The sequence below is a fragment of the Miniopterus natalensis genome, chromosome 12 (assembly GCF_054644295.1).
Source record: "Miniopterus natalensis isolate mMinNat1 chromosome 12, mMinNat1.hap1, whole genome shotgun sequence".
Taxonomy (NCBI): domain Eukaryota; kingdom Metazoa; phylum Chordata; class Mammalia; order Chiroptera; family Miniopteridae; genus Miniopterus; species Miniopterus natalensis.
The window spans coordinates 4,942,825-5,014,250 of NC_142092.1; the positions used below are offsets into that span (position 1 = coordinate 4,942,825).

Here is a 71,426-nt window from a genome sequence, read left to right on the forward strand (position 1 = left end):
CTACTCTCTGTCTCTGACTTTGCCTGGAGCAGGTGCCTTGGGTAAGTGGAATCACGCAGTGCTTGTCCTGTGTCTGGCTTCTTTCATTAGCATAATGTCCTCAAGGGTCCCCGTGCTGAGGCCTGTCTCAGAACTCCTTTCCCCTCGAAGCTGAGTCACATTCCATTGTGTGAACATACCAGCTGGAGGCTGTTGTAGCGTTTTTACATTAATATAATTTTAATAATTATAAAACATATGTTATGACTTATGAAAACTTATAAATCATGGCTAGTGTAGCAGGTAGTGATAGTTCCAAATAGATTGATCTCCAGTCGCTTACATATAACTCACTCACTCCCTGATTGCTTGGCTGGATTCCCACCCCCACCATCATTTCAACCTTAAATTATGCTTATTCATTCTCACCATCTAAAAGCTTGGCACCCCTGCCCGGAGGGAGCACTGTTATAACTGCAGCAGCTGTGTCTTAAAGTGCAGAACTCAGAATGCAGCTTTGATTAGTCCCCAGCTTGGGGATGCCATTCTCCTGACTGATACTGAGGGAGTGTCTAGTCTGTGGCTCCCACAGAGGACGGAGGCTCTGTCCTGGCCTTGGGATCTGCCGCTCCAGAGGTGAAGGCTGGCGATACAAAACCAGTGCGCAGACAGCGATCACAGGGCGGCCTGAGCGCTGAAAGAAGGGGCGTGGGCCGAGCCGAAGGCTTGCTCGCAGGGCTCCAGCGGGTCTGAAGGCCTCTCTTAAGGGAGGGCATTTAAAGGAGGAGTCAGGCAGGCAGAAGTCACAGTGGGGGGGGGGGGGCGGGGGCCCTGAGCTGGCCCTGCTGGGCCGGTCAGGGAAGGAGAGGAAATCACGGTGCCTGGATGCCCAGGAGCAAGGGGAGGGGAGGGCAGCAGGCCTGCGCAGAGAAGGGAGAGGCCTTGGGGAAGACGGGGAAGGGTGAATTTTATTCCAAGTTTCCCAGGAAGCACAAAAGTCAGAGCACCTGAGCTCTATTTTGCAAGGCGCTCTCTTGCTGCTGGGTAGAGCTTGGATCAGGGAAAGGCAAGAGCGGAAGGGGCACTAATGAGGGGGCCCCCCCGGGGGAGCCCCAGGAAGCAGCAGGCTCAAGCACCTGTTGGAAGTAGGTGGATGATTTGCTTGACTGGTGAGAAGATGGTGGCACTCCCTGTGACACTGGCACTCCCTGTGACACGAGGAAGGAGACAGCACCAAGGGGAACAGAACTCATGGGTTTGTTTCAGAAACGGAGGCATCTCTAAGGACCCCTGGGGGAGCCAAAGGCCGTTGCTGGAAAAGCCCCTGTGGATCAGCAGAGGCTCCAAGCTCCTGAGAGCCACCTGAGAGTCCCCCACGAGAGGGGAGCAACCTGGGCGGCGCCCGGGAGGAAGCGCAGAGGAGAGAGCGGAGGCCCGTCAAGCTCCAGGAGCCCTGTGTGGAGAGGGGCTCAGGGGGAGGAAGGCTGGCTCAGAAATGGCGCGGGGTGCCCAGCAGAGCAGGCGGGGAACCCAGAGAGACAGCGTTCAGGGACCCGGCCAGGGCCTGGGTGCGGGAGGCCGCAGCTGACCATGTCCCTGAGACGCGGGCCAGGGTGGCCCACAGCGGGCGTGGGCGGGCAGGGCACGAGGCTGTCTGCTCCTGACCAGGAGCTGGCGCGGGCGGGTGGGGGTTTGAGAATGAATTCTGACTTAGGAACAGGAGTGGAGGAACAGGGTGCTGGCTGGAGGGGACAGTGGGTGAGGACCTTTTAGGTTGAGAGGCACCAGAGCCCGAGGGTGAGGGCCTGTCCTCACTTCCCTGCCTGTCCCCTCAGGGCCCCTTCCCAGTCCCTCAGGAGGGCTGTTTCCTCCTGCCCCTGTGAAAGGCCACTCATCCCCTCCTCCTGCCTCACCCAGAGCACCAGAGCCTGAGTCCTCAAGGACAAGGGGACCGGGGGGGGGGGGGGGGGGCAGGGACTAGGAGATAGGGACTAGGGGACAGGGACTAGGGGACAGGGACTAGGAGGACAGGGACTAGGGGGACAGGGACCAGGGGGACAGGGACTAGGGGACAAGGACTAGGGGGAAGGGAACTAGGGACAAGGACTGGGGGACAGGGACTCGGGGAACAGGGACTAGGGGATGGGGACTACAGGGACTTGGGGAACAGGGACTAGGGGCCGGGGACTAGGGGACAGGGACTAGGGGACAGGGACTAGGGGGACAGAGACTAGGGGACAGGGACTAGGGGACAGGGGCTAGGGGGACAGGGACTAGGGGACAGGGACTAGGGGTACAGAGACTAGGGGACAGGGACTAGGGGATGGGAACTAGGGGATAGGGACTAGGGGGACAGGAACTAGGGGACAGGGACTAGGGGACAGGGACTAGGGGGATGCGGACTAGGGGAGGGGAAGTAGGGGATGGGAACTTGGGGACAGGGACTAGAGGACAGGGTCTAGGGGACAAGGACTAGGGGGACGGGGACTAGGGGGATGGGAACTAGGAGATGGGGAGTAGGGGACAGGGATTAGGGGGAAGAGGACTAGGGGAGGGGAAGTAGGGGACAGGAACTTGGGGACAGGGACAAGAGGACAGGGTCTAGGGGACAGGGATTAGGGGGACGGGGACTAGGGGACAGGGACTAGGGGACAGGGATTAGGGGGACGGGGACTAGGGGACAGGGACTAGGGGGATGGGGACTAGGGGGACAGGAACTAGGGGATGGGGACTAGGGGGACAGGAACTAGGGGACAGGGACTAGGGGACAGGGGCTAGGGGGACAGGGGGACAGGGGGACAGGGGCTGGACATGGACTAGGACAGGGACTGTTTTGCGGGGAGTTAGGAAGTGCTATTCTTTGTCGTGGGAAAGTTTACATGCGACACCATTGGAGCCGTTTCTGAGGTCCAGCCCCATGTAGCAGGAAGCTGGCATCGCTGTGCAATGGTCCCCAGCACCCTCCCTGGAAGGCTCTTCAACTCCCGCATGAAGCTGCGCCCAGGGAAGGGCAGCTCCCCTCCCAGCAGGGCTGGGCCGGTTCTGGCTCACACTCCAGGGGCCCTGCAGAGGAGCCCTGGCAGCCAGGAGGAGGGTGGGGCTTCTCCTAAGACCCATTCCTCTCTGGGTAAGGGGGGCAGAAAGGCCGCACGCAAGGCTGGGCATCTAAAAGGCCACTTGGTGGTGTGACCCTAAACCCCAAGTGGCTAAGCTGGAGGGAACCTGGGGTCGTGTGATCCAAGCTCCTCATTTTACAAATGAAAAATCTGAAGGTAGGGAGGCAGGCTTTGGAAAGGGGGGGCCTGTAGGAGAGCTTGCTCCAGTCCCGCAGTGAGCCCAGGGCCCGCAGCAGGTGCCCCGGGCACGGGGCCGCGGGGCCTCCAGAGCCGCTGCGTGTTCTCCCTCTGCGTTCCCTCCGCACATGTCGCAGGTGGCTCCCTGAGATGAGCCTCAAAGTCGAGCAAATTTTACCTGCGGGGTAGTGAACACCAACCACCAGAATGCTGGTTATTTCCTTCGCCTCTGCTTAATGCCACATATAACCCCTCAGAGCTTTCTGTGGGGACCGTGTCGCTGGTGGGCGGGTCCCTGCCAGAGTTGACTTTCAGCTAATACTCAGCTGTGTTACCAGATCCTGGAGCTTTGCGTCCACGAGCCTCTCCTGCCAGCCTGGCACACGCTCAGAACTGACTCACAGGCTGAGGCGACGTCCTGCCCGGCTCTCATGTGCACGCGGCCTGTCTCCCGGCAGGGGCTCGGGTCCTGGCCGTCGGCGTTTCCATCTCTCACACCGTTTCGTGTGCAGGTTGCGTTTACCAAATGCTGAAATGGTGGGCGAGTCCTGCACCCAGGAGTGCTAACATAGTCCAACAATAAAGAAACGTGGGGGGTTACAGACAGCGAAGTCAGGAGAGTGGCTTCTCGGAGCTGGCAGCCTCGCGGGAACAGGGAAGAGCCCGTGGGACGTTCCCACGTCACGGGCAGGGCCAGGCCTCCCGCCAGCTGGCCACCCCGGGGAGCAGTCCGGTTCTAACACGAGGCGCTGCTGTGCCCTGGGCTGGCAGGCAGCCTTGACCTCGAGGTAGATGGGGTGAAAGGACACAGGGTAACCCGAGGCATGTCCCTTGCCCCTAGAATCGGACTGTCTGGGAGGCAGGGGGAGGCTATGTGTCCTAAGGAAGGACATCTAAGACGGTTGAATGCTGAATGGTGGCAGAGACGGCAAGGACTGCTGAGCACGCAGGGACCGGCAGGGCCACAGACGCACCCTGGAAAAGTGCTCTGAGGCATGAGAATCGTGCGTATTGAAGGGAAAGGTAACATGGGGCAAAAACGGACACGGCCCCTGCGAAGGTGCGAGGGTGCAAAGGAGACTGAACCGAAGGAGACGCAGTGCTTGTGCCCGCAGTGGCCGCCCTCGTCTCACGGTGGGCGGAACACTAAGCAGAATCTTACTAAAATGTGATAAGGCACTGAGGTTTTCTCTTTCTTTTATGCAAATGCCTGAGGCCCCAAATCCAACATGTTATTACAGATCTTATCCCTTGGGGTAACAGAGTGTCCAGAGTCATGTCACCTTGGATAGAGGTGACTGCGATTGTTTTACCTCTTTGGAGAACAAACAACACAGCAACATATTCCCCAGCGTCTCGTGCTTGGGGGCTGACCACTGGGCTTCGCTATGAAGACAACATTTCTGTTATCAATGGGAGCCCGGGCGGATCGATACGGTGCCTCCTGTGGTTTTCCCCTGCCTTCCTCAGCCTCCCTGTGGACGAGGGAGCTGCCAGGCTCTGTGACTGTGGGCAGCTCAAGTTAACCGCCAGGCTTCACTTTATGGGGCATCAGTGGGCCCATAGGAGCAGGCGGCTCCTCCCACGGTGCCGAGTCCAGTCCAGGAGGCTACTCTGGCCACCAGCCTTGATTTCAGTCCCCTCCAGGAAGATCATTCCATTTCTTCCATGTCTTTGCTTTTATCCTGGGGTTTGGCTCACTGCTCCACCTCGAGGCAGAGAAAGCTGATCACTTGACCCTATGCAGAGGTTTGTTCTGTTTTGTTTCATTAATTGTTATGGTGTAGGTTTCTCTTCTCCACGCTCACTGTTCATACCCTTTGCCCTGGGAGTCACCGCACAGAGAAACTTCTCCTGCTCCAGGGTTCTCTTTCCAAGTTCCATCTGCCCTCGGCCATCCAGGCCCATCTCCCCTCCTGTATCCAACACTCTGATGATCCTCTGATCCTCTCCACTCTCCCTTTGTCTTTTCTTATACCCCTTTGAAGGTTCATTTTGTGTGTCAACTTGACCAGGCCACACAATGTCCAGCTATCTGGTGAAACATTACATCAGGTGTGCCTGTGAGGATATTCCTGGGTGATACTAGCATTTGAGTCTGCAGACTGAGTGAGCAGATGCCCTCCCCAGTAGGATGGGCCTCGTCCACTCAGTTGAGGGCCTGAATAGAGCAGAAAGGCTGATGTCCTCAATTAAGAGGGAACTTACAGCCTGCTGGCCTTTGAACTGGGACACCGGCTTTTTCCTGCCTCAGGTCCTCCTGGGTCTCAAGCCTGTTAGCCTTCAGACTATAACTATACCATTGGCTCTCTCGGGTCTTCAACCTGCCAAGTGCATATCTTGGGACTCTCAGTCTCCATAATCATGTAAGCCAATCCTTTTACAGCCGCACATTGCTTAACAACAGAGTTATGCCTGCAAAGTGCATTATTAGGTAATTTTGTCATATGCAAACACTTACACACACCGAGATGGACAGCCAGTGCACACCTAGGCTGTATGGTCTAGCCTATTGCTCCTGGGCTACAAGCCTCTACAGTGTGACTGTACTGAATCCTGTAGGCAATTGTAACACAATGGTAAGTATTTATGTGTCTAAATATATCTAAATATATACAAAGTACAGTAAAAACATGATCTAAGAGATAAAAAATGGTACACTTACCATGAATGGAGCCCGCGGGACTGGAAGTTGCTCTGGGTGAGTCAGCGAGTGAGCGGTGAGTGAGTGTGTGTGCACTACTGCAGACTGTAAACACTGCACACCTAGGCTAACTTTATAAAAAGTGTTTTCCTTTCTTCAATAATAAATTAACCTTAGCTACTGGAACTTTTATATTTTATTCTAATATTTTTAACTTTTTGACTCTTTTGTAATAATATTTAGCTTAAATACAAACACAGTGCACAGCTGTACAAACATATTTTCTTTAAATCCTAATTTTATAAGATTCTTTCTATTTAAAAATTATTTTGTTGTTTTATTTTATTTTTTAGTTTTTACACTTATTGAAAACTAGGGCAGCCCTAGCTAGTGTGCTCAGTGGTTAGAGCATCTGCACAAACTGAAGGGTCTGGGGTTTGATTCCCGTCAAGGGCACATACCTTAGCTGCAGGCTGAATCCCTGGCCGGTCAGGGAGTATGCGGGAGGCAGCCAATCGATGTGCCTCTCTCGCCCGTGTTCCTCTCTCTCTCCCTCCCGCTCTCTCTGAGAAGCGATGGAAGAAATATCCTCGAGTAAGAATCCAAACAAACTGGGGCAAACACACACGTTAGCCTAGGCCTGCGCAGGGGCAGGGCCGCCAGCGTCACTGCCGGCCGCTCCGCACGCCGTCCGGCTGGGAGGCTCCCGGGCAGGGGCCAGCACGGAGCCGCCCGGCCCGTGACGACCCTCCTCCCGGAACAGGTCCTGAAGGACCCGCCTGAGGCTCTGGTCCAGGAAGGAGGGGTCGCTCTCTTCAGAACTATGTCCACGGTGCTTTGCTTGCTGTCGCTGTTTTTTAATCGTAGATTTGGTTACAAGCGGATCATGTGCCACGAGCGTTCCTCTCTATCGTGAAAGGTTTTCGCCTTGGGGTTCACGGTTTTGAACTTTTTAAGGAGCTCGCTGAGGTCTGCAAAGGCTCCTGCTAAGCCCTTCACTGAATTTCCTTGGGGCTTTTCTCTCCTCCTGCAGGTTCCTTTCTCCTGCCTCTCCTTCAGCTCTGCATTCCTGCCCAGGTCCAGCAGCCCCCCACGGTCAGCTCCTCAGGGCCCACCTCCAGGGGCCCCCATGTCATCCGCATCGCCCAGGTTAAGGGTGTTTGCCATCTCACCACAGCCTTGCGGGACTTCGCAGCCTCCGCATCCTGGGCAAATCCTTTGAAGTCCCAGATGAACCCATTCTGTGTCTCCTTCTTGATGACACCATCTGCTTCTTGGTGACATCACCCCGAGTCAAAGCAAGGTTCTCGGTGCCGCCACAGACGCTGGAATCCTTCCGGAGCTGCATCAGCGCCTTCCTGGGTTGCAGCAGCAGCCAGGGCAGCGGTGCCTCAGGTGGTGCCTCTTAAAAGCTGCTGGTTGAGTCAAAGAGGTGCTGCCAGGGGCAAAAACTCCACGTGGACGTGGTATGAAGGTCACCAACGAGAGGCAGACGTCGAGGAGCATCATCAACAAGAAAAGGCTCGGAAAGTATGTCCCTCCAAACAGCACTTCTCCATTTCGCCGGCGTAGCAATTCAGGAGGGCATCGTGGAGGAGGCTGGGTCCCCAGGACTTCTCGTTGCTGCTGTAGGGCCTGGTGGTGCACGCTTACCGAAGCGCGTGAAGGCCCTGGGCTCTCCCTGGGCCAGATCACAGAGGGTTTCAGCTTGTAGCCTGTGACACTGCCCCCAAGCAGGACTGTCTCCTGTTCATAAAAGCCTCGAAACCTCACACTGGCGTGGCCTCCGTAAGGCACAAGTCCTTTCAGGCATTCTTTCCAGAATAGGGAGTTTTCACCCATATGCAATATTTTCTCTGGCAAGTAAGTTTTCTTTACAATTGGCTTCTCTGGAGTTTCCAAAACTTCCTCAGCTGCCTTCCCGTGAGCACTCACGCTCCCTGCTCGCTCTCACATTACGGAGTGAACGTGACTTGAACTGTGTCCTCCACCCAGGGGGGCAGTGAAGTCCACGTCAGCGTCAGGCCGGCCTATTTTTCAACACCGCCTACATTTCCCTTTGGCCCGGAGTGCTGTGGTGCCGGGAGGGATGCGCTTCTGCGCCTGGTCTTCAGCCCAGGCCATCGGGAGTGTCCCCGTGGCTGACAGAGGCCTTCCAGAATCTTCATGAGCCTCGCTGCTCAGTGGAGCAGGAGCTTTAACGGCTTCCGTCACTCTTTTCTTGCTCCTCAAGGTTGTGGCTGTGGAGGTGCCTGACCGGCCAGCAGTAGCATCACTGCCTTCCACCTTTGCAATCCTCATCAACCCCCTATAACTCCATCTCCAGGTCACCCCTCGACATGGCCTCTCACTGGCAACACTGCAGTGCATGTGTTTGCTTAGCAGTTACGATGAAAAAAACAACATGAGATTAAATCAAGCACCACATAAAATGATGTAGTCAAGAGATGTGGTATGAGATTGAAGATGGTGGTGGACTGAGTGGAAGCTACACTGACACTCTCCCAGGACCAAATCAGAATTACAACTAAAATATGGAAAAACCATCCTGAATAATCAACTGCAACTGAAGACGAGCTGGAGACCACCCTCATAACCAAGGAGGAAAAGTGGAGACCTCATAGAGACTGGTAGGAAGTGTGGGGGTTCAAGAGGGATGGCTGGAGGGATCTGGAGGGAGTCAGCTGAAGGTCTGGAGGGATATCTCAGCTGTGGGGAGGTTCCCACTGAGGACTCTGGGGCCTAAACCCCAAGCTGGGCTTCCCAGCTCAGAGCACCAGAACTGAGAAAGGTGCCCACATAACATCTGACTGTGAAAAGCAACAGGGTTTCTGTCTGCCACGAGGAGACAGCTGGAAATGCAGGCACCCTCTTAAAGAGACAATGCACAAAATTTTATGTGCAGCCACTCAGCTTGGACTATAGCAGAGAGAGGGCTAGAGATGTGTGAGGAGAATCTAGGGTTGTGGGCTCTGGAGATAGAGCTCAGAGGGCATCCCTCTAAATTCCTGTGCCAAGACATTCCCCCATACTGCAGAGGTAAAAATTTACCTACCAAGCAGCTTTTGCCTGAGGGGGAAGCAATTGCACCACCCTTCTTGGAAATCCTCTCACCGTACCCTGTGGAGGTGGAGTTTCTACAGCCTGAGCTCGTTAAGGGCCTGATAAAAATCTGCCACTCCATGCTCTGGAGTTTCTACAGCCTGAGGCTCATTAAGAGTATCAGATTAATCAGCCTGCAAGTAGAGGCAGAGCTCAAAGTGCTTTGAGTCTTTGTTGGATCTGCTTCTGAACCTGGGTCTTGGAAAAGCAGACTGTGGTGTGCATCTTGGTCCTGTCCAAACATGCCTAGCCCCAACAGAGGGAACTTCAAGGCATGGGTTGTTGATAGTTCCAAACAGAGTACTCAAGGCCAGTCACAAACAGCATCTGACATTGGCCTGCACCAGAGACCACCCAAAAAGACTGAGAGTCCTAGCAGGCCTACCTAATACATAGAAACAAACCCAAATAGGCAGCCAAAATGGGCAAACCAAAAAAACAAACTCCAAATGAAAGAACAAGAGGAGTCTCCAGAAAAAGAGCTAAATGAAATGGAGATAAGCAATCTATCAGATATAGAGTTCAGAATACTGATTGTAAGGATGCTAAACAGTATGAAACAAGATATGGAAACTATGAAGGAAATTAAGAATGACATAGCAGAAATAAAGAATGCATTGGAAGGAATAAACTGCAGATTAGAGGAAGCTGAGGATCGGATCAGTGAACTAGAAGACAGGGTAGGAAAAAATCACTCAAGCAGAGATTCCAAAAGAAAAAACAATTAAAAAACAGGAGGACAGTCTGAGGGAGCTGTGGAACAACATGAGACATAACAGTATTCGCATCATAGGAATGCCAGAAGAAGTCGAAAGTAAGCAAGGGTAAGAGAACCTGTTTAAAGTAATAATGGCAGAAAACTTTCCTAACCTGATCAAGGAAAAAGTCACACAAGTTTAGGAGGCACAGAGTCCCAAGCAAGAACTCAAAGAGCAGCACTCCCAGACACATCATAATTAAAGTGCCCAAAATTCAAGACAAAGAAAGAATATTAAAGGCAGCAAGAGAAAAGTAATTTGTTACCTACAAAGGAGCTCCCATAAGGCTGTCAGATGATTTTTCATCAGAAACTCTACAGGCCAGAAGGGAATGGCATGAAGTATTCAAGGCAATGCAAAACCAGGATCTGAAACCAAGACTACTCTATCCAGCAAGGCTATCATTCAAAATAGATGTTGAAATAAATAACTCCCCAGACAAAAAAAGGCTAAAGGAGTTTATCACCACCAAACCAGCATTGCAGGAAATGTTAAAGGGGCTGCTGTAATTAGAAGTAGAAATAGAAACATTGCAGGAAATGTTAAATGGACTGCTGTAATAATAAGAAAAAATAGAGAGAGAAACATCGGCATAAGGAATTAAAATGGCAATAAATAAGGACCTATCAATAATAACCGTAAGGACTTTAAGGGAGAGATCAACAGAAACAGTCATAGTCATGGACTTAAACACCCTACTGACTTCACTGGATAGATCTTCCAGACAAAAAATCAACACAGAAACAGTGACTAAATGTCACGCTAGATCAGATGGATTTAATTGATATTTACAGAACATTTCACCCAAAAGCTGCAGAATATACATTCCTCTCAAGTGCACATGGGTCATTCTCAAAGATAGACCACATGTTAGGACACAAAACCAGTCTCTACGAGTTCAAGAAGATTGAAATCATATCAAGCATCTCAGATCACAAGGGCATGAAATTAGAAATCAACTATAGTAAAAACACTCAGAAACAAATACATGGAAGCTAAATAGCATGTTATTGAACAATGAGTGGGTTACCAATAAGATCAAGAAAGAAATCAAACTTACTAGAAACAAATGAAAATGAACACACAACAACCCCACATCTATGGGACGCAACAAAAGCAGTCCTGAGAGGAAGTTCATAGCACTGCAGGCCTACCTCAAAAAGCAAGAAAAAATATTAATAAACAGTCTAACCCTACAACCTAAATAATTAGGAAGCTCCCCTGGACCAGAGCCTTTGTTTACTGGAAGTTTTTTTATTGCGTCAATTTCATCAGTTGTTATTAGCCTAGTCAGGTTTTCTGATTCTTCCTGGTTTAGTTTTACATGATCTCACTCATATGTGGAATCCAATAAACAAAACAGACTGAGGAACAAAATAGATCCAGAGACACAGATGCATGGAACAGACTGAGGGATCTCAGAGGGAAGGCAGGGGTGGGGAGTGGGTGGGGAGAGATTAGTCAAAGAACTTCTATGCATATAGGCATAACCCATGGACACAGACGGCAGTGTGGTGAAGGCCTGGGGGAGTGCAGACGTAAGGTGGAGGGGATCAATGGGGAAAAAACGGGGGGACATCTGTAATACTTTCAACATTAAAGATAATTTTTTAAAAAAAGAGACATGGTAACCAAGATGTATGAGGCATATGAAGGCATATTATTTCATGGCAAACTTATTTTCTTACATAAATAGAAATAATGCACTCTAAAATAAGAAATAAAAGTATAGTATAGTAAACACATAAACCAGTACCATGATGTTTAATTAGCATTATCACGTGTTACAGACTGTACATAATTGTAAGTGCTATTTTATACGACTCAGTGTCCCCACAGATAGGTGAGTAATGCGTTGTTTTATGACAGCTGCAATGTCATGAGGCCATAGGGACTTTTTAGCTCCATGATCAGCTTATGAGACTACCTTGGTATGCATTCTGTCATTGTCCAAAATGCCATTATGTAGCACATGGTGGTGATGAACACACACACGGGCACACACACAGGTATGTATGCTCACATGGGCACACATGCATGCACAGGCATGCATGCCCAGGGACACACAGGCACCCCCCCACAGACACATGCACAGACACACACACACATGGGCACACAGGCACACACGGGCACACGCGTGCATGCACAGGTACATGGGCACACACAGTACACATGCACACACACGTGCACACACAAGTACATACACATGCACACACCCACTCACTTCGTATTGGTTCTATGTCTGAAGAAACCTGACTAACGCAGTAAGATTTTTGAGTAAAAACTTACTGGCAGATGCGGCCTACTCTGTCATGTTGGGTTGGAAGGAGGCCTTATCTGTCACATCATTCAAAACCCCCAATTTTGCATAGGTGTCAAGTGTACAATTCTATTGTCACCCCAATAAATTTAATTAAACAATTAAAAAAGGATTGGAGTGAGTTTGTGATGATGTCAGGTAGAGAGTCCCATCTTCTAGGTGAGGCTGAGCCACAGAAGGATGACAGTGCTCAAGGCAGGGCCATTCTGCCAACATGCCACAGCCTCCCTTGGCATTTTATGCTCTTATAATTTGTTCTCTTTTCAATTAAACAAATCCATTGTTCTGCAAAAAAACCCCAAACTTGGATCTAAAAGAGAACCTATAAATCATCTAGTATGAATTCAGGAAATTAAGCCCTAGAGAAGGTAAACGACAGGTCCAACTGGCGAAGAGGACTGTGCCTGGTGTCGTTTGCGCCTGGAAGTTGGGCAGCGTGCCCCATACCCCAGGGCTGCTCCAGATCCCGTGACTCCTTCCCCCCAGGCCTGGGGGGCGCTGCAAAACCGAAGGCAGGTTATTACTGAGTTTATTCCTCCCTCCAGCAACATTTCCCAAGGGGACTGCTGGACAGCAAGGCTGCGATGCCTCCGGCGGAAGCGTCCCTTTGCTGAGTCTGCGGGGCCACCTCCGCTTGTTGCTGCCACCCAGCCAGACCCTGCTGGAACCACAGGCCTGCGTGTCCCACCACCCTGCGGTGGAGCGCAAGGCCCCGCCTTGCCCTGGCGCGTCCTGTGCCTCGGCTGGCGCTCGCCCAGAGCCCCCGAAGGGAGCCGCTGGATCCCCCGCAGGGAGGCGCTGGGCTGTCGGGCAGCCTCTTCCTGTTCAGGCGGCAGAGGCTGAATGTGGTTCCTGGAAACGAAGTGGAGGAAGTCCTTGCCCTTGGATAATTAATTACTTCATCTTGTCTCGCAAAAATTCCTTTATTAGCTCAGACGGAACTCCTCCAATTCCCCTTACCCAGAGTATATGTGACATTTAAATAAATGTCCTCTGGCATCCCGGGGCTTTGCTCTTTAGGAACCCCTCCTGCGTGGAGACGGAGACCGTGGCACCGTCCTCTGCGAGAGCACGACTCGCAGTGCCAGCCGTTTTCCACGCCTTCCTTCCCGCACTCCGGGTTAGCAGCAGCCGGCCTCAGTGGTTGCAGCAAGAATGACTGGAGAACTGAAGATTTCTTTCCCAGCTTTTTGCTATAACAAGTTAAGTCAGCATTCTCATGGTGAGTGAAAGAGCAAAACCACCGTAAGGAGAATGGAGAATCAGCTCTGCCTGTGTCTCTCCTGGGGTTTTAACACAGCCGCCCATTGTGAGCCATGCACTGTGTGGCCTCAGATCTCAGGTCATGTTAATTATCACCTATATATATTAAGAGGTACAGAGAATGTTAGGGTTGGAAATATAGCTGTCAAAGTACAGATGATGGGGTTGAAAACTGCAGAATCAACCTCAGAAACAAAACAAAACAAAAAAATGCTTCTGAGAAAGGAAGAGTGAAATGAGTTTACACACAGGCCTATTATGAAAAAAAAGTAGAAAAGAATTTTATATCTGACAGACCCGCTTGAGTGAAATAGACGGCCATGGCCAAGTGTGCAAGTAGAACACAGAAGATGGGACAGCTAAGCTCTGGTATTTTCTGGAAGGTTTGGTGGCCCGGATCGGTTTGGGCAGCCTGCCGGGGGAGGATTCACGTGGGGTTGTTGGGGCCTAGGGGGTTCTCTTCACGACAGCCGGTGAGTCCCCCAGATGCGGGCAGAGCGCACAGCTGGCTCCCGCAGGTGCTGGGCCCCCAGCTTCCGCACGGCGCTGGGCCCTCCCTCTGTGGGCCTTCTGACCGCGACGCCCTGCAGGAGTCTCAAACTGGGAAAGTGCCCGAGGGTGAGGCCCCGCAACACCCAGAAGGCAGAGAGGGGGCATTTCCACAGGGGCACCCATGAAGTCGGTGTGACTAGTCGGCAGGCACAAACGGAGACTAGCTGTGGCGTAGCCACGGAGGCAGCACCCCGGGCTGCTGTGACAAAATAGCGCAGGCCGGGGGCTTGAAGGAGGGAAGCTTGTCTCGGAGTCTGGACCTGGGGCTCCGGGGGCTGCGAGCTGTTGGCAGGGCCAGGCTCCCCTGAGAGCGGGGACAGAATCCTTTCTGTCCCCGTGAAACTTCTGGTGTCTGCTGGTCACCCTCGGCATTCCTTGGCTTGTAGATGTGCCTGTCCCTCCAGCCTCCGCCTTCGTTGTCACACAGCTGTCTTCTCCCGCGTCTCTCCTCCTCTTTGTAAAAGGGTACGAGTCACTTTAAGGGCCCACTCGCTCCATGTGACCACCTCTCCAATCATTTTGCAATAACCTGTATTCAAATGAGGTCACGCGTCTGAGTTCCTGGGGGACGGTCTGCACAGATCCTTTTGGAGGGGACGCAGTTAAACGCATAGCAGCACATGACACAGCCTTAACCAGGGTGATCAAGGGAGGCCTCTCTGGGGACAGTGCGTTTAGGAGCAGGTCTGAGGCCAGGGATGCAGTGGGCTGACCGTGGCTACAGGAGCTCGCAGAGCCGCGACGAGCGCCTGCAGCAGCCACGACGGGAGGAAGGCCTTGGTGCGGTTAGGGAATTGAAAGCAGGCTGGTTTGGGGCACCTGTGAGCAGAGGGGAGCGGACGAAAGACGGAATTGGAGACGCAGCAAGCCGCCAGGTCACAGGGCCTTGTGAGCCTGTGCGGAGGTCGGAGGTCGGGCAGGACTCTAAAAGCCCTGGGATGCCCCCAGGGGGTCCCTGCTCCGCTGGCTGCTTTGGGCACAGGCTGGAGATCGCCAGCCCGGGGCGGGGAGGCTGCTTAGGAGCTCAGCACCAACCGATGGGTGATTCCTTCAAGGTACCTGGTTCTTCAAAGAAGATAAAAGCGAGAGGGCCGGAAAGCCTGTGCGTGCCGGTGTTGTGCCGATGGGGGAAGGAGGGTGATGCTGAAGAGACAGGTGCGTGGAGGAGGGTGACGCTGAGCGCGGGAGGAGCTGGCTCGCAGGGGAGGGGGCGTGGCTGTGCGGATGGCTGGGCGACCAGATGTCCCGCTGGTGCTGTGTGTCCAGGCGGACGGGCGCAGGATGTGGCCGCCAGTGGGATGGGTGGGAGGTGGAAGAGGAAGGGAGGCGCTGGGCACAAGGAGGCCCTGGGAACGAGAGAGCAGGACGTGGGGTGAGCATTTCAGAAGGCGCTCTTTCCAGGTGGAGAGGAAGACCACCAGGCCCAAAGGACGGAAGGTGGCAGGCGGCCCAAAAGATGGCAAGATGAGAGGAGGAGGAGCTGCGGTCCAGAAGGAGGCAGGGCTTTGCAGCCACAGGGGAAGCTATGCCCCAGAGGGGTCAATGCATTGAGTGCAAGGAGTTGATGGTCATGAGAAGAAAGTCTCTGCATAAGATGCTACAGGAGAAGTGAAGACCGCAGAAGAGTGAGCTTTGAATTAGGGCAAGTGTGGCAGACCTTCCGCAGAGCAGTTCAGGCGTAGAGGGAGTGAGGAGGAAGGCGCAGTGCTCCCCAGGACACAGCGGGAGCTGGGGCAGGAGGAGAGGCAGAGCCCGGCGGGCAGGATCCAGGGATTGCAGAGCAGTAGGAGCTTATGAAGTTGCATTTTTTGCATATAAGCATCTGCCTGAGTTTGTTAATATTTTAGTAGAGCAAGGGAACTGGGTCAACCTTAGATGAAATAGGGATAAAAAACTCTCAGATTACAGAAAGCAGATGTCAGCTTAGCATCTGTGTAGCCCTGGTAAGCCGAAGAGATTAAAAACAAATAGAAAACATGGTGCCCGTCTGCACAGGGGTGCGCATGGCGTCAAGGGAGGGGAGGAAGAAGAGAGGCGAAACCTCCTTAGACTTAAAACATGTGCCGCGGTGGATAGGCCTGAAGGGGTGATTGAAAACACAGAACCAGAATTAGCCTTTATTCTCTGCAAAAGACCTGCCCCTGAGCTTCTTCTTTCACATCAGATTGATGCCATACTCTACAAACCGTCCTCGGCTGCTGCGGTGGGTGCCCGGCGCCCTGCCACACCCACACGCTCTGACTGAGCTCATTGCCCCCCGTGGCTGCGGCGTTGCTGCCGAGGGCTCTCCGTGGACGTTGTCCATCTTGGGGATGGAGCTGCCCTCCGAGAGGGCCTGGCAGGTGGGCAGCACATACACGGTGGCTGGTCCAGTGCTGGCCCACGTGCAGGGCATCTCTGAAGGGCCAACCAAACTTCAGAGCTCTTATTGTGGGGCCAGTGAACTCACAGACAAAACCAAAGGAAAACTGCATTTTCTGCTTCCCTTTGTGGGAAGCCCTTATATTCCTAGGGCTTTCTTCTCTCCAAGTAGATATGAAAAGCTTCTTGCATTTCAGGGTTGACATCTTAGTGTGGAGGGTCTGGCCCAGGAATTAGATTGGAGTGACTCCATGGGGAAGAAGAGGGTCACACCCGTCCAGGAGGTGGCATCCTGACTGCTGGTGAGATTGCTGGGAAATGGGTGTCCTCTGGGCACTAGAGCCCTGCACCCATCCTTGTGTGATAAAATCTTAGAAGGGTAACCAAGAGACAAGTACTAAGGTGCAGGACCAGAAGCATCTGGGGTGGGGTCACCTTCCCTCGAGCATTTTTTATCAAGATGGTATAGCCCTGCACTAATTTTTATGGAGACATGTTGACATGGCATTCATTAAAAATATGTTTAGAAAAATACATTGTAGCCAGTGGGTTTCAGGAGCTGCTCTGAATCATTGTGACCGCCTGAATTGTTGCTAAAACACAGACTGCTGGGTCCCACCTGAAGCTTCTGGTTAAATAAGTCCAGGGTGAGGCTGAAATGTGCATTGCTAACTACTTTTCAGGTGCTGCTGAACTGCTGGTGTCCCAAACTACTGTCTTAGAGAAACAGGGTGAAAGGGAGACAAGGAACATGGTCCAAAGGTGTGTCTTTCCATTATGTCTGCTTGCTCACCAGCTGGCAGGGCCTCTCCGGCCTTATCTCTCAGCGCCTGCCCTTGAGGTTAGAAGTTGGCTCTGCCTCTCCCTTGATGGTATTTGCCACTCTCTGGATCTGTGGACCCAGGTCCCAAATGGGGTTTTGCGCTCTCACCTGGACTGCACTGCCCTGGGGAAGGAGCAGGGTTGAAGGGTTTGGTTATGCGGTTGTGTAATATTCAAAGGTGACCAGCAGAGGGCGAGAGTGAGGCTGGGGTTCAGCAGGTGCCCACTCACCCAGCCAGAACCTGGAGTGGGCTGCACCTGTGCCAAGAAAGTTCTTTGCACAAAGGGTCCTCTGACCCTCAGACCTCATGCACTCTCCTGAAGGAGAGAGAGGAGAGCAATTGTGTCCATCCCCAGAGGGGTCCTTTTTCTAATTTGCGTAGAGGCCAAGAGTAAGCTTGCAGAATCCTCGGTCATAGAGCAAAGTGGGAATGCAGCTGAAGAGGCTCCTTTTATGGTCTCCCCAAAAGACTTTGGGGCACATGTGTGAGAGTATGAGAAGGGCACAACTTCCTCAGAATGAGGGATGCTGGACTGGCTGAGGGTCAGGTTGCTTTAGAATACAGAGTGCTGTGTTTCTCTTCCCTGGCACATTGCCACTGTGCATCAGTCTCTGCACTACCCAGGCGGTGGGCTCAGCACCAGCCTGCTCCAAGCAGCTCGGCATAGAATCACACATTTTGGGACCCAGCCCCAGCCCTGCTGAAGCAGAAAGTGGGGGGTTGTGGCCCAGCTGGCTGTTTCCCAAGCCCTCCAGGTGATTCTGGCAGAGTTTGAAAGATGCTGGCCTAGAGCTTCTCACCTCCAACCTATTAAATCTGCTCCAAGACTGGGGCTCTGGGAGCAATCTGCTCCTCTGGCCTAGGAAAAGCCAGGGCTGTGGGGGAGTGACAGAGCACATTAAGTGTATTGCTCCTCTTTAAATGGGGCCTCTGGGGCCCATGCTTCCCTTTCTAGAACAAACAGCAATCATATGTGGCACAATGCAGGATTCTTCCGCAATGTGCGACTTGCAGAATCAAACTGGCACCCTTCACCAGCTCAGTTCTTGCTCCCCACTGGATCTGGGCCAGAACCGGCTTTTTGCCTTCCATATTTTTAGCTCTTTAAATTTTTTCACCCTTCTCTATTTAGTCCTCAAGCTCCATTTTATCATTTAACTGGATAACCTACATTTTGGGTTGTCATGGAAAACAACATCTTGATTTGTTAGGCTGGATGGTCCTTTCGGATTCTAGAAATGGCAGTGGGGAGTGCCCACCTTCCACAGGGTGTCTGGGCCCCCTCTGGGACAGCTTTCCCAGTGGCCGCCCAGTCACTTGAAAGAAAAAGGAGACTAGGGTAGAGTGACAGCCCTGCTTTCCAGCATCAATAAAACAGAAGTGGATATGCTGAAGGTAGCCTTAAGTGACTCACAAAAATGGTGTCTTCTTTTCATATTCCAATGGCCATGGCTTCAAGGTCAGCATTAGGATGAACTAGTATGCAAAATAAGTTTGCTTGATTATAATTATAATTATAATTCCTGAGTTAGATTTGAAAGACAGATATTTCCTATGAGTAACAGGGTAGAAATTTACTTTGGAAATGAACATGAAGGATAATGCTGTTTGAAATTATACAGAAATTTAAAAATAGCTTTAGAACAGGTAAATGGGCTTCTATCAGCCAAATCAAAGTTAAAATCAGGAAAATATGAATATTGCTCAACTCTTAGAAAATTTGGTAGTATTACAAAAGAGTAAGTTATAACAAGGAGAGAATCTTCCTCAAACCTGTAGTTTAAATTTACGGATCAATGTTCCAGGCAAGCATTTTAAAAATGTCATACATCTTATTTCTTGCTGACTCACCTGTTTTTGACCAATACTTCTTTGGCAAAATTGTTTATCAATGTCAGAAAATAGACCTGGTTATTTTCTTCAAACAATAATGTACAACTAGTCAGTAGAAAGGTCATTCTAGCCTCAGATGGACAATGATTTTTTTTCACGGGAGTCCCTCCAATTAAAATGTATTTATCGGCACTGTGTGGTTGGCTGTGGGCATGGCCCCATTTCGTCTGCCTTCTTAAGTAGTTGGTTTTTAATTTAGTGTCTGGACATGGAAAGAAAGGCTCCTGGCAACCATTATATGTAATAATTATAGTTGGTGATGTGAACGATCTAAACGAGAGCCGGGTGCATTCAATGAAAGCATCTTAATTCATCCACATCCCAGGGAGCTCCAGCCCGGCATCCGTTCCGGAAGCACGCGCTAGGTGGCGCCCGAGAGCTCTCGGGCGGCGAGCGGGCGCCATTTGCGCGGGACCGGCCTCGGCTGCGGCGGGCATTTGGCGAGCGCAGAAGTGGGGGTGAGGAAGGGGGGGACTGCGCGGGCCGGGCTGCGCCGGGCCTGGCTGCCGCGGCGGCGCCGCAGCGGGCGCAGGTGCGCGGGGCTGGGGGCGCAGGTGCGCGGGGCTGGGGGCGCAGGTGCGCGGGCAGCGCGGCGGGCGCGGGGCTCCGGGCGCGGGGCGCACGGGGCGCACGGGGCGCAGGTGGGCGCGGGGCGCACGGTCTGGCGGCGGGCGGGGCGCGGGCCGCTGACGGCGTCGTCACGGCGGGGGAGCGGCCCCGCCTGCCTGCGGGAGGAGCCGCGTCGCGCGGGCGGCGCTGCGGGTCCGAGGCGCGGCGCGCGGGCGGCGGGAGCTCGGAGCAGCCTTCCCAGGTACGGTCCCCTCCTCGAGGCTCGCGGAGTCCCCGCGGGGCCCCCGGCTCCGGCCCTGTCGCCGCGAGTCCCTGCCCAGGGTGCGCCTGGGGCGAGTGGCGGGAACATCGCGGGCGGGGGAGACGGTCGCCTCCTGCATCCTCGGGGAGGGCGCGCCTCCGATGCCCGGGCTACAGCAGGTGTAAAGGTCCGACCGTGCCTGGCGTTTCTTCCCAAGCAGAAGTTACTGCTTGTTGGTAATTCTGTGGAGCCGGGTTTCTGTTCACGCGAAGGTGATTTGAGGAAGCCCTGGGAAGATGGGACGCGGAGGGGGCCGCCCGCCCGTTGGGGCGGCCTGGGCGCGGCGCGCGCCCGCGGCCCGCAGCGCCCCGTGCGCGGGCGGGGACGCCGGACCCGCGGTCCCCGGGGCGCTCGGTGACCCCGCGCTCCGCCGCCCTGCGCGGAGCGGCCCCGGCTGCGCGCCCTCCCGCTGCCCCTGGCTCCGGGCCGGGCTGCCCCGGGCTTGCGCGGCCGCCGGTGCGGGTGCCGCCCCTGGACCGGGCCTGGGCGCCCCGCGGAGAAACGCTGCCCCGCAGCTGCGCCCGCGCTCTGCGGGCGGGGGACGGCCGGAGCTGCGGCTCCTCGGCCGCGTCCTGAGTGGGGACTGCGCGGGGATCCCGCTTCTTCCCGCTGCGGCCGCGCAGCCCCTTCCTCGGGAGCCTGCTCCTGCCCGTCCCTGCGAACAGCCGAGCTCCACGCGAGAAGCTGGAGTCAGCACGCCCGGGCCTTTCTGCTTTGAGCTAAGAACTTTTAAAATGTTCTTTTCGGGAAGATACTCTGGATGAGTCTGAAGGCCTGCAGGGCTGTACGTCCGGGCGGGTCAAGGCGCTTCCCCCGGTGGCGCTGGATTCCAAGAGGCCGTGGGGTGGGGGAAAGGGCAGAGCAGACTTAGCCTACACTGAAGAATTTGTGGGGGATGATACCATTCTTTTGGCGCTTGTCTGAAACGGCGAACGGTCAGCAAGTCTGCCCCTGGGAACGCGGGCGGTCCGTGCGCTGCGCCCAGGAAGAGCCCCGTTCGCGCTGTAGGAGTGGAGGCTGCGAGACGGCCGTTTCCGTCCCCCGACACGCCATGAATCTGTGATGGGGCCCTGGTGCGGGGTGAAGGGGGGGCTCTGCAGGCGCAGCGCTGCTGCTCGCTGCTCCGCTCTCCCTCCAGATGGCAGTTATATGTGCATATTATTGCAGAAGCCTCCAGAATCTTTCCGTGATAGCTTTGATAGAGTTACTCCTAAGGGAAGAGGCAGAAGACACCTAAACGAAATGCCAGGCTGTGGCATTCCTTTCCGGCTCATGCCCAGCAATCCAGCTTTCTCAGCAGTCAGTGATGCCACTTCGCCATGAAAGCGGCAGGGTCTTCGTATTAATTTCATGTGTGCACACCCTGTAAAGCACACGGGACCTCACCCTGCCAGAAACAGATCGTTTCATGGGTGGATACTACCTCTCCTCTGATACCTTCCTATCTTGTTGAAAATTAAATTGAAAAATAATGGAGATTCTTTTATTAAAAAGAAAGTACATCTGTGATGATAAAAACATTGCTTATTCTTCTAATTTTGTTGCCATAGTTGATATATTAGTATATTGGAAATTAACCTATTGATTTAGACAAAAATTATCATTTCCTCCCAAGATAAATACAGTAAATTTTTGCACTGTAAAGAATTTCTTTGTTACAAAGAAGAGCATTAGGTTGTCTGGGGTGAGATGGTGGCTTGCCAGCTGTTTTAAATTAAAAAGGGGTTGGTGCCAACCTGTAACTTCCAATTCAGATAACCACTGTGAGGTTATCTGCGAGGTGGACTGATCTTCCATCCATCCATCTATGCATCTGGCACCCATCATTCTATCTGCCTACCCATCTGTCTATCTGTCTGGTATTAGTGTTTATAATAGACAGATGTCTCTTTAAAAGCTGAACTGATTTCTAAGACATTAGTTGTTTTTTGTTATGATTTTTCTTGGAAAATAGCTGCTTTTCGTCAAAAGGGAAGGTGATGGTTGTCATGTCACAATTCCTCATGGTCTTTAATGAGGTAAAATTTACATGTGCACACATATAAGTCTTAAATTAATCATTTAATTGATTTCAAACAATGTTTTAGGATTTATTTTATTATGTGGCTTGCAAGTCTCCCCTTCATTGACCAGGTAAAGACTCTGAACAGATGCCCTCTCCTCCTCTCCTCCTCTGCTCTCGTTGCTGGTGAAACCAGGAAAGAAAGATTCCTCGCAGCTGTCTCCTCAGTGCAGTTAAGGGTTTTCCCATAAATCGGTATCATCCAAGAGAAATAAAATGTGTGAGCAACATGCAAATTTAAAATATCCTAGTAGTTACATTAGAAAAGTAAAAATTAACAAGTAAAATTAATTTTAATGTTTTCTTTAACCCAGTATATAAGAAGTGATTGTGTAAAGATATAATCAAAACAAAGTACTAATAAGATATTACATTTTTCCATGCTAAGTCTTACAGAGTATCTCAGTTTGGATTAGCCATGTTTCAAGAGCTCAGGAGCCCATGTGGCTAGTGGCTAGTATGTTGGCCAGCACAGCTATAGATTTTTAACCTTTTCATAAAGCAATTTAAAAGCTGAAATATTAGGAGCCATTCCATTAAGCCAATTAAACACTATAAAAAATAAATATACAAATGGTCTCAAATTGCTAGAAGATCTCTAGCTGTGTAATCTTGAACCTATTACTTACTTCTTTATCAGTAAAACAAGAGGATTGGGTCATATACATCCCCTTATTCTGCAGAATATAACCAGTGGACAGATTGGTGGACTGAACCCAGTGCAGCTGGAGTCTGCTGTAGCAGAAGCAGGGGTGGCCTCGCGGCGCGTGTGGCATTTGTGCTGTGGGACTGGTTTGCTTCAGTCCAGTCCCTTGTCCATGTCAGCAATGAGTGCCCACATCCCCTTAGAGGTCATGCAGTGTTCCTGTCTCCATTCCTTTCCAGTGCACACAGCAGCAAGCCCCTGGCAGTCAGTAAACAGCAGGTGCTCTGGTGTTCACTGCGACTGAACAGGCTTCGCAGGGCCTTCGGGCATTATCCTTCCTGGTCATATGTTTTCATATTTCGATGTTTGTATCTTTGCATTGATGAAATGTTCATGCTTTATGACTGACTGACCCACGAATACTGACTTCTTGATTCATGGAAATGAGTGATCTTAATGAAAAGATGACAGCTTCCTCGCCCAGGTCCTGGGTAGCCTCCATGCTCAGTGCATGCTGAGGGGCCGGTACCATTTCTAGACATGGCTCTCTGTCCTGGAAACCATGACAGGGGAATGAGAGAGGCTGGCACTTAGTATGGAAGGCATTTGTGCAGTATTTTTCTAAAGCTAATGAATGTTTGGAAAGTGATTGTTTTTCTGAGAAAGAGACCTTCACTTCCTATGAGGCCTTCACGCACGCGCACACACACACACACACACACACACACACACACACACAGCCCCCCCCCCCCCCCCCCCCCGCCTTCTCTTCCCTTAACTTCTGAAGCTGGGGTCCAGACACTGTGCAGAGCTCGGACTGAGGAGGCCTCAGGGGGAGGCTCTCTTCTGTGCATCGTCTTTGCAGCTCCGTTTCAGTGCAGCACACCCGTGGCTTTGATTTTGGACTTTATCTTCAGATGATATAGAGCAATGGGGGGAAATGAGCTGTATCCAGGTCTCTGCGCCCAGAACAGAGCCAGTGGTCTCTCCACTCTGTCACTTCCAGCATCCAGCTCTGTGGCATTTTCTTTGTATAAACTTGGTCTCCTCAACTCTCCCACCCAGCTCAGCTCCTCTCACTGTTGCATGTGCGTGCATGAGATTGGCGGGCCGTCCATTGCCGCCTGGCCTGTGAGACAGTCCCTGACCCTCTTCTGAGCCTCTTTGGCCTTCCTTGGGTTCTTGACCACAGAAGAAATTAGAGGGGATCACAGAATGTAACACTGGCATCACTGTTTTAGTGAGGCCGGGATAGTGTTTAAAAGCAAAGGAGACTGGAGAGGTCAACTGCTAGGAATGACTGGGGGACCTAGGTTTTGAAAGGAACCTAAATTTCCCAGGAATCATGACAACCAAGTGTTTACATATTTTTGATGATCTCAGGTAGATTTATAGATGACACTGCATCTTTTTTGTTATTCCATTCTTTTCAATGTTTAAATTCCTCTAAATATACCAACAATTTCAAGATACAGAAATAAATCAAATTATTAGAGCAAATATTTAAACATAAAGAATGGAAATGTAAATGCAGGAGAACTTTTAATAATCTCAGAGTAGGAAAGAATTTTCTAAGGATGATCCCAAACTAGGATACTAAACAGGAAAAGTTTGTTAAATTTGGCTGCATAGGAATTTTTGAAAATTTCTGTCCAGAAAAAATAAACAATAAACAACATAACAAGGCAAATGAAAGCTGGGAAGAAATATTTGCAACCTATTTCAGGTGAAGTCTGATTTCCTTAGTACAGTGGGTCTCAAATTTTGCGAGTATCCCAACCATGTGATGCGTTTGTAAACCTGAGATTGGCAGCTTCAGCTGCTGAGATGGGTTCAGCAGCCAGAGCGCTTCCAGTGTCACCATCTTTATATAGGACAATGGCCATCTATGCAGACTAATAGAAAACCGAGCAGATGGCAAGAACATGCCGGTCTCAGAGATACAAACAAAATTACTTTAACATGAAAAGATGCTCAGTGTCATACAGATTAAATAAATGCAGCCAGATCAGTAATGAGAAACTGACTTGCTCCTGTGGAGAGGATTAGAGTTTGCTAATACACAGGGCTGTGCCAGGCGTGAGGAACTAGCACTCCCACACACCTTTAGGGGCAAGTGGTCATTTTGGAGAAGAACTGGCAATCTCTACCATCTTTAAAATGCACATTCCCTTTGATCTGGCAGTTCTACTTATAAGAGTTTATTCTCCACATGGTCTCAAAAAAGAGATTAGATATTTATGTTTAAGGCTATTCATTGAGCAAAAACAAGCATCCAGTGAGAAACTGGTTGGTAGGTGATGGACCGTCTCTCAGGGAGTCCTATGCAGCTGTAACAAAGCACAGTGTGGCTCTGCAGTGATCTGCAGGAAACACAGGGAGACAGCATGCCCATGTTTGTCTGTGTGTCTCTCTCATTAGCTACGTGTTGAGATCTACCTCTCGTTGACTAGGCACCATTTTGTTAACACCTGATTTCACTCACCTGTAACTCACATGCTAAATGTTTCCTTACCCGCCTTCCTTTTCCATCCCATTTGTGCTCTTGACTATTTCTGGCAATTGAAACTAATGTTAGTTGCTGCTGTGAGTTTATGTGAAAGTGAGCTCAGTCAAGGTAATGCATTGAAAAAGTATGGGAAATATTGTTGATTTCTGCATTGGTAATTGGTGTGTACTGTTTTCATCCTTACATGGACATCCTGAGACTTTCTTCTCAAAAGATTATCCATGTCCATCCTTTAGGTCAGCTCCACATCCCACCGAAGTGTTTCCACTTCCATTACGGAAACACAAGCCACGTTTGGGGCCTGGGATCTTGCCCTACAGCCCTGAGACAGCCACTGCCTCCTGGACCTTAATTGTAGGATTTGTGCTAACTCGGAACTGTACTAATTAGAAATATGTCCTCATTAGGAGCTGCGAGTCTTTATTTTAACTGAGCACTGAGAGGTGTGTGAATCCTAACCATTTCCATACCCTCTGCCTTCTGAGGCCCACAGAGATCAGCAGAACCGGAGCTCGGGCTCTGCCTCCTCCCTGCACTGGGTCTTGACTGCTCAGCCTATCAGGACATGTGCCCCGGCACTAGGGTGAGGCTGAAGCTGGTTTAAATGCCCATGGATAATATAAGCCGTGTTTTCCTACAGGCATATCTTGTGCTAACCACTTGGTTTGGTGGCTCAGAGTTCAGCTTCATGAGTCAGAAAACACAGGCATCCATTATTAGCTGCATAATATCATTATTAAATTTAAAAAATAAATATAAGACCACTCTGAATGTTGCTTGGCAATATTACACGTTGGTGTGAAAAAACTTTCTCTCCATTTTGGAATCCAGAGCTCCTTGTCCAATTGTGAATTTGGATTGACTTGAATCGCTTACTGCACCTGCTAAACCTGAGTTGAAACGCAGGATCTGCCACTTATTAGCTGAGCAGCGTGTTACTTTAACCCTCTAGAGTCTCAGTTCCCTTATCTGTAAAATGGGGCTACTGACACCCAAAGCAAAGGTGTCTTGAAGGTCAGGCTTGTCCGGTGCCTCTCAACACTGGCTCTTGCTCGGTGGCCAGGATTCCTGGGCATCCTGCGGCTGCTGCCTGGTTGGCACCTGCGGTCCCGGGTTAATCCCTCCCTCATGGCCTGGCGCAGGCCCTCCCTCTCCTAGGTGCATGTAGCCTCGGGGAATGCCGGCCCCCAGCATCAGCCTCTGCTCGCTCACCTAGTACACAGCCTCCAATTAACCCGGCAGCAGTGGTTCCCCCTGCGCCAGCAGCCAGCCTCTCAGGACCCCCTGTTTTGTGTCTGCTCGAATCCCTGTTCCCTCTTTCATCGACACTCCTTCCTCAGCCCCCCACAGGCAGCCCTGACTCTGTAACGGAACCCATGCTGTTTGCAACATCCCCTGGTTGATGTATTTGCCATTCTAGTTTGAGCTGTGCATCATATAACACCCGGGGGTCCTGGCCTGGATGCAGGCCTGCTGAGGATGGGGTGCCGGGACTGTGTGATGTCTGTCACTGGGTTCTGGACGCATTGGTAGTGCCAGCCCTGTAGAACTTGTTTCCCTGAGCTGCCTAGGACCGTAGAGCAGACCCAGGTGCACACTCGTTGGTGACTGGCTCTTGGCTTCTGGCTGTAAGGCCTTTCTCGCTTGGTCTGCTTCTGGCTCCTGAATGTCCCGGTTTGCTCATCCAGAGCACTGGCCCCTGGTTGTCTCCTTTCTCACCCTGTATTCAAATGTCATTTCTTTGAATTTTTCCTCCACTCCTCTTACGCTGCACACCCCCGGCCCCGGGGATCTTTTCAGTGCTGGAACCTCCCCTCCCACAGGGACCATGGGACACCCCCCCGACCACAGCACCCTGTCTGTACAGCTTCTCTTCCGACCTCTCCCAGAGCCTACATGGTATCTTGCTAATATATTCATTTTTATCTCCCCATTAACATTTATACATGTTCGTGTCTCTGTATTTTAACATTAATTAAAAAGGACCCTTTAAAAATTCAAAACAGGACACCACTCAGTCATCAATTCATAACCTTTCCTCCAGTCACAACCGAAGTCCCAGAACCCTGTCTAAGCTGCTGAATCGAATCCTGCGCCTCACGCTCACGCCCCAGCTTCCTGGGACAGCGTCCACCACGCTGCCGTCAGAGCGCTCCTTGCTGGGACTGTCGCTGCCTCCCACCCGAGGGTGCTTTCCAGGTCTCTCTGCTCTTCACTTCCTGGCACCCGGTCGCGCTGGAGAGCCCGCTCTTTGAAGCCCTCGCTCTCCTTGGTTCCATAACATGGCCCTTTAGCACAGTTGCTTCTACTCTAAGGTCAGCCCAGCTTTCAGTTCTTGCAGGCTCCCCGCCTTTCCAAACATTGTGTTTGGCGTCTCCCGGGGCCATGTCTCGGTCCTCGACGCCGCTGCTCTCACAGCCAGCTCGTCACAAACTGGCCTCAGCCGTCAACACCAGGACTCCCACCTGTGCGTTCTGACCTCAGGGACCACAGAGGCCGAGGACGCCTTGTCCACCTGCCCGCGTGCTGGGGGCCCTGCACAGTCCAGGGCACAGGGCACTGCACACGCTGGAATCACGCACGTCTTCCTCACACACCTGACCCCGTCCCGCACTCTCCCAGTAAGTGGTCGCATCCGTCTTTCTAGTTCTACCAACCGGAAACCCTGGGAGTTTCTCTCCACACTTCACTCTCGCTCCACATCTGAACTCCTGCCCCCGCCAACCATCGCCAGCTGACGTCCCACTATGTCTGCTGTTGTCACTCTAACCTCAGCTGCCGGTTTGGGGCTGGATTTGCTGTGATAGGCTTTTGTCCACTTTCTGTGTCAAAGCCAGACCTTCGGTGGCGGCGCGTTGCCCTTGAGCCCCCTGGGGACTTGGCCACGCCTCCCTCTCCAGCCTCACCTCGCTGCTTTCTCCCTTGCCGATTGTGGGCCATGCTGCCTCCCGATACTCCAGGGCTGTCCCTGCACAGGGCCTGCGCGGGTCCCATCCGGCTTGGTTACTGCAGTCACAGCAGGGGCCGTGGGCAGGCCATCGCCTGCAGCAGCACGGCCCTGGCATTGACACAGTGGCTTGGTCCGCACTGGTCCTTGTTGCTGCAGGATGGAAGCCACATCTGAGACCCCACTCAGCTCACTGGCGTGAGGTGTGTGGCCGATTGGAGAGGAGCCCGCCCTCTGTTCCTGCAGCTCCTGGGCCTGGCCCTCCCCGCCGGCTCCTGCGGAGTGAAATGCGGCCTCACCCACGCAGCGCTCAGGCATTAGGGCGTCACTTGTGAGCCAAAAGATAAAAAGCCCTCATAGAGCTTGTAATGTACTGGAATTAAACACAAATTTTAAAAATGTAAAATACATAGTATGTCAGAAAGGAATTTGTGCTCTGAACAAGCGAAGCAGGAGGAGGGTCGAGCTGGCAGGCTGAGGGGCTGAGGACGGGACTGTAACTTCACAGGTGGTCAGGGGCATGCTCACTGAGGGCGATACTGGCACATGGGCCGCTGGAGGGCGGGAGGAGAGTGGTGCAGGTAGGGGCAGGGCCGGTGCAAAGCTATGGGGCGGGAGAGCGTGCCAGGCGTGTCCCGGTGCGCCGAGGGGACAGTGTGGCTGGGACGTGGTAGGGAGGGAAAACCAGCCAGCCATGAGGGTGCAGACCCTTCCGCTGTTCCTCTGGGGAGATGGGGTGGCAGGCGGAGGCTTCACAGGAATGATGCGCCTGGGGCCTGGCTGGGGAGTTCTTTGCAGCGGCTCAAGGCCAGAAGCAAACGGACCACTCAGGAAGCCACTGCAGTGATCCAGGTAAGAGGTGACAGTCGTTGGAGAGCATGGGAACGTGGGGAAGGGGATTCGTGGTTCGGTCTGGACATGTGAAGGTAGCGCTTACACGCTTTGCTGATGGGTTGGACGTGAGAGACGAAACAAGGGGGACTCAGGAGGACTCCGAGAGCTTAGGCCTGGACGACTGGAAGCCGAGGTGGCCGTGACTGAGAGAAGGGGAGCTGTTTTGGGCCCTATGGGGAGGTCAGTTCTGCATACGTTGCCTTTGGGTAGACTCCAGGCCATGAGGGTGATGGTGTCCTGGAGAGAGCGGGCCTAAAGGCTTTTCTGTTACTAAAAATGAGTAAAATACCCAAATGCGTGCCACCCGGTACTTCCTGCCTACTTCTGGCTACAGTGTCTTTGCTGTAACTGGGGCCTGGGGAGTAAATGCTCTCCTCTGGCTCTGGCTCTGTAATGTCACAGAGCCTTTTGAATTCTTATTTCCATTGACCTCGCCATTCTGTGCGTGTTACTCATACGTCGATTTTCAAACATGTGTTATGGTTGTTTAAATAGTTCATTTATCTTCCCTGGTACGATTTTCCTTGGTTGTCTCACAGAACCGTTTGGGCATCAGAGGCAGGTGGTCAGTGTGTTTGCTGTTTCTGGTTTGTCCCAGGTGGGTTAAGTGCCCTGCTGGGCAGGTGAGTGAATCCCTCCCTTCAGGGCACTGATATTCTGATGTCCGCATGGAGTGGAGGGAGAAAGTGCACACTGAGAGTGGACGTGCCGAAGCAGCTTATTACTGAGGGTGATCCCAGCAATGACACAGCAGAGGCACTGAAGCGTGTTTGGCTCATTCATACTTTTCTCAGCTCTTAGCCGATCTCTCCTCTGGGACTTCTAATACTGGGTATTCAAACCTTCAGCATTATTTTTTATTTATTTTCATATAGGATTCAGAGGCAGGTATTCATTTGGGCTTGTCACCATACCGTTTATGTATTATTTTAAATATTTTACCACAGCAGGGAAATAAGTCTTTTCCAATGGCTGTGGCTTCTTGCCTCCCACTATCAATAAGAAGAGGATTCTAAGAATTTAAAAAATCAAATTCAGTTAAATTTTACAATATATTAGATTAAGTATGATGTGTTGTTAAGTTTTGCTTAAAAAAACTAGAAGTTTGTTTTTATGTTCTAGAACAGTGCAGTCTAATAAATACACAATGTTAGCCACACGGGTAGCTTGGCATTTTCTAGTAGTAGCATTTAAAAAACTGAAAAGACACAGGCAAAGTGAATTTAAATATTTTACTTTACCTAATGTATATGTATATTATCATTTCAGCTTGCAGTCAGTATCAGAGTTGTGATACTTTTCTATACTGAGTGTAAGATTCAGTGCCGATGTCCCAGTGCAGCGGGCGCGTTCCCACGGCCAGTGGCTCCGGGCTGGACGGCGCAGTCTGTGGGGGGAGTCTGAGTGCTCCGGCTAATAGTTAAGCTTCACGTTACCGCGCTACCATTAATACAACAGAAAATTAGGTCCAAGAAGTAGGTGCCAGCTTTCATTGGTCTTCTCTGGAAATCAGATACTTTTGGCTCTGTCAGATCCGATTACAGCCTCTGTAGATGCGCATTGTGCTCACTTTAGGAGGGTGGCCTTGAATTCATGGTTTGGCTGTTGCTAAGAATGTTTTTACTTGTGGTCACATATTTTTACTGTAGCAAAATATACAGCCCTTAAAATTTACCATCTTACTCATTTTAAGGGTCCAGGTGTGTCGTTTTGTGTGTTTAGGCTGCGTTTTGTTTATCCAGCTGGTGGGCACTTGACTTGCCTCCACTTTTTGGCTACTGTGAACCATGCTGTTAGGAACATGGATGTACAGAGATCTCCAGTTCTATGCCCAGATATCACTTACATACTGTTTACATTATTTGGGATCTATTCCTACAAGTAGGTTGCTGGATCATATGGTAATTCTGTGTTTCACTATTTTCAGAGAGCCTGGACCATTTTAGATTTCTGCCACCAGTGCACAAAAGTTCTAATTTCTCCACATCTTTTGTAAGACTTTTTTTTAACCATTCGCTTTGTTTTTCATGTTGTGTTTTTTATGGTAGCCACCCTAGAGGGCGTGAGGTGGCAGATCTGTGGCTTTGATCAGTGTTTCCCTGGTGACTAATAAGGAGCTTCTTTAGTGTGTTGTTGGTCATTGGTGCATCTTCTTTGAAGAAGTGTCTGTTCAAGCTCGTTGTCTATTTTTTAGTTGTTTTTTGCTTTTGCTATTCAGCTGTAAGTTTTTATACATTTTAGATACTAGATCCTTATCATGTATATATTTCCTCCCATTGTGTAGGTTTCTCGATTAGTTTTCTTGATAATGTCCATTGTTGCATAAAGTATTTAATTTTGATGAAGTCTTAGTTATTTGCACAAAATTTCAAGGGACCCCCTCAATAACCAAACAGTCTTGAAAAAGAAGAACAAAGCTGGAGGCTTCACACTTACTAATCTCAAAACAACTACAAAGCTACAGTAGACAAAACTGTACTGGCATGAGGGTAGATATATAGGCAATGGGATGGAGTCGAGAGTACAGAAATAAACTTCCACATTTGTATTTAACTGATTTTGACAGGGGGTCAAGACTCTGCAATGAAGAAGGAATCATCTCTTTAACAGGTAGTCCTTGGACAATGGGATATCCACATGTCCAAGGGTGGAGTTGACCCTTTCTTACATCATATACAAAAATTAAAACTCAGGCTCTAACTCTTAGAAGAAAGCATAGGGGTGACCTTGGATTTGGCAATGAATTCTCAGGTATAACATCAAAAGCACGAGTAACAAAATAGTTCTTGATTGTTTGAAGGAATCTTCTCTAGCCACTTGCCAGTTCTGTAAACTTTTATTTGGCTAAAACTAGAAAACGACCTGCTCTAATGTGGGGACAGTGAGGGGAAGGGCCCGGCTGCACACGGCAGCCCGTGAAGCCGCGTGCCTGGCACCGAGCCCTTGCCCCTGTGCGCAGAGCCCGTGTGACTGCCTTCGTCCTTGGGTGCCTGCTTCCCTGCAGGGGAGCGTGCTGCATTGGGCAGAGGGTCAAACTTGGTGACGTGACCTTTGACTGAGATGGTGACATTGTTTACATTCAAATGACTTTCCTTCTCATTCCCTCACATCAGCAGAAAGGCGCAGTGCAGTCAGGCTCTGGGAGCCTGAGAGCGTCACCAGGCGCATTTTATTGGCTCCTGGGGACCCTGCCTGTCGTGCTTCTCCAAATGGAGCATTTCCAGGCGGACACCAGTGAAGCTTATTTCCGTGCCTAAGCTGTGGGCTCATGTGTCTCTTGGTGATGAAACCCTTAAAGAATGATTGACTCTGCCCCTCCATCCCAGGAAATGCCCGTTTCTCTCTGTGGGGCTCATTCCTGCAGAAAGTGAGAGCCTTGGAATGAGGTCCTGAGATGCCCTCCTGCCCGATCTGTAGCGGTGGCTCCATTACCTGGGTGCAGATGTGTCACCTGCGTCAGCACCTGCACTAACACTGCCTGGGTGGGTGGGTGTCACCCTGACACCCGAGACCAGATTCCTGAAAAACGATTCTGCTGCTTTGGGGAAATATGAGCCACGAAGGTTAAACTCTTCCTATGATCAGGCTACGTTTCCCACTAAGAAACAAATCTCATTTTTAGGTTCAGCTAAGAAGGTACATGAAATGAATTTTTAATTAAAACGAGATTCTAAAATTATAAAAAAGTAGGCTTTCTTGCCTAGAAAATTTACACTTTGTCAAAAACTGTTTCTTAATTTTTTTTAAAGATATCCTTACTGACGTGCTAGCAGGAATAGTCCTTGTTTCTACTTAAATGACCCATTTACCTTTTATTAGTAGTAGTTTTAGATATAGGCTCTCAAGGACCAACCTTAAATATGGAGTTTGTTTAAAGTTAATAAAGTTTAAATGTTATAATAAAGACAAATGTATCTTAGGAGAAGGCACCGTGCAGGACCGAGGCAAACGCTGAGCAGAGGCTTGCTAGTGAGCATCGTGGGGTGCCTTTGAGCTTGGGTTGCGGGTGGGCCTTGGGGCAGGACAGTGCGCCGGCTGCTCTAGGTCTTTACTTTCAATGTGCTGAACTTTTCCAATCTGTGATTTTTCTGTTTTAACTACTTGTTTTTGGTAAAAGACTCAATTCTAATACAGAGAAAACTTGCTTTAACTAAGATGCTCCTCTTGGCTCATCCACCAGAATCAAGTTTCTTCCAAATGGCAACTTTGGTGACTCAGGAAATCAAAATGAACTTCCCAGAATTCAGGCCCCATAGACCTAGGAAATCAAAATTAACTTCCCAGAATTCAGGCCTCATAGACCTAGGAAATCAAAATTAACTTCCCAGAATTCAGGCCTCATAGACCTAGGAAATCAAAATTCATTTCCCAGACTTTAGGCCGCATAGACCTAGGAAATCAAAATTCATTTCCCAGAATTAAAACTGCATAGACCTAGGAAATCAAAATCCACTTTCCCAGAATTCGGGCCACATAGACCTAGGAAATCAAATTTATTTTCCCAGAATTCAGGCTGTATAGATGTAGGAAATCAAAATTCACTTTCCAAGAATTCAGGTCTCATAGACCTAGGGTGCCTCTAGGCTGATTTTCAGTATTTAAAAGTCTCATTTTTCATACTTTATTCCAAGACACACATTTTTATATTTTGTGACGCTTTGGCATGAACAGTCCGCTCCCTTGCCTTGGTCCTTTCCTCCTGCGTCTGTCTGTGTGTACTGTGTTTAAAGTGACTGTAGCGGCAGTTTAGTCCAAACAAATTCAAGGAAAGGCAAAGAGAGGGTGGAGTTAAAGTCGTTGCAGACAGTCTTCCTAGTTGGGTGAGCAGATCTGGGTATTATTAAGAGAAGCCAGTCCAGCCGCCTCCCCCAGCAGCCTAATGACTCCTTCATAAATGAGTGGGCCACCAGAGAAACCAGCAGACATTTGGTGACACCGGCAGCAGGGAAGAGAAGAGCCACAGCAAACAAACAGAACCAGAGATTTCTCAGATAAACAAGGGCAGTAGCAGCAAATCTCAGCATTCCCCTGGAAATTCAGTGCTGTGTCACCTTTCCTAAGACAAGAAAGTGCTCCCAAGAAAACAGAAAAATCAGAGTACAAGAAAGCCTATTGGAAATACAGGGAAAAGTGCTCTAGAGAAGTAAAAAAAAGGTATAGGGGTCCATCATATAATATAAGCTCCAGAAAGAAAGAAAAAATATAGGGGTTAGGATGATGTAGTTCTTAAAAATAGAAAAAAAATTCTCTAAGCTGCAGAAAGGATAAGATTTGTAACCCTTTCTCAATTGAAAAGCAGCTCTGGATGTATCCTGATGAAATGTCTTAACTCCTCGATAAAGAGAGTACCCTGACTCTGCCAAAGAGAAGGGAAATCCCAATTTTCCTGCAAAGGAAAGAGAGTCATCCTGGCTTTGGATTTCACATCAACAACCCTGATGGCAAAGTGAAAAATTAAATAATCCTTAAAATCTGAACCAAGGAACCAAGTGAGAGGGGGTGAACTCAGAAATTTAATGCCATCTAAAAGAATTTACCAGTAATGTTTATATGAAAATATAAAATGGATCCAAGGAAGGTGATAAAATACAAAGGTTGGCAACTGAGAGTTACCTAGCAAAAGACAGACAGCTAAAAAAAAAAAAAAAAGAGCGAGTGGAAAAGCCCACTTGAGTGAGGGCGGCTTGGTGGAGGCGCCCTCTCTCGGGCCCGGGGACCCTCCACGTCTACAGCAGACGCCTTTACAAAGTCCTCTCGGTGCTGGAGGCTGACGGGTGCAAAGCAGCCTGTGGAAAAGCATAGGAGACAATTTAAGGTTTAGAATAAATTGTAAATATTTGGAAAACTTAAATACTGGTGTATGACTAAAAGTCTATTATAAGTTCAGAAATCAGGCCGTGGGGGACGGTAATTGTGCCAGTTTTGTAGGTAGGCGTGGCCCAGAGTCATTAAGTCGGCACTGAGTATAGGGGTCACTCGTAGGTCACATGATGTCTAACCTCCGTGTTCATCTGAAACTAACGTAACATTGTATCCACTGTACCTGAAAAACAAGACGTTTCCACCTGTTATTTAAGCAGTGAAGGTGCTGGTAAAAGTTATAATGGACACCAGGAAAGGACAACTGAGTGTCAGTCTTCCCCAGGCGGCGGTTTCTGAAAGAGTCGGGCTGTGGAGGGAAGGGGCCTGGGTGCGAATGCGGGAGGATTTCATCATCGTTATTCAAAGCAAAGACGTGCAGTATGCCATTTCCCCTGTGTGTTTTACAGGTTGCAGCGGGGCCAGCAGGCGTGGTTTGGGTTGGTTTGTGCAGGTCCCACTGGGGCTTCCGGCACTGTCACCTCCCTTCCTTCGGTCCTGTCGCCTCTCCGTGAAGACCAGCCTGCTGTGCGCGTCCTGGCTCCGGCTCCCGCTCTTCCACATTTGCTCCGTGGGACACCCGTCACCAGGTAATCTGCCCCTCCGTAACCCCTGCGCTACCCTGTGCGGATGGATGGCCCCTTCCCCTTTCCCTAATCCCCGACTGTCTTTATAGAGGAATCTGCACTCTCGTCCTTAGTCACCCTTTCAGTCCCCACCACTCTCAGGCCCAGTGCAGAGTGACCAGCTCTCTTCACAGCCAGCAGGTCACTCACCTGCCACTTCGCCAGCCTCCGCTCACCTCCGCGTCTCCAAAAGCAAAGCCTTCCTTTCCATTCCTGTCCTGCACAGCATCTATAGGGTTTTAAACTGGGGTCTGAGAATGAATCCTACTGGGGTTCCCAATTTCCGGTGACTTGTTTAAAATTTGGTGTTTCATTTTCATAATGTTAAAAGAATAAAGTTCTTCAGAATAATGTGGACAGTGGCCTTGTACCAGCACTCCCAGCTCAGTAGCCACCACCTGCAGGGAGCTAGGTGATGTTTCTAGCGCCAGCCCGCCCATGCCTCCTTCATCTCCACCGTCGGCTTCAACCAGGTTGCTGTAGGTTTATTCCCTGTACTGCATTTTCTGCTTGTAGGAATATGTATTCACTCAGTATGTTGGTCCTGTGGTATGAGTAGCCCACTGTTTGCTTGATATTTCTACTGTGAGCATGCGGACTGTTTTCATTACCTGGCTTTAGGAACAATGTGGGGCTGTTACTTGTTGCCCTTTCCTCACCTGGTGTCCAGGGACCTGTTGCTCTCTACCTGTCACTCAGCTGGGAATGGCATCATTACAGTAGATTCATGCCCCCCCTCCCAGTGTCTTCTCTTTTTTAAAAATATTGAGATATATTTATTGAAATATAACTCACCCAATGAAAGTGTACAATTCACTGGTTTCTAGCATATTCATGGGGCTGTGCAGTCATCACTCAACAGTCTTAGGATGCTTTCGTCACTGCACAGGGAACCCTGTGGCAATATCAGTCTCTTCTCATTCACCCCAAATGCCCACCCATTCTCATCCCTAGGCAACCACAGACACATTTTATGTATTTATAGATTTACAATTCTGCACATGTCATGTAAATACAATCAGACAACATGTGTGCCTTTGTTACTGACGTCCTTCACTTGGCATGCTGCTTCCAGTTCCTCCTCCATGTTGTAGCACCCTCCCGTATTTCATATCTCTATTGCCGAACAATACTCATTGTATGGATAGACCACATTTCACTTACCCGTTGTTACTTATTGCATGTTTCCACTTTTTAGCTATTATGAGTAATGTTGCTGTGAACATTCCTGTACAGTATTTTTGTGCATGGCTATGTTTTTATTTGCTTAGAAGGGAAGTTGCTGGGTCACGTAGTAGGGCTATGTTTACCTTTCTGAAGAAGTGATGGAATGTTTTTTGAAGCAATTGTGCCATTTTACATTCAGACCAGCAGAGCACAGTGTTCCAGTTGCCAATACTTCTTATTGTCTGGTTTCTGTTAGTTGTTTTGTGTTTTTTTTTTATCATAGCCCCCTAAGGGGTATGAAGTGATATTTCAGTGTGGTTTTGATTTGCATCTCCCTAATAACTAGTAATGTTGAGCATATTTATGTGCTTATTGGCCATTTGTATGGCTTCTTTGGAGAAATGCATATTCAAATTATTTGCCCATTTTAAAAATTGTTTTTTGTTATTGTTGTTGAATTATAGGAGTTCTTTATATATTCTGGAATTAACCCCTTTCAGATATATGATTGGCAAAAATGTGCTCCTATTCTGTGAGTTGTCTTTTCACTTTCTTGCCCTTTGATGCACAGAAGTTTTTTAATTTTGAGGAAGTCAGATTTACCTATTTTTGATCTTGTTGCTTATGCTTTTTGGTATCACATTTAAGAAACGATTGCCAAATCAAAGATCATAAAAATGTATGCCTAAGTTTCTTCTAAAGTTTCTTCTAAGAGTTTTATAGTTTTCAGTCTTACATTTAGATCTTTGACCCATTTTGAGTTAATTTCTTTATATGGTGTGAGGGAAGGATCCAACTTTATTCTTTTGCATGTGTGTATCCAGCTGTCCCAGCATCATTTGTTGAAAAGACTACTCTCTCCACATTGAATTTTCTTGGCACCCGTGTCAAAAATCCATTGGCTGTAAAGGTGCTGGTTTATTTCTGGATTCTCAGTTTTCCCATTTGTCTATCCTGTGCCAGTACAGCATGGTCTTCATTACTGTAGCTGTGTAGTGAGTTTGGAGTCGAGAAGTGTGTGTCCTCCAACTTGTTTTTATTATTCAACATTGTTTTGACTATTGTGGGCCTCTTAAAGTTTCATATAAACTTTGGGCTCAGCTCGTCAATTTTTGTAAAGTAGTTTGGACATTTTTAGGGATTGCATTGAGTCTGTAGGTGATTGGGGAGTACAGGAAGTCCTCATTTAGTGTCATCAGTAGGTTCTTGAAACTGTAGGGAAATGATGAATAACAAAACTATTTGACCACAGGCTAATTGACATAAACAAGAGTTAATTTCCTACCACATTTCATCAGTGTTGTAATGAAAGGACATTGAGTGACATGGCATTATTTTAGGGCCACCTATATTGCCATTTTAACACTATTAAGCCCTCTGACAATAAACATGAGTGTCTTTCCATTTTCTTAGGTCTCAATTTTTTCAACAATATTTTATATTTTTCAGAGTGTAAGTTTTGTATTTCTTTGTTAAGTTTATTCCTATCTTGTTTTTTGATTATACTATAAATGGAATTGGTTTCTAATTTCATTTTCAGATTGTTCAATGGACATGCATAGAAATAGTTGATTTTTTCTTTTAATCTTCACCTGAGGATATTTTTTCCATTGCTTTTTCAGAGAGAGTGGAAAGAGAGAGAGAGAGAGAGATGTTAATGTGAGGGAGACACATCAAGTGGTTGCCTCCTGCTCGCAGTGGGACCAGGGCTGAGCCTGCAGCCGAGGTACATGCCCTTCGGCCTGCGGGCCGATGCTCTAACCACTGAGCAAAATCGGCCAGGGCTACAGTTGATTTTTATATGGGTGTTGTGTTCTAAAACCTTCCTGAATTAGGTTATTAGTTTTAATATTTTTATTGAATTTCTTAGGATTTTCTGTATATAAGGTCATGCCTTTTGCAAAAGGATAGTTTTATTTCTCCCTTTCCCTTTATAGAAATATGTACCTTTTATTTCATTTTCTTGTCTAGTTCTCCAGGCTAAAACCGCCAGTAAAATGCTGATAGCAGCTGTAAGGGAGTGCACCATGTCGCAGGAGCAGCTGTTTGGTAGCTTGCTCCGGCAACATGGCCTCCAAATTTGGGGCTCCTCGGGCACCTTGGGCACCACTGCAGCCCCTGCAGCCCCTGCAGCTCCCGTGGGTGGGTTCAGAGGATTTGGACAACATCTACAGCAGCAGGTTCCGCATTCCGCCTTTCTGCCCCAGCTAGCAGGCACTACTAGATTCTTCAGTGGGACTCAGAACAAACATTCTGGATTTGGTGCTGGTTTTGGCACAGCTGGAACTAGAACTGGTTTAGGCACTGGCTTGGGAGCTGGGCTGGGATTTGGAGGATTTAACGCAGCAGCAGCAGCAGCAAAGTACATCAGGGTCTCTTTAGTCAGCCTGCACAGGCTTCTCCCCAGGCCCCCCAGCTCACAAATACTGCAAATGCTCTTTCTGCTCCAGTGCTGTTAGGAGACGAGAGAGGTGCTATTTTGGCAAAATGGAATCAACTGCAAGCCTTCGGGGAAGCAGGAAAGGCTATTTCAACAATAACATCCCACCAGTGGAATCGGCACAAGAAAATCTCCTTGTCGATTTAAGGCAGTGGGTTATGGGTACAACTATAACCCAATAATAAAGATGAAGATGGGCTAGTGGTTTTAGTTTTTAACAAAAAAGAAACAGATATTCAAAGCCAGCAACAGCAGCTGGTAGAATCACTGCATAAAGTTTTGGGAGGAAACCAGACCCTTACAGTAAATGTAGAGGGCATTTTAACACACTGCCAGATGATCAGACAGAAGTTGACATTTAGGTTGCTGAGCGTTCTCAAGAAGAGTCACAGATACAAGGCTAGATGCGCATTCTGAGCAAACCAGTATAGAAACACAGCTGCAGCAGCGTGGAGTGCCCCTCCCCATGGCTAGGCCAGGGCTCCCCTGCACAGCTCAGACAGCTTGTGCAGAATCCTCCCGCTGTTGCCTGGGAACAAGGCATGGTGGATAACTGAAAAGTTAGTTCCTGTACCAATGGTGGGTTTCAAAGACTGAAGAGTCACGATCAGATGATTAAGCAGCATCAGACCAAATTAGATATCTGAAGATACTGGTGAATTACAGAAGAATCAAACTACAGCTATGGCCAAAATTGCATCAGACAAGAGGAAACTCATGGACCTTCCCACAGAACCTCACAGGTCCTAGTCAAGGTCAGAGGCAGAGCGGGTGTGCCATCCACGCTGAGGAGGAACAGTGGTGGGCTCAGCCAGATACAGTCCAGTGTGAACTCAACGCACCACCTCTTTTAGGGGCCGACTGAGGGGACCCATGTCCCAAATCAGGATGCAGGCTCATTTTGGATACAACAAAATTACATTTTATTATTTTTGCAACTTTTTGTTCTTTAAACCTTTTTAGCTCTAAAAAAGATGAAAACAAATTCTTGATTGCAGCTACTTTTATAAAATTCTGATTGGTGCTTTATTTGGTTCTGGGAGAATGACCATTCATGTCTACATTAAATCATAATCACAATCCAAAAAAAGAAAAAAAAAAAAGAAACTCTTAAGAGTGGACACTCTTACCTTATTTCTAATTGTAGGGAGAGAATATTGTCTTTTACCATTATACATTATTTTAGTTTGGGGTTTTAAATTATAAGCCCTTTATTTGATTAGAGGCAGTTCCCTTTTATTCCTGGTTTAAAGTTTATACTTTTTTAAATAATTGGGTGCTAAATTTTGTCATTTTTTTTGTATCTACTATAATTATCATAGCTTTTGTCCCTTAGTTTATTGATAAGGCGTGTTGTATTAATTTTTGGATGGTAAACTAACTTTGCATTTCTAGTATGTATCCCACTTGCTTATATGTATAATTTTTTTCATACATTGATGAGTTTGATTTGCTTGTGTTTTGCTGAGAATTTTCATATTTATATTTATAAGAGATACTGGTCTGTGGTTTTCTTACAACACTTTTGTCTGGTGTTGGTATCAGGGTAATATTGAATTCAGAAAGAGGGAGAAGCATTTTCTCCCATTACTTTTTTTGGAAGAGTTTGTGAAGAATTGATATTAATTCTTCTTTAAATGTTTGCTGGAATTTACCAGTGAAGCCATGTGGACACGAGCTTTCCTTTGTAGATAATTTTTTGATTACTAATTTACCTGTTATAGGTCTACTTATATTTTTATTTCTTCTTGAGTCAGCTTTGGTAGTTTGTGTCTGTTTCATCTAAATTATATAACTTGTTGGCATATAGTTGATCATAGGAGTCTCTTATAACCTTTTTTATTTCTGTAGGGTCAATAGTAATATCTCCTCTTTTATTCCTGATTTTAGAATTTGAGTCTTTTCACCTCCCCTTTTTTTGGTCCATTTAACAAAAGTTTGTTAATTTTGTTGATATTTTTAAAGAATAATTCTTTGTTTTATTGATCCATCCTTACTGTGTTTATATTTATTATTTTATTAACTTTCACTGTAATGTAATTTTTCTTCATTTTTTGGGGGGGTTAAATTTGCTATTTTTCTCTAATAAGGTGGAAAGTTACATTACTGGTTCGAAGTGTTTGTTCTCATATAATGTAGATGTTTATAGCTATGATTTCCCTTCATGGCCTGCTTTAGCTGCACACCCTCAATGTCTTTTTGACACTTTTTGCTCCCTTGACATTTTGTCATCTTCTCTCCAGTTTTTCCCCCCTCTCCTTACTGCTCCTCTGCGGCCCTCTTTACTTCCTGGCCCTTACGGAAAATAGCCAGAGACCTTTGCACCGGCACCTGCGCTAAGTGCTTGATCATGTATCGTCTTGCTGAGCAGACGCTCTGTGAAGCACATGGTGTCGTGATCATTTTCTAGCTGAGGCAGCTCACATGCAGGAAGTTCAAGCACATAACACGCCAAGTTCTCTTATTAGTATACGTCAGGTTTGGCATCTGATCTTCTCCTGTCATGCTCCATGCCTTCTCCCTGGGTTTTTATTTTATTATTTTATTTTATTTTATATTTTATTTATTTAATTTAATTTATTTTATTTTTTATTTTATTTTATCTTATTTTTATTATTTTATTTTATTTATTTTATTATTTTATTTTTAAATTTAATTTAATTTTATTTATTATAGTGCTATTTCTATATGGATGGTCTTACCATGGGCTGTCCATGGGCTCTAACCCTGCTCTCGTTCCGCTCTGTGAGGTTCTTTCTTCTGATTGACGTACGTGCCTTTCCGTACTGCACCCAGCCCTCTGGGAAATCTTTCCTGAGGGCTTGGGATAGGATGAGGTGCCCCACCAGCTCCTTCTCTGACCTTTGTTTATGGCTTTACCACTGCCCCTACCAAGTAGGGTACAATGTATATCCTTTCCTATGTTTGTCTTCTACTGCTGTGAGCTTCTATTGAGTAAGCCCTGAGTTTGCATATTATTTGGAGGGTTCTTTCTTTAACAAATGCTTGTAAAATGAATGAATCTGAGGTGGAAGAATATAGTTTGGGGGAAAACTGTTAGAGAGCTGGAGATCAGTATGGAGTTATCTCCCCAGACCTCTCTCATAAATTCAGTGAACTTTCACCTTCCACCTGCCTGTCTCCTGTGCGTCACTCAGGTTCCCGCTACCAGGCCAACTCCTTAGGGAAGTTGTTCCTGCCTAAAGGTTGGATAGGCTCCTTTAAACCTCTTCTGTGGCACTGCTGTGATGTAATTTATTAAATCTTTGTGAAGTTGTCTCTCTGATGTCTGTCTGCTCCACTTGATCCCAAGTTCTACAAGAACAGAGCCCCTGCCTTAGGTCTGTTCTCTGCATAGCTGTTTGCTGGCCCAGAGCCCAGAGCCTGGCCTTTAGAGGAAGTTCAATAGACAGTTCTTGGATAAATGAATTGCAGTAGCTTTCTTCTTTTTTATGTTTTTTCTTTGTTTTCTATATCTTGGTTGCCAGTTTAATCATGGAGACATTTTAGGTTGGCTGAGAAATGTTCATCAAACACAGAGTGAGAGTGAGCTGCAGACCAAGAGATTTCGGGACACAGAGCTTCCTAAAACAGGCTCCCTTCCAGCTAAATGCTGACCCTCCAGTCCAGAGCTAAAGAGCCATCATACAGGCAAGGCTGAGTGAGGACACTGCCTTCTGAGCACAGAGAGAACCTCGTTCTGGGGATGCAGAGAGAGATTTCACCCAGATTCCACAGGCCTTCACTTTTTTTTTTTTTTTAATATATCTTTATTGATTTCAGAGAGAGGAAAGGAGAAAGAGAGAGAGAGATAGAAACATCAATGATGAGAGAGTCATTGATCGAGCCCGCAACCCGGGCATGTGCCCTGACTGGGAATTGAACCCCGATCGCCTGGATCCCAGGTCAATGCTCAACCACTGAGCCATGCCCGGCCAGGCCACAGGCCTTCACATTTTTAAAAACAACAATTTATTTCAATGCTGTGTCCTTGAATCGATCATAGTGACATTATGAACATTTAATAGGCTAATCAAACTCCCAAGCAGGCTTTCTCACCGCCTCCCTCTGGCAGTGAGGTTCCCGACACCATTCTGTGTTCTCTTTCAGCGTCAGTGCTTCTCCAGGTTCTGGGTAGGTTCTGGGTTCCAGAGGGCACACGAGATGGCTGAGTGTTTGAGCAGATGCGGAGGCCTTGGCACAGGACCCGCTGTCCTTGTCTTTGATCTGATGTCCCGTCACTGGCCACAGCCACTCCGTTCCATGGTTAACCATGTTTAATACTTTGTTCTGGTCCCTGGAAATGACTTTGTTCAGCGGTCCCTTTTATGAGTGATCCTTGGTTACTCTAAGATTTGAAGAGTGAAAGTCACACAGTGGTTGCCTAGAGAAAACGGGTTTCATGCTTCATATTATTATATAATTTGTAGACTTCAGCTAAACCAATTTAAATGTTGCTTAATTTTCCACTTTGTGTGTGTGTTATGACCTTTCTTACCAAAAAAGGGGCTGGATTAAAAACACTTGATAATGGGTGTGGAGGAAGTGCGTTTGTTCCTAAATTGGGTGCTGTTTGTTATGAAGACAGACCCCGTCCTACTCATTTTAATGCCTGTTGATAGCAGTTTATGCTACTCTCCTGGTAATGCTCAATTCCTTATAATTCATAAAAATAAAGCACCTATACCTGTTTGAATTTTGATGAGTGAAAGGACTCTCCAAGCTTTTTTGTTAACTGTGAGCTCTTGCTGCTTGGAAACAGCTGGCCCAGTGCTGCGTGGTGCCTGCTCTCTGGCGGCAGCCTGCAGGGTGGCGAGGTGGCCCTCATGGCCCGGTTTGCATTTCAGCCTCCGCTCTCACTGGCGCTGCCAGGCTGGGAGCCTGCACGGCCAGATCCCTCTGTGTTTCCAGTTTCCTCATTGTACAAAAGGGACAATGACCTTAATTCTGAAAGGTGGTGAGGAGTTCATGAGTCAGTATGGACAGTGACTACATATTACTATCCTTCCATTCCTCGTGGCTCCCCTCCCTCCGCTTGTAAACATATAAAACATATTGTTAGTAGAGTATTGGGTGTTTACAGGACTTCAGGCAGCTCAGTGAAGACCTGCTGTGACTGTGTGCTTGTCGGGGGCTCACTGCCACCTTCCCTCCATCGGCTGTCCTTGGTTCCGCCTCCCTCGGGCTCACTCAGCATCTGTCCTCTGGGTCGGTGGTACATATGGGAGAAAAGTTGTTGGCCACCGAGTAGATTGTCTGCCTCTTTAGTAGTTGCGGATTGACTATATATTGGATTTAGAGTTGAAGAATTAAAATGAAATGTGAATGTTGGGAGAGAGAGCAAACTATCACTTCAATTTTTTATTTTTTATTTTGTTTAGCTATCAAAAGGGTAGAGCTATCCAAGTGATCTCTTTCAAGATGCTTCTGTATTAATTCTCTCAACATCTGGCTCCTTTCCAGGTGCTTTCGGCTGATAGTTGGAGCCCACAGGCGCGATGCCGGAGCAGAGCAATGATTACCGGGTGGCCGTGTTCGGAGCGGGTGGTGTCGGCAAGAGCTCCCTCGTCTTGAGGTTTGTGAAGGGCACCTTCCGGGAGAGCTACATCCCCACCGTGGAGGACACTTACCGGCAGGTCATCAGCTGTGACAAGAGCATCTGCACCCTGCAGATCACGGACACCACAGGCAGCCACCAGTTCCCCGCCATGCAGAGGCTGTCCATCTCCAAGGGGCATGCCTTCATCCTGGTGTACTCCATCACCAGCCGGCAGTCCCTGGAGGAGCTCAAGCCCATCTACGAGCAGATCTGCGAGATCAAAGGGGATGTGGAGAGCATCCCCATCATGCTGGTGGGGAACAAGTGCGACGAGAGCCCGAGCCGCGAGGTGGAGAGCGGCGAGGCCGAGGCCCTGGCCCGCAAGTGGAAGTGCGCCTTCATGGAGACCTCGGCCAAGCTCAACCACAACGTGAAGGAGCTCTTCCAGGAGCTGCTCAACCTGGAGAAGCGCCGGACCGTGAGCCTGCAGGTGGACGGGAAGAAGAGCAAGCAGCAGCGGCGGAAGGAGAAGCTCCAGGGCAAGTGCACGGTCATGTGAACCCCTTCCCGCCCCCGCCCACGAGCCCGCCATCGTCAGGGCAGCATGTCCGATGCCCGCGTGTTAACTACTGCATTTTGACTGAGACGTGCCCGGTTGTCCTCAAGAGGGCATTTCCCACCACCAGGCCCCTCCCAGAGTAGGGAGTCCCCCCCATGAGCAGGAGCTGAGCACCGCCCCCTGAAGGCGTGTCCCCTGAGGTGGTGTGAGCTGAGGGAGGGCCTGTCACCCGCATGAGTGCCCGAGCATGTTACCCTGGGGCGGCAGGCGCCACCGCAGGCCAGGCCTTTCCCTCTGCACAGAGGCCAGCGCCATCCTTGGGCGGGGAGAGGCAGGAGGAGGTGAGAAGACCAGGCCAGAGCTGCTTTAGTTCATGGTTCTTTAACAGAATTTAAATAAAACCTCACAGCCTCCCCAGGGGACATTCACTCCCAGCTCCCAGCTGACCTGTGAGCCTTGCTCCCTGAGGGGACGCGCTCACCGCCCTAGACCATGAGCAGGCACCGGTTTCCCCCTTCACAGCTTTCCTCCCACGCCGGATGGTGAGCTCACGCCATGGGCTGCACTCTCAGCTCTGCGGAGTGTGGGTGGGGGCGTCCTGATGTCACAAAGCCCGCGACACTCGTGTGTTACACTCAGAGTGTTTTACATGTAAAGTTTCCCTCTTTAACCCATGGAGGGCACACCTTCTTCCAGCCCTCAAATTTTAAATACAAGTTATTAAAGTAGCAATTTTTAGACATTTCTGCTTTTCTGCAAGGTGGTTTTCTTCTTTTAAATAACTAGACCTGCGTCCCGCTGGATGGCGGTGGCCAGGCCATGTGAAGCCAGAAGCACATTTGTTTTCCCAGTGACACCCAGAATATGCCACACTCTGTACCTTAATGAAGTATTTTGAACAGAAGTTTCACTGCGCCTTCGATGACTAGGACACTATTACCGGAAAATGGCTTGGAGTGATAGGCGGTCCTGCATGTCCATTAGCAAGGTCTCGGAGCGGTTTAATGCAGCGCTCGCTCTGCCAGCAGCCTAATGAGCTGCGTGCACCCGAGTTCTCCAAGCCAGGGACGGCCACTGCGGCTCCTGCTGCTGGCGCCCAGACGGTTGGTTCCGGGAAGCCAGCCCCCGCTGCCAGCTCCCGCACCCGCCTCGCAGCAGTCCTCCGGTCGCCACCTGGCAGGCAGGTGGTCCAGGGCTGCGCCAGGCCCAGGAGGGGACCCTGCTGGGACAGCAGCCCCGCCCTGCGGAGCTGTGGGGTGTGGGGCGATTGCACTTCCCCCAGGGCTGTGGGGTGTGGGGCGACTGCACTGTGCCCCCCTGCCCCCCCCCCCCCCCCCCCCCCCCCCCCCCCCGGCTGTGGGGTGTGGGGCGACTGCACTCCCTGGGGCTCCTGAGCGGGAGGCAGCAGCCGGCAGCCCCTGCTCTCAGCGAACCCTAGATTAACCCTTGCTGGGGAACTTTCCTTGCTACTGCCTCCTCCTCTCCACTCCCCTGACCACTCTCCCTGGGATGTGTTTGGCTCTGAGCACCTTTGGCTCTGTGGTCTCCCACCACGGGGCCTTCACGCGGACCTGAGCGGGGAGGCGCGGAGGCGGCCTGGCAGCAGCGGGACGGGAGCTCTGGCCAGGCCCCTCAGTGGACGGCCCTCGCGGGCTTGCTCTGCAGGTGGCCGCCCCACAGCCGTCAGGAAGAGCGAGTTGGTGGGTTTTCTAAGGCAGTTGTCCTTCAACTTGTCTCTACCTTTTTTCTGTTTCTATTCTCAGAGAAATGTTACCAAGTTTTCATTTGGCTGTGGGTTAAGTGGCAAAAGAAGCAGGACTTCGAGGCCAAAATGGGACCTAGAGGTCCTGGGTGGGTACTTGGCTAACAGTGACATGGTATCTCCCCCGGGCTGCAGTGTGCACGGGGCTTCCCGGGTGAGCTCGCCTGCCAGCCACCCTGCTCCTGCTGATGTGAGCCAGAGCCGCTCCTCACCCTCTCGAGCCAGTGGCTACCGTTTCAAGTGTTTAGAGCTTCATCAATATGAGAAACTTACAGAAATTTGATCTCTTTTGGGACAGATTTTGTTCCTCTGTATTTTGCCTGTGAGTTTAGGGGAAGGCTACTGATGCTTCAGTTGCGGGTCTTTGTTCTGAAGTGACTTTCTGTGAAGGGAAGTGATAGCATCGGTGACTACAGCAAGTGGTCTTTCAGGGTCCCTGCTGATTCGGGGCTTGAGGCGTCAGTTCCACGGAATCAGGTGTTGTCAGCACTGATGTGGCCCATCCCGGAGGTGCAGCTGTGGCTCCTGGGACGCATCCTACATTGCATATGGGCAGAAGGTTTTGACCTAACCCAATAAGTTAAAAACTCAAAATATTGCTTGGGAGATGGAAATAAGCATGGGGCTCCATGAGTTCCCTCTGTCCCTGCCTGTCCTCCCTCCATCAGTGACAAGCCATGGCGTGCCCTGGGCATGCATGCAATACAGCAAGAGCACACCAGAGCAATACCAAATTGTTCATCAGATCAAGTATATATATATATATGTGTGTGTGTGTGTGTATATAGACATATATACACACACATATATATATATAAAATAACTTACAACTCATCGTTGGTATTTTGGAGTATAAAGTAGTACATTGTACACACCCATGAGCTAATATATTTGTGTTACTATTTGTAATATTTCAGAAGTGCTCATTCTTTGTAGAACAAAACATATATCAAATATTTTAAAAGTTGCTCTGTGATCATTTTTTCCCAAAATTTGTAATGTGTTGCTCTTCCATAAGCTATCTGGAAATGTCCATAACTCATGGGACACGTGTAAGCCCTCGAGTGCCCCCCTGGAGTTCGGTGCCCCACAGACTACTGTGGGCAGAGCGTTTATAGAGCATGACTTTTATATGTGTGGGATGCCCATGTATATATTTATATTTAAGGTGTATTTATTGTTACAGTTCCATTATCTATCATATTTTACTTGCTCTACAGTTATAAAAATCACCCTTGCATTCAAGTTTCCAGTTGCCAGTGATGTTCTGAAAATAATGAAACATTAAAATAAAGCTTTTGTTCTCACACCCGAGCTGGAAGATGGTGTTTCTTATTCTTGAGTGTGCAGACTGTCTGTAGTCGTGACCTAGTTCCCCGCAGCTGCTCCTCTGGTTGTGGACCACAGAAGAGACTGCCTGGCTCTGTACAGGTCTGGGATGGGCACAGCAGCTGCCTTGGACTGGTCCCAGGGTGTTTTCATGGCTGGTCTCTGCCACTGGGCTAACAGGATGTGCCAGGCTGGCTCAGAATAGGAGTGCCGGACTCCCCACAAGGGCCAGAAGTGGGGTGGATCCAGAAGCCCAGCACTGTTCCTGGTCCCAGTTTCTGCTTGACGCACTTGACACCCCTCCTTTTCAACACTAACACAGGAAAAATAAATCAGCAACTATAAGCAAAGCAAAATCCTTCCCGGGCCATTGACTAGATGGGCGACTGTGGGCAGGTTCCTAACCTCACTGTGCTACAAAATGAGAATTGCTAACATCTGCTGCACGGTGAGTCCTGAGGATGAAATGAATGAGAAGTGCAAAGCATGTAGAGCTGTCTTGTCGCACATTAAGCTTTCAGTAGAAACCCAAACCTCTGCCTCTGTAGGACTCTGCTGGGAGAGTCGGGCCGTGCGAATTAGCCTGTGCAGATGCGGTGGTAAGACAAGACGCTTTCAGGCTTTTTAAGGCCCTTGAGCAGCGTCTGGGCCTTGCTCTCAGCACACATCACCACATGTCCCCACCAGGTCATTATTATTCCATTATTCAGCCTTCTCCATTTGTGGAGATAATTCCAATCACCAGGCCCCATTAGGCCCCATTAAAGGGCATCCTGTCCGGTACTTATCAAGCCTAATGTGCAAACAAAGCACTTGAGGACCTTGGGCTGCAGCAGAGCCTCAGTCAGAGGGCAGGTGGGGCCAGAAAGCTGCATTTCTAGTGGGCTCCTAGGTGATGCTAACACTGGGGTACACGGGCATGTCTTGAGGAGAAAGGCTGTAAGCTACTAATGCTCCAACTTTGCTGCCCACTGGAAACGGGGTGGAGTCCTGGAACCTTGTGATCTCTAGGCCCCAGCCTGAAGTCACGACTTTGCAGGTTTGGATGTGACTTTGGCTTCAGGGGATTTAAAGTTCCTGGGAACTGAAATGTGGGGTAAACTTTAAGAACAGATGCTGCTGGCCAAATTTAATTGGGAACGCCTGCCAGTTCCCTAAATCTCCCCGGGGGTTGCTTATTAAGTGGAGTTCCCTTATAATAAATGTTTCCCAGGCAGCAAATGGGTGGAATTGGTGTGAGGGGTCTCCTGGGCCCCTCTATGTACAGCATCTCCCAGTATCGTGTACAGAGAAAGGGGTAACAGAGCTGCTGCCACCCACCACCTAGAGAGGTGCTGCCAGCTCTAAATGTGGGGTGACCTCACTGGTCTTGGGCCTAAGCCCCAAACTATCAGAAATGTTCCATCCTTAGTCCAATCCTAGCACAGCACATGCGTCATCCTGGGTTCTACAGACTTGCTGTTGCCCTAGATACTGCTAACAAGAGTCAGGGGTCAGAGCTCCTCACTTGCTACTGTGACCTGAGACAGCTGCCCTGTTCTGCCAGTGTCCTGCTCCAGACAGGGCAGGACCTTTCCCGCCTTCGTATTTTTACAGTCTGAATTGCTCTCAGTCATTTTCCTATTCAGTTACCTTTTCTTAACTAAAAGAGGCCTCTGCTCAGGCCAGTGTATCATGTCATTGGTGATCCAGAGAGGCAGACGTCTGCCTCAGGTATTTTAATTTAAGTTCTATGGTGATAAAGATAATATTGTTGTCTTATTGGTTTGCCCTTATAACTCCTCACACTCCTTTGTCTCAAGAAAATGGAGGGGGTTAGCCTTGGGGCAGGAGCACAGTAAACCACCAGCTTTCACTGAACTTCCCTAAGAAGGGAGGTCTGAGGGTCCTGAAACACTGCAGAGATAGATCTGGTCACGATGAAGGTGGGATCAACATTCGCAGGTTGTTTATGAGGGGCAACAAAGGGACGTAATGTAGATGTGGGAGGTTTATTGCCCTCTAGTCAAAGTCAGGATTGTATTCTTTGCTGTCTGTCTAATAACAGGGACACATCGACTTTCTAGAAGTTCCTGTTGAAGGTACCAAGTGCTCAGTAGCCCTCAGCGCGCAGGTGCACTGCAATGTACCAAGCCATCAAAGTTCGATACCACACGGTACCTCCTGCAACCCATGTGACAAGTGCTCAGTCGCCCTAAGCATGCAAGTGTGCATGCATCGAGCTATCAGAGTTCAATACTACACAGTACCTCCTGCAACCCATATGACAACCCTAGGTCAGTACCGGGAACTCGGGAGGGTGAGGACACAGGCTTGGTTTAAGATGTCATTGTCACTGTAAAACTGGCACCATGCAGGACTTCCAACCAAGATGACAGTGTAGGTAAACTTGGTACTCACCTCCTCCCACAACCACCTCAAAACAACTAAACTACGAAACCACCATCATTCAGAACCACCTGAAATCAAGCTAAATGGAAGTCCTACAACTAGGAATTGAAGAAGTCAGGTCAAGTCTAGTAGGGGCAGAGGCACAGAACTGTCTGGCTCCACACCTACCTGTGGCCGATAAAAGTCAGGAGGGGTATCTGGGCTGTGGAAGTACCTCAGGAGCAAGGGGTCCCAGTCCAACACCAGGCCCTCCAGCCCAGGGATCCAGTCCCAGAAAGAGACATCCTATTAACTTCTGGCTGTAAAAACCAGTGGGGATTGAGGCTGAGGAAGGCCAAGGCTGTGGGAGTCCCAGGCAGCTCCTCTTAAAGGGCCACCCACAGACTTACTTGGACTCACTCCCTCTGAGCTCCAGCACTGGAGCAACAGCTTGAAAGGCATCAGAGACATATGGGGAGAAACTAAATTGTTTGGCATCAGGGTGAGAGCTTGGGGGGCCGCTTTCTACCAGACAGAAGTGCTGGCAGGGGCCATTGTTCCTTTGCTGAGGCCCCCCTCTAACAGAGCCAGCAGACCAGTGCCACATTTGAGACTCCATCAACCTGGCTCACACTGTTTGCCCCACCCTGGTGATACCCTGAGACCCTGCCCCACCCAACTTTTGGGCCCCCCAAGCAGTTTCCAGTGGCTTTTCCATATGAATGGCCTGTTTTGGCTTATGCTTCAGATTTTTCTAAAGTCTCTCAATCAAGCAGCATCTGGCTTCAGCGTGCCCCATACCTCTGGCTAAGTGGCCCAGGCCTGGCACTAGCAGCAGCCAGCTTTGGTTCACAGCTTGACCTTGTCTGCACACTTCTAAGCCCAGCACAAGAAGCAGCCATCTGAAGATTGCTCTGTAGCTCATGCTGGGTGGCCCTGCGAAAAACACAGGCTATCCTTGGTCTGTACCTCCCAGGAGGCCCCAGAGCCAGCACACCCAGTGGACAGCTTCAGGCAATGTCAAAGCACCACCCAACCACCCCCACAAGTGACACACTTGAGGACAGACTCGGGCTACCAGAGCCCTGCTCTGTGCTGTGGGTCCCTGCACAGCTGATCCTCCAAGGTGGTTGGAGGTCAGTGGTCAGTGGTCAGTGGTCACTGCCAGTCCTTGCAGCTGACTGGCCTGGGTAAATCCCTCCCATTGATGTACTAACAACAATCAAGACTCAACTACAACAGGAGGGTGTACAGCCCACACAGGGGACACACCTCGAGTGCCCAAATGGGGTGATCAGGGAGGCTATGCCACTGTACCCTACAGAACACCTACTACATTAGGCCATGCTACCGAGCTTGAGAGACGTAGTAGGTCTACTTAATACACAGAAACAAACACAGGGAGTCTGCCAATATGAGGAGACAAACATGTGCCAAATGAAAGAACAGAACAAAACTCCAGAAAAAGAACTGAACAAGCCCAACCAGGCATGGCTCAGCATTTGAGCTTCGACCTAGGGTCCAGGCGATTGGGGTTTCAGTCCCGGTCAGGGCACATGCCCAGGTTGCGGGCTCGATCAATGACTCTCTCATCATTGATGTTTCTGTCTCTCTCTCTCCCTTTCCTTTCCTCTCCTCTCTCTGAAATCAATAAAGATATATTTAAAAAAAAAAAAAGAACTGAACAAAATGGGGACAAGCGACCTACCAGATGCAGAGTCAAAACACTGGTTATAACTTAGTGAGAACCTCAACAGCATAAAAAAGGACACTAACTGGAATGAAGAATAATTTACGGGGAATCAACAGGGGAGCAGATGAAGCTGAGAATAAAATCAGAGATTTGGAAGATAAGGAAGCAAGAAACACCCAAAGAGCAAAAAGAAAATGGAATCCAAAAATGGTAGTGTATGGAGCCTCTGGGACGTCTTCAACTGTACTAATGTTTATATAATTGGGATGTCAGAAGGAGAAGAGAGGGAGCACAAAATTGAAAACCTATTTGAAAAAATAATGGCAGAAAATTTCCCTAACCTGGTGAAGAAAATACACATACAATTCTCGGAAGTCCAGAGAGTCCCAAACAAGAAGAACCCAAAGAGGCTCTCACCAGGACACATCATAATTAAAATGCCAAAGGTTAAAGACAAACAGAGAATCTTAAAAGCAGCAAGAGAAAAGCAATTAGTCACCTACAAGGGAACACCCATATGACTGTCAGCTGATTTCTCAACAGAAACCTTGCAGGCCAGAAGGGAGTGGCAAGAAATATTCAAAGTGGTGGAAAGTAAAAACCTACAACCAAGATTACCCAGCAAAGCTATCATTTAGAACTGAAGATCAGATAAAGAGCTTCCCAGATAAGAAAAAGCTAAAGGAGTTCATCACCACCAGACCAATACTACAGGAAATGTTGAAGGGTCTACTTTAAGAAGAACAGAAGATAAAAAATTTGAAAAATAAATGTCAATAAATTCCTTTCTATCAACAATTGAATCTACAAACAAAATGAACAAGCTGAACAGAAACAGACTCATAGATACAGAGAACTTTTTATTGGTTGCCAGAGGGGAGGAGTGTTGGGGAGGTGGGCAAAAAGGTGAAGGGATTAAGAAGTACAACTTAGGCCCGGCCAGGCCTGGCTCAGTGGTTGAGCATCAGCCTAGGATCCAGGAGATCTCGGTTCAATTCCTGGTCAGGGCACATGCCCGGGTTGAGGGCTCCATTCCCGTAGGGGGCGTGCAGGAGGCAGCTGATCAATGACTCTTACCATTGATGTTTCTCTCTCTCCCTCTTCCTTCTTCTCTCTGAAATCAATAAAGATATATATATAGTTTAAAAAGTACAAATTAGTTGTTACAGAATAGTCATGAGAATGTAAAGTACAGCATAATTAATATAATAATATTCTAATAACTAGGCATGGTGCTGGATGGGTGCAAGATTTATTGAGATGATCCCATATCAAGTTATGTAATGCCCGGTCACTGGGGTGTACAAACATGTATATGTATATACACACATGGAAAACATTTGTCACCACACAGCTATAAAGCTGGCACACTGAAATCCACAACTTTGTCCATGCTGTTTCCTTTGCTCAGAAACCCCTTCTTTCTGTCTCCCTGTCCCGTCCCTGCTCATTAAAACATTTTCCTATGGTAAGGCTGCCATCCAATGACCTCCTCTATGAAGCTCCCCAGTCATTTGAATAAAATCATTCTCCCCTCTTCAGAATTCCTCTTGATTCTTGTGGTCCTGTCCTTCATGGCTCTTCCAACATGTTTCACTTTGCTGACATGGTTCCCGCTTATGTCCTGATTTGCTCCATGCTATTTAACCTGAAGTCATTGCTGAGCCCTCTTGGCAACCCGAACTGTAATTTGGACCCGTCAGTACCCTGTAAACATGTGTTAGAATGAGCGGCAAACCCCATCTAGACGCTCATGGTGGGATTCTGTGCAGCCCTCCAGACATGCCCATCTGCCCCCACGGGCACACTGTAGTGTCACACTTCCTGGCACCCTTGTTGTGGAGTAGGATCTCCCCTTCCCGGCCGAGGAGTTGTGAGTGGAAGAAGACATTTCGTTGCCAAGGAGAGGCCCTCCAGTGTCCTCTCCTCCCCCGCAGGGGCAGTGGTGCTCCCCCTGTGGCTCCATCAGCCTGCGCCTGCGCGAGCAGGAGGGTGAGGTGGGCGCAGAGCTTCCCCACCTGCCGAGGACACATCGCCGAGGGACAAATACCTTTGTTGCTTTAAGCCTTTGAAATTTGGGGGGTTGTCTGTTATGGTAACATCACCCGTCTTATCTTAACTAGTACTGTTATCTTTGGTTTGTAATCTCAAAGATTAGCATTTCCTTCTTGTCAACTTTTCCCTCTTAAAATAACAAATGAACAAAATATATACAATACAAATAAATGCGGTGCCACTGTAAAGGGTGAAGTTCTTAAGAGCCCACCAGAGTCAGACTTGTAAATTGTTTTTATCCGCTTTGACAGGTTATTATTATTTTTTTTAATTCTCAAATTTAGGCTGAGTCACGCCAATTTAAAATGAATTAGATTCCAGGAAACGTGCAATGCATTTGGCTAACTGGATGGCAGCCCTTCCAGACTTCCGAAACACCTGGCCTTTGCCCCCAGAGCCAGCATGGCTCAAGACGTGGCCGGCTGAGTAGCCTGGAGGCAGTTTCAGTTCTTAAGAAAAAAATAATTAGCTTTAGAATTTACAAATTAGTTTTGAGAATTTATCACGGTGCATTCTAAAGCTAACTGGCTCTCACAGAAGCCCCACTGGAACCTCCTAGCTGTGTTTTCAACTTCTCCACAGCCATCCCGGAGCCCCCGGGACTTCTGCTGTCCCCAGGCCGTTTCTGTGGACGCTATTCCTGTCATCTCTGCCAGCACATTTCATGCTTTCGGCACATACTTTCTGGTGTTTGTTAAATTGTGTCTTTTTTTTCCTTTGTATGTCTAACTCATGATTCAATGAAGTCTAAAGGCAGAGACAGTAGTAAACTACTGAACAACTTGAATCCCTGCACACGGCGAGCCTGTCCATCTGTGTGCACGATCATTTTCTAAGACAGGAATCTCTTTCCCCACCAAGAAAAAAGAAGAGGAAAGGTCTTTGGGAAAAAAGATGAAAAAAGTACCTTACGATGTGATATGAGTCTGGACTACTCATGCCAACAAGCTGTTTGCGAACAAGTTGTTCTTTCCGGAAGTTTATCAATTCCCCCAACTTTTGCCATCACTAGTAAGGCAATCAAGAGCTCTTTTTTAACAGAACAAATGCAGTGTAATGGTTTTATGTGTGAAGTTAATGAAATGTTAAAGAAAATAAATAACAAATTCTACATTTTGTAGCAGAAAGAGACACAAGTCATATCATCACACAGAAGCCAATAAGACCAGACTCAAAGCTCATGACAGATGTTCTCAGAGAGGAAGCACAATCGGGTTTTGGTTAAAATCCCTTTATTTGCTGTTGATGTCGCATAATGCCAATGGCCTCCCATGTGGAAGAGCAGCGGCCAGTGTGTTAGTGTGTTTGCTGATTCCGCATCCCACTGGAAGCAGTTCAATACATACTGGTGGGACGTGTGAAGGGTCAGCAGGGAACCCACAGTAGAGGAGAAGATGTCTGGTCCTTGTCATTTGTTTTAATTTGTGACCATCAGAGGTGATATGCTCTGCAAAGGGTGCACTGGGGAGCACGGGAGTGCTGGTGGGGACTGGCTATACCTGGCATGGAAAGGGGGAGGGTTTATTATGTGTGAACCCACACACTGCTTTATGCTCCAGAGCAGGAGGCGGTTAACAATATGCCTCTTGATCTTGATTTGTGGTCCAAGGAAACAGTGGAAATTGTAAATATAATCACATCGTGGCTGCAGTACTTGGTAAGTCGTCTGTGCTTAGGAAAAGTGGAGGGTGGGGTAGTGAGCATGCTGGCTTTCGGCACTGAATATGTTGACCCTGGAAGGGAAATGCTCTTACCACATTTTTGACATTAAAGATAATTTAAGCTGTTTTCTCTTTGAAACTGATGTCAGCAGCCTGATCAGGTGATATATTTTTGGGACACATTGAGTACCTCAACAGGCTTGAACCCATGGCTTCAGGCCACAATATTATAATTATTTTTTACATTAAGGATAGTGCTTTATGTGAGCTTATTTTACTGAATATTAACAGAGAAATCTCAAATAATACTTAGACAACATAGATTTTTATTCTCTGTCACAGGAAAGGGGCTCATTCGCTTCATGAAATAATGAGAGATCCACATTCATTAGCTGACTTAGCCCCACCTTCTCCAGGGTATGGGACACTCCTAATGGCTCCTAATGGCTGCTAGGCTCTAGCCATCAAGTCCTCTACGGGGTGGCAGCAAGTGGATGGGCACAAAGGAAAGCCTGGGTACCCCAAAACACGCCCGGGAACCCTCACTGAGCAGAACTTATTCACGTAGCTGCTGCTAGTGGCCAGGGAGACTCAGAAAACACTGTCGTTTTATCTGGGGTGCAATGTGCTTATCTAGAAGTTGGGGCTTTGTTATTAAGAAGGGGGATGGGTATTGAGAGGCATCTGACTGTTCTAAAATTCAGGTGTGATGACACCCACAGCTCAGGAGGTGACTGGCATGGAAAAGGTAGCTTGTCACACTTGCAGATTCTAAGAGGAGGCTCACGCCATGGGGGTGGGGGGGCTGTGGGCAGAGGCCTTTACTGTGGTTTTCGTGATACGGAAGGAGCATGGGGCGGGGTAGGCAGGGCTCAGGGCTGGCCAGTTTGAGTAATTTTAGGGGCTGTGGGGCATCGGGGCTGTCCTTGGTTGTTGGGACCTGACGGTGGGGTAATTAGGGCAGGTGGATAGTGAGCCGGAGTGTGAAAGCCCCGGAGAGGAAGGGGTGGGAATTGGACTCTGTGCTGGTTGGTTTGCATGGAAAGGCACGCTCATGGGTGAGCTGTTAATATCTGTAGGAATTATCAGCAAGTTCCCAGATGTCAAATACTCAGAAACATGGGAAGTGGAAGACATGGCTAATACGCTGGCCACCTGCCATGGGGTGGCTCAGTTATCAACACCTTCCCAATGTTCCATGTTTTTCTAAATTTGTTAGAAAATAAAGCAATGTCATAGTATAAATAATTTAAAACTATACCCAAGTGCTAAAAAAGAACACGAAGGAACACTTTCTAAAGCCAAGTGAAATAAGCAACTAGGTTAAGATTGCATTTGCTGCGATCTCTCTATTGAAACTTTTAACCTTTGGCTTTTGAGTGTTACCTGTTTTTTAGCAAAATCAGATAAAGCACTGAAAACAGCGTCCTTTGAGAAATATCTTCTCATTTCTGAGTCCATTTTAAGTCTTAATACTTAGAACTGTGTACCAAAGTAATCAACTACTTTCTGTCACTTGTAATGAGTTATTATTGTGCTGAGTTAGAATTTTGCTTTTTGTAGAAATGGCTCATCAGTAAGACATAGACTGTGCAATGGAATGTGATGCACAGCGCAAGGCATCTGTTGTCTGTCCAGATGGAACAAGACCTTGTGAAAGAGTAGGGGAGGTGGTGGTTCATGGGGGGCACTGCTTCCCCAAAACAGAGAAAAGTTCCCTGTGGGTCTATGTCCTGGTGCCATGGTCGGGGGCGTGTGTATCTCTTGACCACACAGGACATTCAAGTACCCCGTGCTCTGCTTTGGGGACCCTGTAAGTGTCCAGAACCATTGGGTGGCAAGCCTTACACAGCCGAGTGGAGGATGGCAGTGGCTCGCCCATGCCCAAGGGCCCTTATCCTTACGATCCCTTCCAGTGGCCCCTCGGTCCCTTTGGTACGCACGGTGATATATGGGTCCAGCTCCCACTGGCTCACCAGAGCCCAGCTGGCCCGTCCCCCCAACCCCGGGTTGAGTGAGTGAAGTTGGCCGTGGCAGGGACATGTGTACCCTGACAAACGCTGTAAATCAGGACTTTCTCTTGTCTGGAGAGCTGGCTGTTCAGCGTTCGCCAGCGCGCCATTGCTTCCGGCCGATGAGCTGCTTTGCTTCTTTCCCCTCCGAGGCCCCCGGGGTGCTTCTTTCCTCTCCTGGTTGACTGTCACCCATCTTTCCCGGGGACCTCCTCCGCCGGTCTCCCAGCTCATCAGTTACCAGTTTATTGTTAAATCCATCATGAGCAACTACACTCTAGAAATTGTTTTAAAAAATTATAATGCCGAGTGCTGCCAAGGGTGTGGTGAAAGTTTGTGGCTTTATAAACACTCTGGGAAGCGTTAAAAGAACCATCCAATATGCTATAACTTGGTTGCCCTAACATTTCACTTTAGGCAGATCTGAAACAAATTTGAAATATAGAAGAAAGTTTATGCCCAGAGATCTTTGCAGCCTTCATTCATGGGAGACTGGAAAAACCCCTATAAACCTGGATGGTGCACTATTTAAATGCTGAGGCCGATTTTCAGAACAGTCGCTGAGGCACGTCAGTGAGTTAATTATCAAACCCCATTTAAATTGGGTTCCCTAAGTCAAGAAAGTGCATCTTACATACTTTGGGAAAACATGCTTTAATGGAAAAGTTTTCGTGGTTAGTGTTCAATTAAGCCAGGAAATTAAATTACCTGGATCAGTTGCTTAATTGAAGACTCTCTTAATTGAGATTTTTACGACCACATTTATAACAAGAACCTTCCCAGAGTCTTTAGACTCGGGCCATTTCTGCTGTAGCCGGTGTAGACGGGGGGTGGGGGGTGCGGCTCTCCATCCCTGCGCGGCGACCCGCAGCGGGCGGACATCCAGCGTCCTCACCTGTACTTGGGCATGACATCTCGTAGCTTTTAGGATGTCTTTAGAGTTAAACAAGACCACAGAGGTGAGACTGGGCACAGTGTTGTCACAGCGGCGGTCTGCCAAGGAGCGCTGCACCGAGAGGGGTGGGTGGGGTGATGTCACCCCCCTCCGATTTCAATCCCGAGGAGCCTGCTCGGTCTTTCCTTCTTCTTCCCCTAATCCTAAGGCCACCAGTCAGCTGGAACTGAGCCGGATGATGCAGCGATGACGTGAGTTCCTTCGCCACTGCTCTTTCCTTCTAGGTTAGCTCTCCACTGCTCCCGCCTCTTAAAACGGGCCTCGGCTTTCATTCACACACCACTCAGAACAGCTGCTTCCAGGAAGAGCTAAATATAGGTAACCTGAGCCTCGTTCCTCCTTCCCCTCCAAGGTCCCTTTCCCTTCCAGTTCTGGGAGAAGAGGCTGTGCTGGGGTGGTGCTGCCGCCCAGTCTTCTTGATGTGGACCCCAGGGCCCCTCCAGGTCCCCAGGCCTCCTCCCGCAGGGCAGGGCCCCCAGGGCCCCTCCATGTCCCCAGGCCTCCTCCCCCAGGGCAGGGCCCGCAGGGCCCCTCCAGGTCCCCAGGCCTCCTCCCGGGAGCAGGGCAGGGCCCCCAGGGCCTCTCCAGGTCCCAGGCCTCCTCCCGGGAGCAGGACAGGGCCCCCAGGGCCTCTCCAGGTCCCAGGCCTCCTCCCGGGAGCAGGGCAGGGCCCCCAGGCCTCCCACGGCTGCAGGGCCTCAGGCAGTGTGGTCGCCTCGCTGAGGTCAGGGCTGCTGCTGGCCTCCCATAGCATCTGCAGGGCCCTGCGGGCCAGGCTGCCCTTGTCTTGAAGGCCTGTGCTCAGTTGCTGGGACAGAAGCCCCCAGTGACAATGGCTTAACCAGGCCCTTCGTCTTCGGTAACCAGGAATCCTGAAGGAAGCACCCGGGGGTCCTGGGCTCGCTCTGGGTGTCTCCATCATGGCCACTGGCAAGGCGGCTGCAGCAGCAGGGAGGCCGGGGAGAGCAGCGCTGAGCCGGCCCCGTGCAAGGAGCTTTCTGGAAGCCCCACCTCATAGCCCTGCCCTGACATTCTGCGGCCAGCACTGCCTGGTATGGCCAGCCCCCTGCGAGGGAAGTGAGGGGGCTCTTGGTGGAACTGGGTGCTGGCCACCCGCCACTCGCTGCTGTCCGCGGAAGGGAGGGCGGCTGCCTTCCTGCTCCCTCCCGCAGGGCCACACCCAGGCTGCACTGTCTGCAGGACCCCTGCGGAGCCGGGGGAGACAGAGGGGCTGCGGCACTCAGAGTGTCCTTCCTCGCCCAGCTCTGCTACGCCTGTGGTCAGAAGGCCTCCGACTAACTCGGGACCCCGCCCCCCCGCCCCAGCAGGGAGCTGCTGCCTCGGGCCTCAGTGAATCCCTGCACAGGAGCACTTACCTGACGTGAGTAACGGATGGGTGACTTTGAAAGGACTCGGAGCCTCCAGGTGGTGAGCTACACTATTTGTTTTCGATGCTACTCTATATGTAAAAACACTGAACTTGGTTGAACTTCTTAAGCTTATGGTTTTTTATGCATCTTTAAAACAAAAACAAAATTTTACGTCAATTTCAAGAAAAACTATACAATCATCAAAATCAAACGAGCATAATCGACCTCATGGGAAGCAGCCGTCTTCCTAGGCAGCGGCTCCGGGCCCTGCAGCCGGCCTGGTCCTGCAGCGGGAGGCCGGCGACAGCAGCTGTGCTCCCTGCTGGCTCCAGGGCCCCATCACACTTCTCTCTCAAGTCACTGCAGAAATCATCATTTCGCAGACACCGGGAGCCATTTGGCCTCCATTCCTTTCCTGCTAATGATCAATAAAGTTAATTTCCCTGGTACCAAGGGTAACAGAGACCAAGAGAGGGTTCGAGGCAGATGTCATGTCAGGCGATCCGCCAGTGGCTGCGGCTATGGCAACAACCCAGAAACAGCAACTCCAGGTTCTCTCTCCACCTTCCCATCAAAGTGTGCCACCCGAGCCCACCTGAAACAAGAGATTTCTGCAGAGAAGAAGCCAGGAAGGGCGGAAAGAGCCGGCAAGGCACTGGTGACCGCGGGCTGATGTTGCCTTCCAGCTGCGTGGAGGGTCCGCAGCGAGCCGGCGCTGGGAAACTGGGCCTGCTCCTTCTGCTGGTGGATTCACAGTCTTTACTGAGAAAATGCTTTTACAAAAGAGAATGCAGAAACTTCTCTGCTGACGCTGGCGTGGGAAGTGAGGCTGTGCCCCACACGGGGAGGGGGCGTCTGCCTCGCCAGCTGCACCTACCGTTTCGGTACCCGGATCACTTACTGCATCCAAGTCATTTTCAGTCTGTGCAATGCCTACCTGGCTATGGGTTAGACAAAGGCATTTGCTGAAAGTGGTCCTGCTGAGCAAGATTTTGGAGACAGGATACCCCGTGAGGCAACAGAGCAAAGGTGTCTCAATCCCCTGTTCGTAAAGCACCTGCTAAGATGGGGACGGTGGAGTAGGTGCTTTAATGGGCCCCGGGAGCAGGGAGCAGCCAGTGCTGGAGCAGCACCGAGCTCTTACTACTACTTGATGGCGAATTCTAGACGTCGGCACCTGTTGCCATGGCAACGCGCTGGAGGTAGGGGGATGGTTTTTGAGAAGAGGGATCCTAGACCATCTGAAGGAGAAGAGACACACTGAGCTCCCCGTTGTCTAATCTGCACGGACACATAATTTTAGCTCCGTTTGAAATTGTTTATGGAATGTCGCCTTATTATGCGCCATTAAGAGAAACACATGAATGTGGCTGGCAGCCATGGCAACCTGGCAGAATCTGACAAGAACTGCATCTCCGCCCCTGCCTCCCTCTACAGCAAAACGAGAGGAAAGGAAACTGGAAACCGATCGGGTGTAAATCACAGAGAAACGGAAATTTTGATTGAAGAGAGTTCTATTGGTGATACGTTGTGTTTATATAGTTTTCCCTACAAGCCTCCAAAGCACAACGGACTGCGGACACAGTGCCGGTGCTCTTCGTGTCCGCGTCACCTAGACCGGAAGGACGGATGAACAGATGCTCCAAACTGTCTGCCCCCGGGAAGAGGGAGCAGGAGGAGCCGACTGCACCATGAGCTCCTCGCTAAAAATTCTATGTTTATTATAGTTCCTATGGAATACAGCCGGCTTTCCATGTGATGGGAGAGACGTGCTGTGTGCGGCGAAGCTGGGTCGTCACTCATCCGTATTAGGGCCTGCAGCATGTGGCAGCAGCAGTGAGAGCGGCCCAGCCGCGCTGAAGCCGCCTTTCAGCTCTGCAGGAAAGACACTGTTCTTTCACATCGCTCCCAGAGAACGCCTAGCTTTCTACTTCTAGCGTGTTAGTAGCAAATCTAAAACATAATAAAGGAGCAGCCACATGTAGGAAAAATAGGCAACTCAAGAAGGTGGAGGGGTAGTGTGTGAGCCCTGCATCCGCACCAGGTTCTGTGGACCGATGGGACAAACAGGCGGCCAGCGGCCCCTGGCCCATCCCGCACCTGGTCGGGGAGGACACGGGGCCTGAGACGGGTGGATGCCCTGAAGTAAGGGGAGGCCTGAGTCCCGCTCCTGTGAGCAGGAAGGGGGGCGGCTTGGGAAGGGGAGGGGGTTGGGGTGAGGGGCAGGCTGTAGCCCGGAGGCTGGACTAGGGGCTGAGGGCTGAGAAGTGCCCCCAGTTCTGTTTGTGGACGCAGAGCACCGAGGAGCCGGGGTTTGAAAGATGGGAACAAGCATATCCTGCTTTTTGAAAATTCACATTAAGCCACTTTGTTTTTGGGAGAACTTACATTAGTACCTTTCTCTCTAATAGAAAGAAACCTTAAGAGGACCCCCACTTTTATGGAGAGAAAAGAGCAAAAACTGTCATGTCTGTGCTGCAGGCCCGTTCCCAAGCCAGCTACTCCACAGCGCTGACAGTGGACCCCAAGCTCCTGGGGGCTCAGCCCCTCAGCCTGGCCCAGGGGTGGGGCTTTGTCCCGAGTTCTCTGCAGCTAAGCAGGCTGTGGCCTGAGGCAATTGCTTTCAAAGGAGCTCCCTACTTGCCAATTGCTGGGGAACCTGGCTCACCTAAGGTTTTTTTTGTGTGTGTATTTTTTAAATAGAAGCAAAAGCTGATTCTCTTTCACTTTCTAAGAGCAAACCAGCCCGCTCGCTCCGTTCTTAGAGCCAGGATCCGCTGGGCAGCGGGCCGTCTACAGGCCGCGGCACTCGGGGGAGGCGGCGGAGGGCGTGCTCCTGCCGCGGTGCAGGCCCGGGCTCCCCGAGCCCTCCCGTCAGGGTCCTTCCATCTCCCCTGTAATTCTGGACCTCTCAGGAGAGGCTGGACACATGGTAACGCCTGAACTTCATGCACGGGTGCCCACTGCAGGCTAAACCAAGCTCTTTGTTCACATCTGTCCCGGTTCACGTAGTGACACGGAAATGGCCTCGTGGGGAGTTGGCGCCAAGGAACGTTTTCTTTAAGGTACAAAGAATATGAAACACTTGGACCAGCGCTTGCTCTCTTGGGCATTTGTTCCAGAGAAATGAAAATTTATTTTTATGCAGAATTCTGTCTGTGAACGTTCATAGCAGCTTTATTTGTAATAGCTCAAAACAGGGACTTACCGAATGTCCGTCAAGGAGGGAGTGGTTAATCAGCTGTGGTACCTCTATGCCAGGGAACACTGCTCAGCTATGACGATAAATAAACTGTCGATAGGCATGCGGCTTGGACGGACCTTGAAAATTATGGGGGAGTGAAAAAAGCGCATCTCAAAAGATATATACTGGAGGATTCCCTTTTTCTAACATTCATAAAATAACATAACTAAGAGATGGAGAACAGACTGGCGATTGCCGGGTGTAGGATTAGGGGGGAGGAATATTAAGGGGCACTGGGAAGGAGTCCTGTGCTGATTGATGTTCAGTTGAACATCTGGATGGTGGCAATGGCCGTGTGAGTGTGCACACCGCACAGAGGCAGTACACGTGCTGCTGAGAACACACGTAACTCAGGAAACCTGAAAAGGCCCCGTGGGGGCACCAGGGGCAGTACCTGGTCCGGATGTTGTGCGGTGCTGTGGAAGACAAGGCGGGGAGGCCGGCAGGAACGCGGTGGGACACCCTGAGCATGTCTGTGCAACTTCCTGTGAACCTATAATTATTCAAAAATTAAAAAGCTACAGCAGAAGCAATATGTAGCTACATAATCCAACGTTGTCTTATTTGGTGCTGTTTTCAATACTTGTGTATTATGAAGTCTAAGAAGCCTCAAATTGTCCTCTTTAACTGTAAAAGAAATAATATCTTCGGATGCACTCTTCGGATGCACATACGACTTGTATATAACATTACAAAGCAATGACGGTGGAAAATTTAACAGGTTCATGATGTCAGCCAGTCACTGGTAGCAAAGCTGTTGGGGATCCAGTCCTCTCCAATAAAGTCGGATTCAAAATGGATTAAAAACAGCTCCTACTAGTACCAAGTGTACATTAAAGTAAGAACAAATATGATTGAATTCAAATAATTACAAATAGTTTAGGAGGTGATTATAAACTTATTTCTTTACTAATATAAGCATTTAATGCTGTAAATTTCCCTCTAAGAACTGCTCTTGCTGTGTCCCACAGATTTTGACCTATTGCACTGTGGTTTTCTTTCTGTTCAACACATATTCTTATTTATGCCTTAACAATTTTCTTAAGGATTGGAAAACTCATTTGCCAACTAGGTAGGCTGAATAATGCCTCACACCTCAGTGCCCACACCCTAATCCCCAGAGCCTGTGAATGTTACCTTACGCCGTAAAAGGGGCTTCACGGGTGTGATTAAATCGAGAGTCTGAGATGGGAGGTGAGCTGCATTTTCCTGGCGGGCCCAGTGAAATCACAAGCTCCTTTCAGAAGGGAGGCAGGAGAGCCACAGCAGAATGGGGATGCGAGGATGGTGGCAGAGGCTGGAGTGAGGCACTTGGAAGACGGAGGAAAGAGCAAAGAACCGAGGAACGCTGGAAAGGGCAGGGTCTCCGAGCCTCCGAAGGAACCAGCCCTGCACGAGCCTGGATTTTAGCCCTTAAGACCGGGTTTGAACTGACCTCCAGAACTGTAAGATAGTAAGTGTGTATTCTTTTAAGTCAGTGAGCTTGTGGTAATTTATCACAGAACAGTCATAGGAAATTCACACACCAACTTTTTATTTTGAACAATGGTAAACCTTCCGATTAGTTGCAGTAACAGCGTGAGGCACACCCGTGTGCCCTCCACCTGGATTAATGTTCTGCCACATTTGACTTCCTTCTATACTCGCATTTCTGAACGTGACTTGTAGATATTGTCCTTCAACATTTCAGCAGGCATCAAAAGCAATGGCATTTTCTTCTCTATAAACAACAGGATTGTCACACTCAGGCACTTCCGCCTGGGTGCAATACTTCGATCTAACATAGTTCATACTCAGGTTTCTCCATTTACCCCATTAGTGTTGCTTTTTTCTCCTAAGGTAAGGCCCAGTCAAGGATCCCACATGGCATCTAGTTGTCATGTCTATTTAGTCTCTTAAGTCTGAGCAGTTTTCAGCCTTTTTGTTCCCCCCTTCATGATATTGATAATTCTGCAGAATCCAGGACAGCTTGTAGACAGTTCTGTGAATTTGAAGACCTGTATAGATTCATGTAATTACCATGACAGTCAAGACACAGCAGAATCCCATCCTCAGAAAAAACTCTTAGACTCCACCCAAGCTCTACTAACTCAGAATCTGCATTTTAGCAAGACCCTCAAGGACATGGACTTTGAGAAGCACTGGCTTAGACAACTTAAGGTAATATCTGCAAATTTTTTGCCATGTGTCAGTTCATCAGTAAATCATGGCTGTCTTAAATCCGTCTTTCATTGTTAGAAGGTTTAACAAGTACAAACATTTCTGTTTCATTACGTGAGAAAGATCAACTGATTTATAATTTTAATAATGCAGATTTCACACAGGTCAAGAAAGACACGATATTGCTGTAATTGCTATCACTGTAATCACTTTCGTGGTCATCCAACTGTCACCTCTCTGCTTTGGTGACTTCATAAATTGATTATTGACGCCTGACCCATGTGCATATTCAAACTCACACACACACATGCCAACACTCACCTTACTTGATATTACTAGGAATAGCTCTATGTTTTTCTTTATTGAAGATGCTGCTATCAAGGCCATTTCCCTGGGTGAGCCTTCTGCTAAGGAGAGCGTTCAGCTAAAACCAAGGAGGCCGCGTGCAGTCCTCTGGGCCTCCAGCTCGTCGCCACTCAGCCTGCAGCCGATCCGAGGAGGCCTGCAAAACGCCTGCAAAGGGCAAGCTGGCTGGGTGGGCTGTGGTTTCTGTTGCTGGTCCATGAATATACATCTAGAGCCCAGTATACTTGAAAGACTCAAGCTTTTCTAAATCTTGCTCAATTAGAGCTTAAGGCCTCTGTGTCTTGGGAGGGCCTTGAAAAACTGAGGGAACATAGGACATGTGGCAGCTCTGATGCATCGATTTTCACCTGGTATGTGCAAGAATTTTTAAAACATGCAATGACTATTAGTCAGGGCACTGACCTCATTTCTCTTGTATTGTCAAATAAAAAATATGACAACAACCAACACAACAATAGCTGTTCAATGTGAATGCCGTGTCTTGAACCACAAATATATAGGTCATATAATAGAGTTGCATCCTATCGGTCACATCGCAGAATAAGGTTGCATCTGATTGGTTAATTCTTGGTACCAGAAATCCTTACATACAAGTATAGGCACCTGATTTTTAAAAAGGGTAGGTAATTACTATTATTATTATTACTGTTATTTGTAAATCAATCAAAATTGTACCTATTTTTGTCAAATCAGCAAAAAATATATTTTGGGTGTGTCACAGAATTTTAATAATTAGTTATGTGCCATGAGAAGAAAAAACTTAAAAATCACTGATCTAATGTAATGTTTACAATTAATTTTAAGACCATTTTAATTCGTAAATTCATTAAATCAGAGTATGCACGTATTTGTGTAATTCTATATTAAGGGAAGGGATCTCTTATAGGTTCGCAGTCTCCAAATGTCAACTGCCAGTTCTTTAAAAAAATCACGTCCAAGACTCCTGCTGATCAGGCAAAGCCACTTTTATTAGATTGATCGCAGGAAACGGGGGTCCCACCATCGCAGTCATACTGTTTCGGGGGCGGGTCCGAGGAAGAGCCAGCAGGATCTGAGGGCGCGGATGGTGGCTTTGTGGCGGTCTTCCAAGGGGAGGACTGGGCGGGTGGGGCACTGTTTATGACTCGGTTGATGTACACAAGAGGGAAGGTCAGAAATAAAGTATTGAGGATATAAGATGCCAGTTTTGATAATAAGTTATTTCAATAGTTGGTTTGCAGTCTTATCTTTCAGGCAAATATTTCCTGGAGCAAATAGCTACGTTAGTTTTCCCTGATGCCAATACTAATTGGCACAGAAATGGGAAAGCGTGTCTGTCCTAGAAATGTGAGCATAAGACAAGGAAGTTGTTGCTTTGGGCACTAGCAAGGGCTCTTTGGGTCATGGGTCCGTGTGGGTGTCCTGGCCGCTGCAGGCATCGAAGATCAGAAAGGGACAGGACGCCACCCATGTCCTGCCATCCTGCTGGTGTGCACACATGTGCATCTGCCCCGGCCGAGCAGGGGGTTGACTCAGTGGCTTCTCTGTCCCTTCCCGCCGTGCTTGGGCTTTGTGTTGTGGGGCTGTTTCCCTGCGTCTGCAAAAGCCTGAAGACGGTAGCCCCGCACAGTGCGGACTTACCGCTTAGGCTAGGAAAAAATGCTCTAAGACCGAAAGGTATAAACTGAGAGAAGCTTTTGTATAAATCACCACAAGGATTGCTTGCAGCTGCAGTTCCACGTTTAGTTTCGTGGCGCACTAAGTTCATTCTCTAAGAGCTCTGGAGACATGGCCTGTGTGTCCCTGGAGCGGTCCTCAGGGCTGCTCCTGCAGAGCCGCTGGTAATTTCCCCTAAGTCATTGATACTCAGATGTATTTGCCTAACAAATACTTTATCTTAATTAAGTGTATCGGGGTGACACTGGTTAATAAGATCACATAGGTTTCAAATGTACATTCCCATGCTCCATGACCTGTCCATTGCTTCGTGTGCCCACCACCCACAGTCAAATAATCTCCCGTCCCCATGTATTTGACCCCCCTCACCCCTTGCCGCCCGCCCCCCTGCCCTCTGGTCACCACCGCACTGTTGTCTGTGTCTCCGAGTTTTTGTTTGTTTGTCTTGTTTGTCCACTTGCTGCTTTCAGTTTTCTAGCCCACATATCAGTGAAGTCAGATGGTTCTTAACTTTTTCCATCTGACTTATTTCACTTAGGTGATATCATTAAGGCCCATCCCTGTTGTCCCAAATGACAGTATTTCATCTTTACTTACAGCTGAGAAGTATTCTTTATCTAATTTTTGTTTCCATGTCTTGGCCACCACGGGTAGTGCTGCAAGGAACATAGGGGCGCACATGTCTTTGTGAATAAACATTTTTGAGTTTTTCGGGTAGATACGCAGGAGAGGGATTGCTGGGTCACATGGTAACTCTAATCTTAATTTTTTGGAGAACCTCCACACTGTTTTCCGTAGTGGCTATCCCAGTCTACATTCCCACCTCCGTTCCTTTTTCTGCTCAACCCGTTCCCAACCTGTCTTGTTGACAGTGGCCACTCCAACAGTGTGAGGCGGTGTCTCATGTAGTTTAGATTTGCGTTTCCCTAACAGCTAGTGAGGTTGGACATCCTTTCATATCTCTGTTGGCCATTCGTATGTCTTCTTGGGAGAGGTGTCTGTTCAGCTTCTCTGCCCATTTTTAAATTGGATTGTTCGTTTGGTGTTGAGTTGCATGAGTTCTTTATATATTTTGGATATTAACCCCTTATTGGAGCTACTGTTTGCAAATATCATCTCCCACCTGGTTGGCTGCCGTTCTGTTTCGTTGGCAGTTTCTTTGGCTGGGCAGAAGTTTTTAGCTTCAGACAGTCCCATTCATTTATTTTTGCCTTTACTTTCCTTGCCTTTGGGGTCAAGTTCATAAAATGTTCTCTAAGACCAAGGTCCATAAGTTTGGTACCTATGCTTTCTCCTATATGATTTATTGTTTCAGATCTTACATTTAGGTCTTTGATCTAGTTTGAATTAATGTTTGTACATGGGGACAAACTGTAGTCTAGTTTCATTCCTTTGCATGTGACTTTCCAATTTTTCCAGCACCACTTATTGAAGATGCTTTCTTTTCTCCATTGTATGTTTTCGGCTCATTTGTCAAAAATTATTTGCCGTATACGTGTGGGTTTATTTCTGGGCTCTCAATCCTGTTCCACTAGTCTGTGTGTCTGTTTTCTGCTAATACCATGCTGTTTTGATTAACTCTACTACAAAGCCAGGACTGCCTCTTACATTTAACAGGTACTATCACCCAGTAGAAACCCATTTTAGTTAATGCTGGACCAGACTGATTGTAGAAATTATACAAAACTATTTTTATTTGTCAAATAGAAAGACAGTGAACTGAAAATAGGCTGCTGTGGTTCTGAGAGAAGATTTTCATGATGACAAATGAGCACTTGTTAATTATTTTGACATTATAGTTTCAAGTGCCCACCCAAAGTCATTTCACTTTCCTGGTGTCAAGGAGGCACAGTGTTTGGAAAGACAATCTATTCCAGCCCGCAGCCGATTACCTTAGGCTAGAACAGTCTGGGTGGGTGTCCTGGGCCAGGGACATCCCTTCATTGGTGTGCAGCCTGCACTGAACTCAGTGCTAAGACTGCAATGTGCTCAACAGGGCTCGATGGACAGGTGCTCGTGAATAAGAACTACATAGGTTACAGTTGCAGAATTTCCTCTTATCAATTGCATTTTTATTAAAAGTACATTAACTTTATAAATGTAATGATCACTCTTCAATCCTCAAAATTTTGGTGTATTTTTTTATTATTCATTTCAGAGAGAGGAAGGGAGAGGGAGAGAGAGAGAAACATCAATGATGAGAGAGTCATTGATCGGCTGCCTTCAGCACGCCCCGAACTGGGGATCGAGCTCACAGCCCGGGCATGTGCCCTGACCGGGACTCGAACCATGATAGCCTGGATCCTAGGTAGATGCTAAACCACTGAGCCATGCCAGCCGGGCTGGTGTATGTTCTTTTAAACTTGAAAAATATGCATATATATTTTCAAACTTTATTTTTTTTCAATGTGATAGGAAAAAAAGAATAGTTCATTAATATGTTAATTGCTTTCTTTAATTGAATAGAGATATTTGGTCAGCTGGCATTTTTCATTTGAGATTTCTAAAAGGTGAAATATTTTAATCAGTCATATTTTATTATTTTGTGTCATAATATTAAGATGTTTTATATGTCCTTGTGATTGCTCTTGTCATTGGGTGACTTCAGTGTTATCACTTTAATGTTACCACCCATTAGAAATAAAAAGAAAGGAAAGCGAATTCTGATGCACTTGATTGAATCTGAGAGCAGTGACGGTCTGTGAGGAGGGCCCTGATGAAAGGGGCCCCAGAGAGGGTTACTGGGTTGGGGACTCTGTTCGTGATGTGCCTGTCCTCCTGCGTGCTAAGTTGTAGTTGGCAGCTTCTAGAGTAGCTCCGGCTGCCTCCTGGGGTTCCCGCCCTGGTGTAACCCCTCCCTGGTGGGCTGGGCCCAGCGACGGCCCGGGGAGGATGCGGCTCCTGCCCCTGCTCACACCCGTGAGCCCACAGCCACTGTCCTGAGGAGAGACCCACGTGGCAAGGGGCTGAGAGACGCTCCCAGCCAGCAGCCTGCAAGGAACCGAACCCTGCCCGTGACCGCGCAGGGGGGCGGGAACCCCCCTTCCACAGGCCGAGCCCTGGGATGCCTGCCGCCTCCACCAGCACCTCGACTGCGGCTTTCCGGGGAGCCCGGGCTGGAGCTGCCAGAGCTGGGCTCCTGGCCCACGGCAGCTGGGAGACAAGTGGTGGTGTTTTGAGCTGCTACATTTTGGAGTAATTTGTCACGCAGCCGCAGATAACGAACACTGGCTGATTGTTGATTCAGCACATAGTCTACAATGTGTAGATACAGCTTTAGTTCAAGTGCATGTTCTCCAAACAATAGAGGAATCTTTTTTTTTTAATCTAAAAATAAAATCTTATTTAAGTATGAATTAATATTTTTAGTATGTGAAAAATAATATAAATTCAAAAGTACCTCCTTGTGCTTCACAGCCATAGTTGTGGAGTATGTAATTATTAACCTTGAAGACACAGGCCTGGGAACTACTGCCATAGTTTGGGGAAGTTCAGTCCTGGTCTCCCCAGAACAGGCTGATGTAGTCAAGTTCTTAGAAGGTGCTGGAAAGGCCTCTGCCCACTTGCTTTAGAAATGGATGGCTTTCATTTTGCCCTGGGATGTGAACCCAGGAATCCAAGTCTGGCTTCTCTAATTAGCACTGGATGCAAGCCTTTCTCTGGAAAACACCCAATTGTTACCCAC

At 48.9% G+C, this 71,426-nt stretch overlaps 1 protein-coding gene and 1 pseudogene across 1 annotated transcript; both read left to right on the forward strand.

Moving 5' to 3' along the window:
* The first annotated feature begins 35,213 nt into the window (after positions 1 to 35,213).
* On the forward strand, positions 35,214 to 45,108 carry DIRAS2 (DIRAS family GTPase 2). Its single transcript, XM_016202478.2, has 2 exons — positions 35,214 to 35,367; positions 44,474 to 45,108. The coding sequence occupies exon 2, from the start codon at positions 44,509 to 44,511 to the stop codon at positions 45,106 to 45,108; it is 600 nt and encodes a 199-aa protein (XP_016057964.1). The 5' UTR covers positions 35,214 to 35,367; positions 44,474 to 44,508.
* LOC107529160 (nuclear pore complex protein Nup54 pseudogene) lies at positions 38,638 to 39,973 on the forward strand (annotated as a pseudogene).
* Positions 45,109 to 71,426: the final 26,318 nt, after the last annotated feature.

Excerpts from the sequence above, each read along its gene's own strand:
- DIRAS2 (XM_016202478.2), top strand. The coding sequence starts at position 44,509 with ATGCCGGAGCAGAGCAATGATTACCGGGTGGCCGTGTTCGGAGCGGGT.